Consider the following 65,221-nt stretch of genomic DNA (forward strand, 5'->3'; position numbering starts at 1 on the left):
AGACAGGGCCATCTAACACTAAGGAACATTTGAGGGATCATATGGAAACCAACTATGGAAGAAGCTTAATATATGCAGGTATGAAAGAAACCTAAATGAAGTCACCAAATAATATGGGAGACAATGTTCCAATTAGACATATTTTGACACTACATGGAACATTCAGTGTAAGGTATAGGTGACATCTAGTTGATGTGTTGGCCAAAGGGGCCTCAAACATGGAACCCCCCTCTCCCTGAACATCCACCTTACTTTTTGAAACAGGGCTCTCACAAAACCTGGAGTTTGCCATTTGAGTCTTACTGGCTGGCTAATGAATTCCTAGGATCTACCTGCATCCATCCCCACCAGATCTAGGTTTAGAGATGCTTATCATGTGTGGCCAGAGAGAAAAGCGAACAATAGTGCTACCCACCTGCGAAGGATGAAAACTATAAAAATAACCAGCATGGTAAGATATCAACAAGTGTGAAAGTAGCACTTATATCCTAGCAGTGACCAAGAGTCATCTAAATTGGCCTCAGTACTCTCTCCAGAGAAGACAGTATATGCTTGTTATTGTGAATCTAGCCAATTACCCCATGTCTGGTGAGGTTATGGATTTCATGACTGCCACTTTTTCTAAACCAATATAATTCCTAACTTTATTACATAGCTTATCCTTATACACACAGATAAATATAACTCTGGCCCCCATCAAAGATGCTTCTTTTTGTAGCCGGATATCATTTCAGAAAACCACAACTGGTTAAAATGCAGAATGTAACTGACCATGGGTTTCTTAATACAAGTTGATACATCTACAACACAACCTGTACATCTAAGGCTCTTGGGTTATCATGGAAGACATGATGGAAAATCTAAGAACTAGGGGACAAGGCTGTCTGCTTTGAAGTTACACTAATGAGATCTCAACCATATGGTCACATAAACAAGACCTACACAATGACAATATCAATACCTATTGTCATGCCAACTTGGATCTTGGATATAAGGAAATCTTACAAGATCACATTCAAACTATAGGTAATTAAAGATATATATATATATATATGTATATATATACACACACATATATACATATATATGTGTGTGTATATATGTATGTATGTATATATACATATATATGTATGTATATATATAAATAGAGAGAAAGAGAGGGAGAGAAGAAGAGAGAGAATGAGAGAATGTCTTCTTCAGTGATGAATGAGTTCTGTGACAAGCTATCTAATCTCCAATGATCAGCTCTAAACACATATACATACAATCAATATTAAATAGATTCACCAGATTGTGTGTGTATGTGTGTGTGTATACATAATGATAATAATTAAAGAAGAATAAATCATAAATTTGAGAGGGAATAAGAGACATAGAAGGGGTTAGGGGCATACAGCAGGGCTATACATAGTGTAAATGAAGAAGTGATGTATGAAGTTATCAAACAGCTCAATTTAATAAAGAGTAAAATTTCATTTGTGTGCTTATTGATGTTTATAAATATGATTTTTTGATTTTAATTGGCACATCATTGCCTCATATATTTATGGCATACAAGGTGCTGTTTTAACATACATGCATTGCACTATGATTAGAACAGCTAATTAACATATGCCTTCCTCTTCATTTTCTACCATGAGACAAAATTTACTTTCTAAGTTATTTTGAATCACATGATTCACTTCTTTTGACTGTAGCACTATAAACTTTAAGACTCATGTCTCTTGTTTGTCTGAATTCGGCCAATGATTAACAGATCTTCACATTCTCCATTTCCAGCCTCTAGTAACCACACATTTTACTCTCTACTCCTAGAACTTCATCTTTGTTGGACTCCACAGATAAAATTGAGGCCTTGTAGAATCCTTCTCCTTTAGACTGGCTTATTTCACTTAGTCCACATCATCCAGTCATCCGGGTTCCCTCATGGTGATGCTACTGACAGGACTTTTGTCTTTTAAGTTCACAATAACATTTCATCGTTTGTACATAGTGCATTTTCCTTATCTATTTGGAAACAGATTATAGCCATATCCTAAGCACTTTTACAATGCTTTCGCAAGCACAATAAAGTGCAGGTGCACATCTGATACATTGATCTCCTTTTTTTCATGTATTGATCTTCCTCCCTCTAGCAGATAGATGGGTTCCTATGGCAGTTTTATCCACACTTTGGTAAGGGATCTCTGTGAAGACAGTGTTCATTGTCTGCTCTGTAGAACTTGGAATCGCCTGGAGAAAGTCCTCTGGGCATGTCTGTGAGGGATCACCTTGATTTCACTCACTGAGGTAGGAAGACCCGCCCAAGGTGAGTCTTACCACTCCCTAACTGCAATTCCAGATTGTATAAGAGAGAAGAATGAGCTCAACAGCAGGTGGTCATTTCTCCCCCTGTGTTTCTCCATTTTAGATGGGTGTGACCAGCTACCTCAGCTTCTTTTTTTGTTTGTTTGTTTTTTTGAGACAGGTTTCTCTGTGTAGCCTTGGCGGTCCTGGAACTCACTCTGTAGACCAGGCTGGCCTCGAACTCAGAAATCTGCCTGCCTCTGCCTCCCAAGTGCTGGGATTAAAGGCGTGAGCCACCACTGCCCGGCCTACCTCAGCTTCTTATAAGTTGCTCTGCCCCACCATGATGGACTGAATTCTTGAGCCATGAGCAAAAATAAGCCCTTGTGCCCCCAAGTTGCTTTTGCCAGACCATTTTATCATAGCAGCCGAAAAGAAACTCAGACAATCTCTACACTGTTTTCCATAATGGCTATTCTAATTGTTTTTACTCCTGCCAATAATGTGTGAATTCACTTTGCATTGTCTTCGATGTTTTTGATAAAAAGCCTTCTACTTGAGTGTGAGGTAATACCACACAATGGTTTTAGTTAGATTTCCTAGTAACTATTGGGTGAGTTTTCATTTGCCTGTTATCTATTTGTATGGCTTTGGGGAAATCACTTAATTGGGTTTCTGCGTCTGCCTGTTCTCTTTTTTTCTCCTTTCTCTTCCCTTCCCCTCCTCTCCCCTTTCCTTGTAGCTCAAGGAAGTCTTGAACTTGCTTTATAGCCAAGAGTAGACTTGAGTTCATGATCTTCTGGCCTCAGCTTGTATTACAAGTATGTATACACACCTGCTTGGTTTTGCCCATTTTTCAATAAAGTTTTTTGTTTTCTACCTACTGAATTGTTGGATATGTGTGTACATGTCACTTCCAACAAAATCATTGCCTACCATGGAACCTTTATTTTATATATTTTTTTCTAATAATTATTACATTACAATTTTGGGTCTTATATTGTGTTTGAGACACTCGTGATGTGGCTCAGTGGTAGAACCCTTGCCTAGCACACATAAAGGCCTGGGTTTGATCCCCAATTTGGAAAAGATAAGAGTTTTAAATCCTTTTTTTAGATGAATTGTGTTTATGGTATAAGGATTTAATTTATTTTTTGGAACATGGATACTTTTCCCACTGACATTTATTGAAGAAACTGACCTTTTCTCATTGTGTGTTCTGGACAATTTTGTCAAAAATAAGTTCACACCTTAGATTTTTCTCCTGCTCTGTTGGTCTTCTTGCATGCCTTCTTTTGTGCTAGTATCATACTACTTTGATTGCAATCATCTGATAATATTTCTTGAAATAAAAGAATGTTATGTTTATAACTTGGTTTTTTCCTCAAATTGTTTTGATTATTTTGATATTGCTTATGTCCATACAAATTTTAAGGTTTTTTTTCAATTTCTGTGAAAAATGACTTAAATTTTGATAAGAATTGCACTAAGTCTCCATATTACTTTGGCTACTATGAAATTTTCACTGCATCAGATCTTCTAGCTCATGAACACAGATGTCTATTTATTAATGTATTCTTATATTTCTTCCACTGGTGTTGTATAGTGTTGAGTATACAGGTCTTTTTATCTTTTAGGTTAGATTTATATATAAGTATTTATTTTTGCTATTGTGGTAAATTAGATTACTTTGACTATCATTTGTGATAATTTATTAGTACTTAGATTTTTTAACATTAACTTTGAATTATGCAATTACTGTTTATCAGTTCCAAGAGGATTTTGGTGGAGCTTCCATACATAAGCTCATGCTCGTCAGCAAGTAGAGATGGCTTGATGATTTTTGCTCTCTATTGTAGGAAATGAGTTTTTCTTGCTCGCTAATTGCTTTGGCAAGGACTTATAGTACTACATTAAAATATAGTACTATATTGTCCCAGATCTTTACAGGAATTCTCCCAACTTAGCATCTGTAGTGAGAATTTTCACTTCTTTAAAAACCCAGTTATGTTATGTGACTATGTTTTTGTTTTAATCCCAGGTGTGGGGTATGGGACTGCTTCAGGTTGAGCACAGCGGCTGATTATGCTTGCCTCATTCTCTAGGAGGGGCATGAGTTTTGTTAACTGAGGATAGTTGAAGTAATTCTGGGGACTCCTGAGAGAGTATAATAGATTCAGGAGTCCTGAGATTGCCTGTGTGGCTGCTTTTCTCATTGGAAGCTCCTCTCCTGCTGCTGCTGGCAGTTCCTGCTGCTGCTTTTACTATTGCTGGATTACTGGTTAGAGATATCTTGACACTGAGACTGGACTTGCCCCAAGGAACACAGTGTCTCTAATCAGCAGCAAGTAGTCTACAGAGGTCCACTCTCCCTTTCCCCTCTAGTCTTCTTTCTCTCCTACCTGATGTTGGAAGGGATTGGTGTAGAATAGGGTTGAAAGGGTGGTAGGTAATAGAACCCAATGAAATAGCCTAAAACTTTTTTAAGATTTAGTTTGATATGCAAGGCCTTCTTGCACAGTAATGAGATCTCTCTACACTTATTCTATTGAGAGTTCCTATCATGAAAATTACATTTTGTCAATTGCCTTTTCTGCCCTTGTGAATATAATTATAGAGTTTTTAACTTTCATATTGTTAATATCATATATATTTCAGATTTATTATGTTGAACCATCCTTGCATCACAGTGACAAATCGTGCTTGATCCCAGTAAATTATTATCTTAGTGTGTTCCAGAATACAGTTTCCTAAGATGTTCTACTGCTCTCTGAAGCTTATTTTATTCATACTCTTGTGTAACATTGAGAACCTGAGTTATGTATATCAAAACACAAATTATCATTATCATGTCTTCTTAAAGAAGGGTATTTTGGTGACCCATTGAAGGATACAGGGCTTTACTCTTCCTTTGGTGAGGTTTCTATCAGTCTTGGGGCACTGGCAAATACAGACTAGTTCAGCCTACCGATCTTAAGTTTAGCCCCAACAGAAATTCTTTCATCAGGTAAATGCTCTTGACTATTTTCAAGTCGATTGTAGGAAGAGCATACTATCTGTTCACATTCACATTTCTGAACCTAAGGGCTACAATATCTCTCGCTTTGTCCATTTGGCTGCTCAGTGGTAGCAGGGTTGCCTTGGATAAAGGCATATACATGGTAAACTCCTTCTGGAACTTAGGAACTTCATCTCCTATTGACATATTAATCTTCATTTTGTTTTAGTGAGAGTTATGGAAAGCAATCACTCCTGAGTGTGAAATTTAAGAGCTTCCTTTGATAATGTAATAAATGTAAAGAAATCATAAGCCTGGAACCCAGGCCTAACAACAATGATTTGGACCAGTAAAGGTTCTGATCAGCTTGATGCCTGGGCTACCTGTGTTCTTCTGATCAAGCCCCTGGTCTCACCTTGACTTCTCACAGCTTGAACCTCAAGTGTAGCTGCTCTCTGGACTGTCAGGTTGAGAAGGTTGGACTAGAAGGTTGAGAAGGCTTCGTCCTGACCTTCGGCTGTAAGATCATTGATTTTGGTGTACCAGATAATCTATGCCTCAAAACCTTTTAAGCCTAGAGACCTGAGGGCTCACTTCTGGTGAAAGGTGAGCCCTGAGGCTAAAAGAGCCTAGGAACCCCAAATGTCTATCTATCTTCAGTATGTGTGGCTTACACACAGCTTGTATTAGTGCCTGGGGCCAAGTTCATGTAAACCCTAAGACCATAGGGAAGAAGGTCATCTCACAGGTTTTGGTAAGAGCAGCATTGATTGGAAAATGTAAGTTCAAAGAATTGGATTTGCCCAAGGTCACTAGATGTTAGGGGCAGAACCTAGAGACAGATCTAAGACATCTGACTCTTGGACCGTGCTCAAGAAAGTACTGGGGGTAGCTAGCTGCTGTGGGGATTTAGAAGTCAGGCTTGTCTAAGCTCCTGGAAGAAAGACACACCATGAGATTAAAATGACTAGTGCAGCTTTAAATTATCAGTCCTTTGTCTCTGGGCAGAGCCACCTTCCAGCTCCCATAAGGAGAAACTTCCCAGGTGAGGGGCAGGAAGGGAACAGGAAGGATTCACAGGAAGCTCTTCTAGGGGACATTGTTTTTACCCCATTTTAAATTTCAGGTTAATATGAACCTGCTTATTTCCACGGCATCCTCGGTGAATACTAAACACAGTTGATTTATGTCACTTTTTCGAACTGGTGTTCTAATGGGTCCACAAGAGGAAAATAAAATATTTAATAAAATAAAATGTGACAAATGAACTCTTGGAGCAAAACAAGGCACGTCCGTGAGGGCTGCAGATAGAGCAGGACAGAGGAGGTCTGAGAGAAGAAAAGAGGCTAAGGTGGGAACTAGGGTAGATTTTTGAGATCCTTAAATTTTTTTTTTAAATTGGAGGGATTTGACCATATTATACATAATCTGATGTACTGCCCATGTACACATTTCATCTTTGCTTGCCATTCCTTTGTCGCTTCTCATTTGCTGCAGTCAGAGCAGGGTTCCCTATTATGTAAATCAGGGAATGAGACAGATGGTGCCACAAAGCAATGAATTCATTTGGGGAGAGGGCTTTAATTATGGATGGGTGGGCCCGGCTGTGTTTTGGGTTCAGCAAACGTCCCAAACGTTATGGGCCTGGCAAAACCCCAGATGCAGGTTTCCAGGCACATTAAAAAATCTCTGTCAGAGTTGCAAGGGAATTGAACTTTCTCTGTCTTAAATTCCTCAAGTCATTGGGCCCTGATTTCTGATCTCCAAAATGGCAAAGGAATTCAGGCAGGCTTTGAAGGACTTGTTCTAAAATTCTTCTGAGGCTTGGGTGCTACTGTCGTTCTCAATGGTTAATTTTTAAAAACTGGAGATCAAGTCCCAATATGGAAAATTTAAAATATTCATAATCCCAAGAAGATAATCTCTATTAATTTGTTGGATATTAAATTTTACTACATCCTAGTACATGGTCATTCTATGTACAATAGAAGTCATTTAACACCTATAATTTTATATCTTGTTTGGTCATTTAATATTAAATTACAGTCATTTCCCAGCAACACTATGTATTCCTAAGATTCATGAGTATATAATGGCTCACTGAATATATGACTCAGGTCTTCGAAAAAAACTAAAAAATACATACTTTGTAGACATTTGTTTCTCCCTGAGTAGTGAAAAGCACATCTTCAGGCAGCCTTGAATTTTATTTGTATCCTTGGCCAATAGAATTTGCTTGGTGGAAACGAACAGAATTATCAGAAAGGGTGATGGGGATTGGGTTCAGTGTCAATAGAAATCAATTAAAAGTCAGATGGTGAGTTTACAGTCCAAGAGGACATCTCAAAGAGAAACTGAAGCCAGTTTGAGCTGAGGACACAGCGTACACAAAGGACTTGGAGCAGTGGATATTATTACATGAAAAGCCCAATGCAAGTTAGATGGAAACTTAAGGAAACCAAGCAATCCATTAGCCTTCTGTGAATTTAGTATCCATGGATTCCATGATTCACCTGGGACATTGCAAGGCCAAGGACATAGGAAGATTTATAAACATGGGGCAAAAGCCCATTGAAACGCTTGGCTTTGTAAGCCCTTGTGCTTTGACCAAAGCTCCTTGGTCTGTGAATCTAGCCAAACACCAACTGCCCTGCTTTTGTATTTCTATTAGCTTTGTGTTTTCACAGTCTTTGATGAGAACTTATTAATTCTCACATGGTGAATCATGTGTCTTTGTTAAACAAACACACAGATAACAACAAATAAACAACCTACCGGAGGGGGAAATGTCAACTGTGAGAGCTGGTGCTGGAAGGAATAGACTCCTTAGTTCCTTGCCAGAAAGCCAAACCCTTGGATCCATTAAGGAGTGGAATGTCACACTTGGCTGTACTCTAGTTCTATGACATAATCGAGATACCAGACACTGTGCAGCCATAAGAAACAGATTCCACTTCTCAGGCAGTCCTCTGCTCCATGCAAATTCTTTTAATGTACTTAAGTACATTATTAAAGCACAATAAAGTGTTTCCTATTTTTTTTCCAGGAGAAATTGTATGGTTAGATTTCTGAATGTGATGATTCATTGAGATCTTGGAAGTGTCATTGATTTAGCTCTCTTCTGCTGTGACTTTGCCCTGAATCATTTTCAACTCTGGTAAATGCTGAGTTCCCTGTGAATTCCAGAGAAGTGAGAGTAACCTGCTGAGGACAAAGCAATGAACTGGCTACGCAAAATGTGATTGCTGTGGCTCAGGGACTCATATCTCAGAAAATCCAAAGAAAGGTTCTTGGTATTTGAGTACTGAATGTACCCATGACTATTGGTGGGACAAATGGGGTATCATTTTAAGCAAAAAATGCATATTTGCCATATTTCCTTTGGTTTTGGCTTGGAGATACACAAAGAAAGCTGGACCTAAGTGAAGTCATTGAAATTGATGTCTGAAACCAGTAAGAATGGAATGTTGCCCATAGACTCAGTATCCATCACTCTGAGTGGGTATGGCAAAACTCTGAAGTAGACCAGTTGACCTCTAAAGTCTCCATTTTGACATGAACTTCATAGACCGAGGTTTGAATCCAAGACAGGTCATAATAACTTCTACTATGTGCCCTGTACCCCTCTGAGCCTCATTTTTTTTCTCATCTACAGATGAAGGGTTACACAATTGGCTACAAAAGATGGTTAATAAGTTAGTGCTATGTATTTTCCATCCCTATGTCCCTAATGTTAGTGATGAATGTGCCCATTCCTCTAACCAGACCAGAAAACTCACTGTAAAGAGCCCTCTCACCAGCACTCAGTTTTGCTCCTTCCTTCAAAGCCCAATGAGTTCAGAATACTGCAGTTGTTCCAGCTTGGTCTATGACCCCATGACCCTCTCCCTTACCCTGTAAGCTTACTTATTCATTATTTTAGAAACACTTTGTGTGTATTTGTATTTCGCTTTCATGTATGTGTGTGTACTGGGTGCCTTGTGGAGGCCAGAAGAAAGTGTTAAATCTCCTGAACTTGGAGTGACAGGTGGCTGTGAACCAGCTTGTGGGTCCTGGGAACCAAATCAGTGTCCTCTATAAGAGCAACAAGTGCTGAGCCATCTCTCCAGCTTACACCCTGTGAGCTTTAATCTCATTGGCCTTCATTTTCTGCATGTATGGTAATCCCTACTTACCTTTATGCACGGAGGCCTGTTATTCCAGCTGTAGACCCATTATTACTCTTCAGCCTTGTCCTACTTAGCTCTTTCTCTGCCTTCAGCACTCAGCTAAGGCTTCATCTGACTTTGTGTGGAAAGGTAGGTGCTTTTCTTCAGAACACTCAGCCCAGGATTTGTGATTGCTTCATGAGCTTCCCTCATTAATTTCTAAATTTCCTGAGATCAGGGGCCATTTTGACTGCTCACCATTGGAATATGAGCACTTTGCACAATACCCAGTACCTATTTGCTGAATAAGTAAATGAAGCTTAAAAGCTCGCAGCCATGTTTTGTTCGATTATATTCTTGCCTTGTTTTAGTAACTGCTTGAAGAAAAACATACCGTGAAAATCACGTCGTTAAGTGCTTCCTCTAGAATGCTGAGATTTGCTTTGTCTTCCTTGACACCAGTTCACTGTAGTGGGCATGAGACTCCTCTCAATATGAGAACAGGGTAAAGACACTGAAGCAAGGACGACTAAAATTATCTTTATTGCTTATTTGATTTTTTTCTCTCCCAGGGCCAGGTAGTCATCAACAACTACCTATAACCAATACATCCAAGAAAGGAAGGGTGTTCAAGGGAAGATAGCACGTCCCTCTGTTAAAACCATTTTTTATCTTTTTCAAAGAGTGATGCTTTCTGAGTCTGCTTGGGAATGAGGCAAGGTCTTTAGAGTAGATTTTCATCAATAACTGATGAATAAAGATGGTTCCCACAGAAGTGGCTCTTCTCCATGCAGAGCTGAGAGCTGGTCACCTCCTCAGAGTTTGACATATTATATGGATGGTGGCATGTGAGTCATTACTGTGAAGGGATGACTTCAGCTGACTTGTGAGTTCTTTCTCTGTATATAAATATAGAATCATTTAACGCCCTGAAATTATATAGGTGTTTTTTCCAGGGCAAACTCTACTGTTCCATTCTCTATCTGTCATTTTCTGTACCGAAAGGGAAATGCCTTTACTATGATAAAAGCCAAATCTCTCTTCTTTCTATATTTCTTAACATAAACGAGACTACAGAAAAATGGAAGACTCCGAGAATGAACAAAATAATAGACTGGTGTTCACTGGTGGTTTTCTAAAACCTTTAGAATGAGTTTCCAAATGATTTTCTGAGAGCAACCTTTCAGGAATTAAAACATCAAGCTATTATATTCCACGAGCAGATTAGAAGTATGGCCTCTCAACTGGACTTCCTGGATTTGAGTATCATGATCTAGCTAGTTTGTTAAGTTTTTTGTTTCTCCCATGTCATCATTGACAGAGTGAGATTGTAGTAAGCCTGACTTACAGGATGGTGTAAACTATCAGGTCTGACCAAACCAATGACACTTGATTCAAAGATCCTTGTACCCGCCAAGCGTCCATAGATGCAATGATGGCACAAACTCGAGGTCCGAGTGTTAGAACTAGGCAGCAGGTCCCCACAAAAACATACCATGCGGCAGCTTTCACATGGGAGGTTTACTGGGCTGGAGTATAAAGGCAGCCTCTGGAAGAGGAGAGAAAGAAGAAGAGAGTCGGGACAAGGGAGAATGTGGCTTTTATTGGTGTCATGGCACATGCACAAAGGGACATGAGACAGGGTCCCTGGCACATGCGCAAAAGGACATGGGACAGAAGCAACACTGTTGCCTGTTGGACAGCTAGAGATGATGTATCTCCTCAGTGGGTCCCTCGAAAGCTGGCTATAAAGATGACTGATTGTCAAAGAGTGACTTTTAGCTGTCCATGGATGTGCCTGATTACCAACATCAAGTCCAGGTGTAGACATACTAGAATAACACAAACTCTGGACACATGTGGAGGAAACCATTCCTTAGGAGAAAACACTAAAAAAAACAAAACAAAACAAACAAACAAACAAACAACAAAAAAACCCTTCTTTTCTAGCCTATTTACACAGCCTTTTTCAGTCATTCATACTTAGTTCAGTTACTTCCTAAGGCTACTACTGATAAAGGAAATCAATTGGTATAAGAAGTTGGTTTGCAATGTCAGGCATGAGGCATGAGACACCAGTACCATGTTTAGAAAATATTCATAGCTGGACCACAGGGAGACAGATGCAGATGGAGAATGGGTCGAAGCTAAATCAGAAAAAAATGAGGCATCGGTTTTACACGGAGGGTATGAGAAACCAATGAAAGGTTGAACCAAAGACACAAACTTGGACGATCTTTCAGCCTCTATAGCTCAACAATGAATTTGAGGAAGGCAACTAAAATAGGTAAGAGACACCATTCCAGGTTATAAAGTCCTTTTATCCCTATCTTCCACAATGGAGAGGTACTTCCACTTTGGTAGATCTATTCTTTAGCTAGGCTGTTATTCTTAAATCTATAGTGTGAAAAAAAGAGGGGAAAATTACTTGAAGACGATTCTTAGAAATTAACAATGTGTCAATGACTTCTACATATTCATAACCTTGTGAGGTTGCTGATTCTAGCTAAGAGTTTGCAGCTGTGAAATCACTGATTCACGTTTGCTATGATCCCGTTGCCTTGTCTATGTGAGGATATTCTGGAAGTGGAGCCTGCATTGAGTTTAGAACTTTGGAATGGCATTAGAACAGCAAGAACTCTGCCGAATAATATTCTTATTTCCTGACCTTGTTTAAGGCACAAGGTAGAACATTATTCCCTAGCTTTTGTTTTTCCTTTGAGACATGGTATGCCTTGCTCCAGCCAATGAGTTTAGTGGGTGGAATTTGTCTTTTGGAGGAAGTTCATATCATTGCTACTATGAGATGCTCCAAAGAGCCTTCTTTTCTCAACCACGTAACCCAGCTTGGGACCTGAGAATGTTGCTTCTGAAAGAGCAGAGCTTTAAGTTGAGCCACAGTGGACTTGTTCCTGACTCTTGTTTTAATCTGGAGCTTCTCACTCTTAGGGCCAGTGACATCTAGACTGGATCATTCTTTCTTAGATGCTATGGTTATGAGGAGTGCTCCCATGTAGTCTACAGGATATTGAACAGTGACTCTGGCATACAATCATGTATTTCTAGTAGCACCTCTGTACTCGATTGTTGCCAACCCAAACTGTCTTTGCCAAATATGCCCCACAGGGAGGATGCTTCCAATTTAGAACCATACAACTGACTTTGTGTTCTCTTCTATAGTACAACCAGCTTGGGAGTGCTGTAATCCCTCGTCATGCTGTTAGCTTTCAATCCTTTTCTTGTAAGGCTAATTCTCCAGACATACTTTTGATCTATGAATTATTAGGTTTTATATTCTAAAAACTTTGACCTTTATATATGTTAATGATACCATTCAGAAGCTTTAAACTTGTCTCTTGGCCCTCACTCAACCTAGACAAAATGGTTTCTAAAAATGAAAGCATGCCTTGGCAACAGGTGTCACTAAAACAAATGAAAACAGTTTTTTTGCTGTATCTCAGCTCTGTTTAACAATTCCCACGAGCTACCGCAAACAGTTTCATTATTTGGCTTTAACTGGAGATAAATACAAAGACATGGCAAGCACTGAGGAGGAGATTTCTTGTTCTCAGGAAGTCTGTGGGCCAGCTGGACAGGGAGTATGAACATATAAGAAAATAGCAATCATACACTCTACACTCATTCCATCTTTTTAAGGTGCTTAGCATTGTGTGTGTGGGTCAGTTTAATTCTTATGAAACTTTATCCATTGTTATTTAATATTATTAAATTTGTAAAATTGCAAAAGCCATAGTGGAACCGGATTCATTTCTCTGCTTCCTTTATTACACAGTATAGTCTTCAAATGCATGGACTATATCTTACTGTAGAGTGGAACTCTCAGTGTCATATATTTTAGTATAAGGAAGACACTTAACAATGTTGAATGAATGAATCGGGGTTAAAGTCTAATTGGAAAAACTCAGCTCATTGTGCTGAAGCTTGGGCTGGGGACAGAGCTCAGTGGTGGAAAATTTGCCTGACATTTTGTCAAAACTCACAGAAGAGAAAGAACTTTGGACCAAAACACTCTAGGATGCTTCATGATTTTTTTAAACCAAGAGTCAATAATTTAGAAAAAAACTGCATGTAGAGAGTTATGATTTCCATGGTAGATTATTTTGACTGTTTTTGTGAATGAGTATACAAGTGAATAAACAGAGACTTTGATTTGAAAACCTTTGTTGGAGTTCTACCTCTCCCATTCACAATCAATACAGGAAGACATCTTTAGCTAATTGTCTATAAAAAATAATTGTCCTACATGCATCATAGAATTGTTACAAGGCTCCCTGTGATTCATGTAAGAACTATGTAAATCGACATTAACATCAAGTGTATGATTTTAACAAGTTTGTAGGTACCACTGAAGAACCTTTGAGCATTAATAAATATCTTGTTAAGCAATTGGATGTAGACTGTGGACTGGTTGCTATTTCTTATCTGGACAAGGAAACATGAAATAATAAAACATAAGTGTCTTTAGTGACTTAAAAATAACAGGAAACCAGTGTCCACCTGTTTGCAGTAGTAAGGATAATCTGACCTTAATCATGGTTTGCTGCTTGAGTGGGATCATGGTTTGCTGCAGAATCTAAGCTTGACTCTACAGTCATCAGGAAGCAAAAGTTAAGATACTCTATTATGATGCCCTGAGTTTCTTCTCGCTGGAGCATATGCTGACTAGCTGTGTATTCCATGGCAATTTTATATCCTATTGAAAACAATAATTTGTGGGGCGATTCTAAAATAGCCTGTTAGAAGGAGAGATTATATGAAGCCTGAGAAATGAGAAAGGAAGAAAAAAAAAAGAAGTGTCAACAAAAAGTCACTTGAGCCTGAAAAGAAAACATGATTTTGTTTCCCTGAGAGGAAAACATGAGATGGGGCCACAATTGTGCAGACATTTAATATTGGGGAAGGTATGCCCACGTAAAAGCAAGTCTTGATGCTCCCCAGAACATGTGGAAGGTTCACAAGCATGAGTAAGATCAAGAGAAGAGGCAGAGTCAGCCTGTTTGGTAAGAGTCTAAGGCTTCTTTCAGATCCGATCGCGCCAATGTTGAGGGATTCTGTGTCAACCCATTTGGGATGTCTTAAGTTTACTTTTCCCTCAATATACTTTCTGTGAAGGTCCCTGGCTGCCCTGAAACATGACAGGCTAGATCTCTGGTATATTTGACAGACATGAAGAGGAGATGGAAGGGACTAGTTTTGATAGTTTTTGTAGAGAATTGTGGGCCAAAGAGAAGTACAGCAAGCCCTATATATTACCCAATGCATTCTGTGCAATCTCCCTGAGGACACTGCATGAAGTGTCTGTTGAGGTTGAAGACTAGTCTGGAACCATGTGGTTACTGGGCAGCAAAGCTTGGACCTGTAACCATTCTATTGGACTTGAAGAATTCATACATTTTCCAGCCTCTGTCCTTAGTGGAAACCATAGCTCATACAATTTTGTTATGCTCATAATTGACTGACTCTGGCCACAAACAGAGCTTCAACCTTTTCACACACCACTGGAACTCATACATTTTCAATGGATACATTGACTCTCACTTTTAAAACATCCAGTGTTCTGTCCATAACCCTGTTTATTTCATCTCCTCATCATTATTCCTACCTACCATACTCTTTTGTTTCCTGTTCTATTGTGGGACAAAGAAACCATGCATTTTCATCCAAAGGTAAAATTTCCCACCATGTTTGACACAGGCTAGTATAATGCTTGGGATGCGAGACCAGGACTGCTTTCTTGGGATGTAAACTGCACTGTTGACATCTGGCTGATGCTGGGTCAATTTACACTGTTCTCCTTCTCTTCTTCCTTCCTTCCCTCCATCTCTTCCTTCCCTCCTCCCTCCCCCTTTCTTTCTTTCTTTCTTTCTTTCTTCCTTCCTTCCTTCCTTTCTTCTTTCTTTCTTTCTTTCTTTCTTTCTTTTCTTTCTTTCTTCTGTCTCTCTTTGTTTCTCTCTGTTTCTGTTTTTCTGCCCTTTTATCTGTCTCTCTTTGTTTCTTTCTGTTTGTCTCTTTCTTCCTCCCTCTCTTTCTTTCTTTCTTTCCCTCTTTCTTTCTTTCTTTCTCTCCTTCTTTCTTTCTTTTTCTTTTTTTCTTCCTGAATTCTCCACATCTAATTAAGTCCTGACAACATCCCTAGGCTTAGGTGCTTCTGTTACCTTCATCATACAAATGACAAAACTATAACTTCCAGAAATTAAGACATTTAGCTAGGGGCATATAGAAAATAAGTGACAGAGTCAAGATTTAGCAGAAAACCTGTCAGAATAATAAATAAATGCTCTCAACTGCAGTATCTGCAATATCCACTCTCTGTCTCAAATACCCACACACCCACTTTTGTTTGTTTGCTTGTTTGTTTGTTTGTTTATTTCTAAATTGAAGGCATTGTGTCAATATCCTTGACTTTACTTCTAGATAAATGCTTTTTCAAGTAGACTGATATGTGGAGTAAAACATATAAGAAGTTCTGTTTAATTTTTTTGTCTAGTTTGAATATCTATGGATATTTATATTATTTTTACTTAAATTGTACTTACTTTTTATTATAAAGTCAATGAATAAGTTTCAATATTAGTGTCAATAAACGTAATTTTGAAGTCAGACATCATAGATGATAATTAGTGTCTGAATACAATTATCCCAATTACTTGTCTTGGTTTTCATGGAAGAAAAAAAAAAACACAAACAGAACAACAAAAACCTTTCTCCCAGTAAAGAAATTTTTTTAACAAAGTCTAACAATTTTTCAATGATGAAGCTTACTGTTCTATTAATAATTGGAGAAGACGAGAAGAGAAACAGCAATATATTTTATTTTACGATTGATTTGCTGGCATCTAATAAGCTTCTGCTTTCATCATTTGGTGAGGATTTCCTTTGGGAAGTGCTAATAAATGGCTCCCGCTGAGCTGGTTGGAATGTCTTTGGCAATGCTTTCCAATATATCTGATAACGATATAAGACTTTTCCTTTATTGCATTAAAAAAAGCCCTCAGAAGCTGTAACACCTCTGTCTGTCATTTTTCGAGGGTGTAAAAACTACTTTGCTTTCCTTTCAGTTGAAATTTCAAGTCTCTATTTCCTCACTGGCACCTTATCTGCAATTTCAAGCAGGAAACTACTAGAATTCTGAAAAGTGGTTGCATTTTTGGTAACTACTTAATAAGTAGAGTTTTTCTACTTACTCAACTCTCTCTCTTTCTCTCTCTCTCTCTCTCTCTCTCTCTCTCTCTCTCTCTCTCTCTCTCACACACACACACACACACACACACACACACACTTCCTTCCTTAAAATCTTTGAAATACCTGTACCAACATCTAGCCTTAATTCATCATAAAGCCTTCTGGAAACTACTGGCAATGTAAGTACTGACAATGTAGAACAACCATAGTTTCAAGGCTGTACCTTAATACAATTGATTACTTACATGCTTCATTACAAGCCCATGGTGTTTGGCGATATGTTTGCATGGATGTAATATGTTAACATCTATTGTTCAATGCTAAGGTACCATCAAATAGTCATTAAGTTATTACTCCATTTCACCACTATCTGAATATAAATACACTCTGGGGAATTTAACTATCTTTTTGGTGATCATCTGCATGAACTTGCCATAGAAAAAATATCAAACTAATAGCCACAACATTACTAATAAAGAGTCAGAAAATGCCCACTTTTTCCAGCCCATAATGTTTTCCAGATGTTAAAATTTTGTGTGTGCATGTGTGTAAGTTTTAAAATTATCCTCTTATATTTATGTTGGATTTTTAGATCTCCATCTTGATTCCCTGTTATGGGGTGAATACTTGAAGTGTAATTGACATTAAGGCAAACTGTATTTCATTATTCAATTAGTACTTTAAAAATAAGACAAAGGCTTATTTTATGATTACTACTTTTTACTGTAGGTATGACTTGCATTGTAGAGACCACAATGCTATATGGTACTATTTTGAAATAAATGCTCTCATAAAACACTGCAGATCTGGATACTTTTATATCTATAAGTTTATTTTTCCATTTATTCTGTCCATCATTATAGGGTGGGTTTTTTTTTGGTTGTTGTTGTTTGTTGTTTGTTTGTTTGTTTGTTTTGAGTTTGTGTGAGGATTTTGAGCTAGAGCCTTTAATCAAATCACTCTTAATTGGTTGACATTAGTTGTCATGCCAAATTAATATGCCATTTTTTATTTAAATTTTTAATTCTCTCTTGTTCTTCCTCTCACCTCTCTTCTCATCAACTCTATATCCTGATTTAAGTGTCTTAAAATCTCTTGAAGAAAACAGAACATTTCTAGATCTACCAATGGCACTCTAAAAAATGTTTTATTATTAATAAATTATCAACAAATCTCATATCTTCTGAGATTTAAATGAACACTATGATTATTTCAACCCACACATGTTGTTTTATTAACTCTTAAAGACATGAGCTGGAAAACCAAACAAGTATTACTGAGCCCAGCGTGGGCACCGCTTATAGAAGCTGAGATTTTATGTGTGCTTGTTCATATTTATGAATGATAATATACTGAGTTTTAAATTTTTTAAAGTTCAGTGAAGACCTATAGCTTTCCTGTGTATATTAAATCAGTTTCGTTTTCATGTTTTCAGAAAAAAATTAAATTGGTGAAACAAGTTGCTTCCAACACTCCACAATGCATTGGAATTTAAATCGGGTAATTTCTAAGTTTTCTCTCAGTTCTCCAAGTTTGTTTATTTTCTACAACCATACTGCTTTCAGTCTGTTTTCCATCTAGCTACCACTGGGCTCCTGTCTTTTGTTTATTTGTTTGTTTGTTTGTTTTAGTCTCTCTGTCTCTTCTCTACTCCCTCTTTTCTAACAGAGACCAGGAGACGTGACACTTGAAACATGGCCCACAGTCCAGTTTAATAGTTAACTTTAACTTACTTTAAATAGGCACGTGTGGCTTGTATTTATTGCATTTGTACAAATATAACATCCATTGCTTTATAAAGTAATGAAACAATTTCTAGAAGAAAGATTTTGAAAGGCCAATAGGAAAGCTCCTTAATCTCATTAACAGCCAAAACTTGGGTTCCATTTCCCCTTTTCAGAGCAACAAGGAACACAAAGTTGGCACATGGATTTTAATGAGGATAGGAGAAAATGTCTTTCTGCAGATGCGTGGTGGGGGAGTAATGGTGGGGTTGTTTTGGAGTCTTTCTGGAAAGGTCTGTCACTGTTCAAATTGTGGCCTCTATCTCTGTAACCCCACTTTGGGGTAGTCAGTTCATAGATATTTCAGCATGGGAAGGGGAAAGAAAGTTGCCCAAAATCTCATTTGTCTTATAAGAAAACTAAACAAAACAAAAGAAACAAGAATGTGTGCTGTCTCTGGACAATGCTTCACATGAGTTCAGGGAGCAACATGAATGAAGTTTTTCAGGTGAGACGGCCTGAAACCCTGATTTACCTAATATCTGAGCTTCATTTGTACTGTGAGATGCCAGGCTGCAAGTAAGGCTAATGGAGTAGAATTGTATATACACTGGTGTGGATGTATACAAATTAGACTGTTAGCAAAATTGTCATTTGTAGAACAACACATGTTTAAGAAAACACTCAAGGTAATAACACAAATTAGAATTACGTGTTAGGAAGTTTAGCATCAAGTTTAATAAGACTATCAGTCTGGAGCCAGCCTGAGATGGAATTATGTCTCTGACACCTGCTAATTGCAGTGTTTATCAAGAGTTTAAAATACAATCATCTACTGAGTAGCTGTAGATGAGGGGCCTTAATCACAGAGAAGTCAAATAATGTGTCCAAAGTAACATAGCCAGTAGAAGAGACAGAGACAGAGCCTTGACTCTGGCATGAGTACTTTGGAGCTCGACCTAAATATTGGAACAAGGACTAATGTTTTACTGAGGGAACATACAGTTTCTGTTTTGTAGATTGGTAGATTGAAACCCTGGCCTTCATACACTATGTAACCACTCTACCACTTCCTTACATCTTCCCCTCATCACCTAAAATAGGCCATTTTCAATTGTATTGTCTGAAGTTGAACATACTCGCATAAGGAATTCACTAGATCTTTAATGCCTCAACACCTGTCTTGGATTTAAGATGCTTCCTGGGGCTTTGAGGTCCTATCTTCCCTACACTGTGATCACACTGGTCAAAAATCTGTGTCCTTTATGATTCTTGGCAAAGAACATGCTAACACATGCTAAAGTCTTATAGAGATGCCCACATCTTATAGGAGATTTTATTTTAGCATTCAAAAACTCATCAATAATTCCCCTGGTAGATCACACACACCTCTGCATCCATTTGCTTCTGTTTTATGAGTTTGAGAGAGGGTTTGGCTCCCCATTTTCTGTTTACTTTCCCACTGCACTGCCATCTGAGAGCTACTTTGGCCTCTGCCCTCCTGCTTCATGCTAAGAAGTTCTGCTTTTGATCTTGTTTGAAATGCACATTGCATTTTTGGCTACTTCTTTAACCTATCATTCTACCAAGCAGAATTCTTAAATTTCCAAGTAGTCCAACTACTTTGTATTCTCCTTCAGTTTTGCAGGCTGTGACAAGGGAGCTAACACATATGTTCCTGGTCCTGCTTAGATCTCCATGTTTTCAAAGTCTAAACTGCTAAAGCTGTCGCTTAGGATGACCACACAAGAGATTCTGAGCAATCAACTGGGAGCAGAGGTGACATGTAAGACACCAAGGCTGTCTTAGTTAGGGTTTCTGTTATTGTGATGAAACAACATGACAAAAAGCAACTTGGGGAGAAAAAGGTTTATTTCACTTCTTTATAACAGTTCATCATCAAAGGCAGTCAGGGTACAAATTGAAACAGGGCTGGAATCTGAAGCTGTGAGATGATTAGAGGCCATGGAAGAGTGTTACTTACTGGCTTGCTCAGTCTGCTTTCTTATATTACCCAAGACTATGAGGAGTCTACTGGTACCACTCACAATGGGCTGGGCCCTCCCTCCGAAATCACTCACTAGTTTTTGAAAATGCTCTACAAGCTTGCCTATACCCCAGTCTCATGGAGGCTTTTAAAAATGGAGGTTTCCTCCTCTCAGGTGTCTCTAGCTTGTCATGTTGGCATAAAACTTGTCAGCACACATGCAGACATGGCAGGAGTCATTTCAGGGCTTCATTATTTGGTCTATCCTCTTGAGTGATGAAGGTCATAGCCCTTGCTAAGATAGCAGTCTAAGAGTGGAAGACTTTTCATTAATAAGAAGGAGAGATAACCCAATGCAGTTTGAGAATGAAGGAAACTTGCCATTCTGGCTCACTGAAATTAAAGAATTTGTATATTAGCATAGCCTGTCTCGATGGATAGAAACTATTATTACTTCCATGAATCTTCTGATGACCACTGACATTTCTGCTGATGTCCAAGTTAGAAAAATATCTTCCAGACTGCACAAAACAGCAACACAAACTTACATGTTCACACCTGAAAAATTCAAATTTAAGAGGGTTCTCCTCTCTCTCTCCCTCCCTCCCCCTCCCTCTCTCTCTCTCTCTCTCTCTCTCTCTCTCTCTCTCTCTCTCTCATGTCCTTTTTTGTCTCCTCTCTCTCTTCTCTTATGTATTCCAGGAACTGAATCCAGTGCCTTGAGAATGTTAAATAAGTACTCTACCATTGACTACAACCCCAAGTCAACCTACTATCAATTTAAATAAATGTTTGTACCTGTGCTCTAGGATTCGATATGCAAATGTATCATCCACTCACCCATTCATTCATTCATTCATTTGTACATTCACTTATTTTTCACAGGCTCCTAGTGAAAAGCATTCACATCTATTTATTTTCTGGGTCCTGGTTCAGGTTCAGATTGTTGGCGATGGCAAGCATCTTTACCTACTACTGATCCCCACTGTCTTTGTGCTGAGCCCTTCTGATCACATCTGTGAATGAAACTTTCCCATGGGAAAAAGTGGCATGTTTTCCCAAAAGTTTAAAATCAATCAGAATGACTCAAAACAGATGCTTTGTCCAACCTCAACAGCTTTTTGATTTCCAAAAGCTGAGCAACACCCATCCCAGGACCCCTAGAATAGAATTTCCCCATGTTTTTATTTCCCCTGTTGTATCATGTTCCATGGCTAGCTTCTGAGATGGCAGCCCAACTGCTATTTGCGATCTGTGTTTGTGTGTGTGGGTTTTTTTTTTCTTTTACACATGCTAGCTATTGTTTGCAGTCACATTTTGGCTGGGACCTCATCTGATGAGCTGTTTGTTTGTTCTGATTGAGTAGGTCACTTGTGGGCTCAATTAACCACTTGCCCTTGCTCTGATGGAGCAAGTGGCCAATTGCACCTGCAATTAGCTAACTAAGGGTTTGGTCATTTCCATAGGCAATTTTGCCTTGATCTAATTGTGGGCTGCAAAAGGTCCCTTTCATCAATGTAGCATGTGCCACCCGAAGAGTCAGGGAGAGAGAATGCTGAAAGAAGGCAAGGTGGCAAAGAGGACCGTTGAAAAATTTCTTCAACACAGTTATCCAATGTTGGAGAGCTTACAGATAAAAGCCCTGAATGACTTTTTTTCTCTTCAAGTTAAAATGATCTCAAAACAGATGGCTTGAGAAGATTTTGCTGACTGAGTGTTTCAGAGAACAGGCACATTTAATATCACAGACTTGAAATTCCTGGATCATCTGTATTTGTGTCCTTTTGCAGGAGTTGAGGAGGGCTTATGTCTGTGGGTTCACTCCAAGCATCTGCAATGCCGTTCTGAAAGGGCTGAAGGTGCATCGGAACATGATCAGTCTTTATAGGAAAGTCACAGTGGCAAGGAGTCCTCTGAGCTTGGCAGGAAAGGGGAACACACAGGCCCCATCCTTCTGATAAACACTTTATATACATCTTTTCATGTGCCAGAGATTTCACAGAAGAGCCACAGAGCAGAAGTAACTGGAGAATAGAAAGGAAGAAAGAAGTATAGAGAGAAAGAAAGAAGGAAAGAAAGAAATAGAGAAAGACAGAATGAAAGAAAGAAAAGAGAGAAAGAAATGAAAGGAAAGGAAAGGAGAAAGAAAGAAAGATAATAGATAGATAGATAGGTAGGTAGATAGATAGATAGATAGATAGATAGATAGATAGATAGATAGATAGATAGATAGGAGAAAAAGGAAATCTTTAAATTTAGTACTTGGGCAAAAGAAGTACAGACATCTCAGGACCTGTCTTCTGCATGTGACACAAACACAAATCGTGGAGCTTTGCCCCTCTAGAGTGGCCAATACCCAACAACAATCAGAAAGAACACTTATTGTCCAGATTTTCCATTGTATGTAATCTTTTGGAATCACAGCCACACAGCCAATTTCTATGGCCCATCTGTCAGGACATTGAAATTGCTTTATTATACAGAACCGGCTCACAGAGTGTGTGGATTCAGGAAGGAATATTTACCGAGTGTCATCTGAGATCTCAGAGGTTCCATAAAACACTTAATTAACATACAAAATCCACTTCAGCTAAGCCTATACCTACTTTCTGAATATCAGTTACTGATTTGATTACTCTGGAGGCTTGGGTCGGCAGGGGGAGGAATGCTGGAGCTACTGGAGAATGAACTAGAAGCAAGGCAAAGTGGACAGCCTCTGACAGATGCTATTTTCTCCCTGGGGGCAAGAGCTGGTGACATAGCCCCACCGAGAAGCACAGAGCAGCTTTTGTTTGTTTCTTGGTCTTTTTGCTTTGTTTGTAATAAGCAGAAGTGCTGCCTTGCATAGATAATTAATTGCCCAGATCATCTGACTTGCCTGGCTTCTCTGTAAAGCTAAAAGCTGCACTACTCTAGGAAAGTCACTTCACCTCTCTGAGGATCAGCTTTTATTCTTCTATACAGAAGCTAAGCATTTCCTTCTGTTACTGGGATGACTGAATGATGTGAGGCTGGGTGGAGTTTAGCATCATCAGCCTATGGAGGTCAAGAAACAGTCCCGCTGACTTTGCCCAGCATCTAAGAGGGTACTTGGCATAGAGGAGAGGCAGGGAACATAATTGTTGGCTTTCTGGATGGACATTCCTGAGGTTACATCAGCAGTAGCCGTGGTGGGTCTGACTCTGGATCTCTCGCATATATATGTTATTTCCACACAACTTGTGTTTTAAGTATTTATAATATGACCATCTTCAGGAGTGTCTCTTACTGAGCACTGTCAATGCTGCCCTATCTGCAGCAGAGCATTGGCTATGTGCCAATAAAACATGTGCATCCCATTTCAGTACATGGGTACAATGAAGGCAGAACTGCCCTTTCTGATGGGAATTCATTGGCTCTTGCTTTCAAAGTCCCCTTTCTCTAGGACTCTGGTATGGTGGGGACTAGAGGTGCACAGAGATCCAACAGCCATCTCCCCAATCTTAGCATGGGTGTCCCACCATCCATTCTTTTCTGCACTGAGCTCTCCCAAGAATTCCTCATACCTATCTGCAAAGAGGAATTGGTTGCCCCACTCATACCAGACCCCTCCCATCCACGTACTAACCAGGTCGAACTCTGCTGAGCTTCCAAGATCAGATGAGATTGCGCAGTTTCGGGGTGGGATGGCTGAAGACACGTTAAACATCTCTACATAAGTCTGGACTCCCAATTAAGCTCATGCAGAGAGACCTCCATGACACATGAAGCTTCTACAGCATCTGGGGCTCTGCAGACGCCATTTGGTGTTCGTTGCTTTCCTTGTCCATGGAAGCCATGTTGTACATTGAGGTCATGGGGCTCTTTTCTAGATTCTTACAACAAAGTATCTTAATCCCAGCGAAGACATCAGACTTTCATTCTCAATTGTTCAAGCTGAGAGTTATGTAAAGATGCTAGACTTGGAGGCGCTTGAACATCGAGGCCTCTAGTTTAACAGACTCTTCTTCCTGAAGACACAGTTAGACCTCCACTGGTCTCCAAACACCACACAGCATCTCAAACACCCCAATGTTATCCTGCATCCCAAATGCATGACTTCAGGGACTCCCCTCCCCCATGGCTCCAACCAGCCAGGCCAAGTCTGACTGGAACCAAGAGTCAATCCCAGCCTCAGTTCCTTACAACCATGGAGGACTGCTTCTTAGTGGCTGTCTGTGGCCATCATGGGTGACTGTGGCTTTAACTTATTTTCACCCCAGGACCCAGGAGAGTTCCTTGGTTCCTACCAAACACTAGATTCACTCTATGACTAATGGGATCTTCTAAGTTGTTTTCAGGGGAGAATAACATTATGAAATCTGGGCTCAAAGTCATCCCTGTTGTGCTTGAGTGGACAGAAGATGAAGCAGGAAGGAAGACTCAGGGTGCGGAGGAGCCAAAGGCAACGCTTACTCTGAAATGCTGTTATCTGCTGAAGGTTGTTTCAGCACAATGTGGCCCTTCCCCCAAAACCTAGGCAGTGGGTGGAGAGAGGACATAGTTTGAGTCCTTTTATCTAGATAGTCTGCTGGGAGACAGAAAAGCAGGCAAGAATAGTGGCCAGTTGCCCTAGTGACAAAACAGACTCCTGGAATGCACTGGAGACAGTCAGAGCCCCTCCCTTCAAGGCCCCTGGTTTGTGTAAGATGATCTGCTACTCCAGACTTAGTTGCCAACCTGTGACCTGCCCCAAGATCAACAGGTTAGCAAATGACTCTTGAGTTTCTTGTACCTATCAGTAGGCCTAGTCACCTACTAGTTTCTTAATCTCATCTGTGCCTGAGCTTGCCCTGAGAGAACAACAGCAGTCCTGGAAGCTCTGTGGTTGAACAAGTTCTTCTAGATGCACTCAGGCCTTTGTCTGCAGGAAGCTGTCTGAGTAGTGTCCTGGTATCCTAAGTTGGCATTTTTTTTGGCTTTGCTAGCCATTCTCCCAAGGTCACCATTTCTAGACACATTTGTTAGGATGGTAAGAGGCAAGTCTGTGGTAGAGCAGAACTTGTGGAAAATTAAAGATTTAAAAGTGTCCTCCAGTCTTTCCTGTCTATACCTCTCTCTATCCCCTCTTTTCTTTTGCTTCCTCTGTCTCACATCCCCTCTCTTCTCCCTTCTTCTTCCCTACTTCTTTTCGCCCTCTTTCCCATTCCTTTCTCCCCTTTCCCCTTGCCCCCCTCCTCTTTTCCTCTTGATGACCCCCTCCCGTTTCCACCTTCCACCTCACTGAGGAAACCAGCCTGTACAGCACACAGCATTGATCACTCCTCTCCAGCCTTGTGGAGAAGAATGAGCAAGCTGGGAGAGATTTATCTCCAGGCTGGACTCTGCTCCAGCTGTTGTGACACCATCAGAGAGATTGCACCGGCTGTGCAGCTGCCCCTGCATGGCCTGGTGCTGGGCTGAGGGAATCCTTCCCGAAGAAAGGCTGCAGCTGTAGACAAAGCTTCTACCTCCAGGTGATGTGAAAGGCAGGCGAGCAGGAGGCCTTGGGATAGGTAGGGCAAAGGGGAGTACCACAGAAATGTCCCTGGGGCCTCTCCTCTCCGTCTGGAGGCCAGGCTGTGGCCACATCTGAGAGCTTTCAACTCAACTCAACTGTGTCTCTGGGCAAGAAGACTTCTCAAGTTTCAGGAGCCCTGCAAGGCTGGGGAGGGTGTGCTGGGGAGGAATTTGAACATCAAAAGATGCAAAGGTGGGTGGAAAAGCCAATCGCAGGTTGTCAGAAGCAAAACACAGTCTGGTTTGCCCTACTTTTCTGATTTCAGCAGTGTTGTTCCTGGTACTGAGGAGCCATGAAGCTTCACCCTGCACCCAGCCAGCTTCTTCTAAGGAAGTGTGTACCGAGTTATCTTAATTCTTACAAGCTGGGGCCGGAGGAAAGGAGCTGTTCTGTCTGGAGACACAGAGGTTTCAGGGACAGTCAGAATGGAACACTGTAAACCTGGGGGTCAAAGTTCAACTGTGGGTCTCTACTCATTTGGCATATTTTTATTTTGGGTCCAAACGAAGCACAGTTTTTAATAGGCAAGACAACCCTTCCTGCTTTCAATCAGAGACAATGTTAAGCTGAAATTACATTCAGAGCCAGTAAGTTGAATGTCGACTTAATATAAATATGCACCCAAGGAAAATTTCACCTATTCTTACTTAAAAAGATGTTGTATCCAAAGTCAACAACTTAGATTCGAAGCTTAAACCCAGGACAGGTTGTCCTCAGGATGCTTCCTGCCAAATAAAATGTTACCTTTGATTCAAAGCCTTTCCCCTTCTCTAGGCTATTTCCCACCCAGAAGTGGCTGCATTATTCAAAAATTGAAAGAGAAGGAAAAATGGGTTAATTGTGGGATGTGACAGTATACTAAGGCACTTAAAATTAGTTATTCCTAAATGGGTTCCTACCAGCAGGCAAAGCTTGCCATGGTGTCAGGGTTTCTATGGTTGTGATAAAGTACCATGAAAGGGTTTATTTTAGCTTACACTTCCTTCACTAAGGGAAGTCAGAAAAGGAGGCTGGAGCCTGGAGCTAAAGCAGAGACCATGGAAGGGTGCTTATTACTGGTTTGGTCCTAAAGGCTCGCTCAGCCTGCTCTCTTACAGAACCCAGAACCATCAGCCCAGGGTGGCATTGCCTAGAGTGAGCTGGATCTGCCCACATCAGTCATCAATCAAGAAAATGTACTACAGGCTTGCCCACAGACCAATCTGATGGTGGTACTTAGTGTACTACAGGCTTGCCCACAGACCAATCTGATGGGGGCACTTAGTGTACTACAGGCTTGCCCACAGACCAATCTGATGGGGGTACTTAGTGTGCTACAGGCTTGCCAACAGACCAATCTGATAGGGACACTTTTCCAGTTGAGAACCTCCCTTCCTACATGATGATAGCTCATGTCAAGTAGATGTGTAGGGAGTGCACATCACACCTGTGTCCTTGCAATTTATGTTTCTGCTTGACAGAATGAATGGCTGAAACACTTGGTTGTACAGAACTTAAAGGAATGTGCTTCCCTTAATGCTCTCCTTTTGAAGGCCTTCTAGAAAGATCTATACGAAGGATAAGGTACAGAACCTGGCCCCAAACAGGTGAGGGATATGTGCTTTGCATCCTAAAAGAACTACTGCAAAGTTTTCTCAGAACTTCAGTGTGATTATTTTAAAGATTAGAGTGGGTAGGCTACGAGGAGTCTCAGTGGATAAGATCACTTGCTTGGCAAGCATAAGGACCTGGGTTTGGATTCCCAGCACCCACTTCAAAAGCTAAACATGGGTTGTACATATCTGTAACTCAGTATTAAGGGTGGGGAGGGGGCCAAGACAGGGGAGTCTTTTGGCTGGCTAGCTTTTAGCCTAGCCAAAAAAATTAAGGACAAGGAAGAGGAGGAGGAGGAGGAGAGGAAGGGGAGAAGAGACAGAAGAAGGGGGAGGAAAAGGAGGAGGGAAAGGAAGGGAGGGGAAGAAGGAAGGAAGGAAGGAAGGAAGAAAAAAGAGAAAGAAAGAAAGGAAGGAAGGAAGGAAGGAAGGAAGGAAGAAAGGAAGAAAGAAAGAGGAGGACAAAGAGGAGGAGGAAGAAGAAAGCAGCAGCAGTTTTTTTAGGTTCAATGAAAGACCCTGCCTTAAGGAAATAAGGAAAAGCAATATAATTGGACACTGGGAGTCCTCCTTTGTGTGTGTGTGTTTGTGTGTGTGTGTTTGTGTGTCTGTGTCTGTGTCTGTGTCCACACTCACGTACATATGTGCTACCACCAGGATACACAAAATTTAATATTCCCCCATCCTTCTCACTTGCTAATTGGAGAATTAAGAGAATGAAGGGAGGGAGGAAGAAAGGAAGGAGGGACAGAGGGGCTGGGGTAGAGAATGTGGGAAGAATTTTTGAAGAATTACAAGTTCTGAAAGGGCTGTTTGTGTGCAGGGATAATTGCATCTCACTTTGAACACCAGACAGGGCCTTTCTGTGAGGAAGCCAGTGGAGCACTCTTATGAGGAATGCTCCTTATATTAATCCTTTTCCATGGTTGCCTGGAAACGATAATCTTATTTTCTTGGCCCACACTCTTTTTTCTTCTGTTGTTGTCCCAGTCTGGTGCTGCTGTAGCTGAGGGGTGCCTGTGTCTGTCCATGTGGTCCAGAGGGGAAGTACACTCTCTAATCTGTGGACTCAGAACCAGCCATTTCCACATTCCTCTTCTCCTGGAATCTTTATGGAAACTCTGAGACATTCACTGTTCTCCTTGCAGAGACCAGAGAGCCATGTCTCAGAGAAGTTGAGGAATTTCCCTCAAGGTTATACTAAAGAACAGAGCTGGCAGCCTGGCAGTGGTGGCACATGCCTTTAATCCCAGCACTTGGGAGGCAGAGGCAGGTGGATTTCTGAGTTGGAGGCCAGCCTGGTCTACAGAGTGAGTTCCAGGACAGCCAGGGCTATGCAGAGAAACCCTGTCATGATAAAAGGACAAAAAAAAAAAAAAAAAAAAAAAAAAAAAAAAAAAAAAAAGCTGAACTGGCTTTCAAATGGTTCACTCTGGCTGCCCTTTTATTAGAATAAAAGTGAGCAGCTTCCTGATGAGTTCACTTGAATCTCTGAGTGCCTCCCCCCATTTCTTGACCTACTAAGCAATGCCTGGTACCCAGACACTGGCCAGGAGCTGCTCACAGCCTGGAATGATGAATGATTCTAGGGCGGGGATGAAGAGCCAGAGTTCACTTTCTCAATGCATTTCTTACTAAGCTGGACTTTAATCTTATCTGCAAAATGGCCATAATAATGCTTCTCTTGGATGATTCTAGAAGAAAACGATGAGTAAAAATGTAGTCAGAACAACCTGGCACCATATAGGAAGTTCTAGAAGTGTAAGTTGAATCCAAATTCTGATTGCAGTCTCTTCTGGATAAGCCCCAAAGGAGCTGTATCCTGTGAAGGTTCACATGCCAACCTCTCCTGGAGCTTCTTAAACAGACAGGCTCACTAAAGATGACAGAGTTTCCAGAAATACAATGTTCCTCACTCAAAGGCTAATAGTCTGTCAATTTCTGTGCTTCTTCAAACTGCAGTTTGTAAGTCAATGCCTATCTTGAAAATAAATTGAATAAAGAACCCATGGAGGAGAACTGGCCAGTTAGCAGGTATCATGTTGAGCAGTCAAGATTCCTAGTACCAGCCAGCCTCTGCCAACTACACTATTCCCCCTACCAATCCCAGAACTTCTGAATCAGCCAACCTCTGTCATGCCGACCACCAAACCCAGAACTTCTGAAGGGTGGGACTGGAAACCCCACAATCCTATTCTAGAAATGAGGAAAGGGAGGCTTAGAAAGCTACTTGTTTAAATGAATTCATTTGTTTAATTCATAGCTATCAGCAAGTACATCCAATCCTTGACCCCACAGGGCTGCACATGAAATTCATAACCATCAGCAAGTGAATCCAGTCCTTGACCTCACAAGGCTTTACAAAGCCAGGGAGAGCTATGAATGGGAACCACCACAGTATAGTGAACTATAAATAGTGTGTGTGTGTGTGTGTGTGTGTGTGTGTGTGTGTGTGTGTAATTGTTTGGGTAGCTTGATTGATGGCACAACACCCAAGTATAAATGTTATAGGTGATGGCATCCACATCTGTGTCAAAATGCTGGACATCACTGCACAGGTCACCTTCCACAGCTAGCTCAGTCCAATGTTCAACCTTCTAACAAGATGAGAGAGAAAAATGCACAGATTTCATTTCTTCCAAAAAAAGACTTGAACTCCTTTCCTTTGTCCTCTAGCTCTCACCTATCATCTGCCTTTCTTACTAATAAAATTGACTGTGCTAACTTTGCCTACTGCAAAGAAAAAAGCAGGGTGCCTGGATAAACTCTAGGTTCTCATCATTAAAAAGAGGAATCTGTCCAATGTATGTCATGGAACTGATTTTTATGCCCATTTGAAGAAATGCATATAAAGAAAATAATACTTTAAAAAAAATCTGTGTATGGATGTTTCTTACTCTACTAATTACATTAGGAACAAAAACTGACAAACATGTAAAGGATTAGTAAAATGGTTTGGTAACACCAGCCCCTTAGTGCAGGAGAATATTATACAGCAATTAAAACTGATTTTATGCAGAGATTACTTATGGGTAAAATTAAGAAGACATGTTCAAGAAGTACACACTGCTACTTACCAAACAAGCCCTGCTGAGTATTCAATTGAGTACTTACAGAAGATACATCATCATGTATTGGGACATCCCAGGCTTCAGTCAATTTCTTTATTTTGATTAGTCAACTCAGTGGTAATGGAGTCCTAATCCTATTAGGCTTCAAAAAATAAATTCATAAGATGATTCTAAAATTCACATGGAAGCACAGAAAACAGACCTTGAAAAAGGAAATGGAAAGTATACACTACCTGAAATCAAGTCATACTACAAAGCTGTACGACTCAAGAAGGTATGATATGTGCACAATAACAGATTCATCAGGATGGCACAGAATAAATCCTTCAGAACAGACTCGCATATAAGCCAGGGCGGTCCAGCAGGAAGTGGATCTTTTTAACAAGCCAGACAGGAACAGGCACAGAAGGCAATGAATGCATCAAGCCCTTCATACAAAACAACTCCAAACGGCCTGCATGTGAAACCAAAAAGTGTGCAATGTTCAGGGGAAAAGGCTGTATAAATTGGATGTTGCCAAGGATTTCATCATTAACCATAAAATCGAAAAATGAGAACTTGAACATTCCAAAGTAAAAAGTGCCTGTACTTTCAAAGTCACTGTAAACCCTGCGAGTAGGCATGCTAGAGTCATTGGGAATGTGAGCAATACATACTCTACTCACCATAAAATGATTATGTTTAAAATAAACAAAAACCTTACACATCAACAACTGAGAGATAAATAATCTGATATAGATGAAGTATTTGAATAGACACACAAAAAATAAAATGTCCACCATGCATGTGAAAGTCATCAAATAATCTAAGAGAAACCAAAATGGAAAATCTCTACACAACTCTAAAATTCAGAGTATTCTAGGAGCAGGTGTTGGCCAGAGTACGGAGCTATAAAACTCTCAGACATTGCTGGAGGGAGCACAAAATAGCACAGCCATTCTAGAAAACAATCTGACAATTTTATTCAAACAGATATTCACATACTTCACTAGCTAGAAATTATACTCCTAGGTGTTTACGCAGGAAAAATAGGAACATCAGTCTACAAAAAAACATATATCAGAGTGTTTATGATAATTTTATTAGGAATAACCACAGGATACAAGCTATCCAAGTGTATTCCAAAAGGAAAATTCATCAACACATGGGTACATACTCATTGGGTAGAATATTTCTCATGAATAACGTGTAGCTAGAAAAATAAACATGATAACAATGAATCCTTACAAATGGATATTCTGAGACTGGGGAGATGGCTCAGTCTGTAGAATGTTTGCCACACAAGCATGAGGACCAGAATTCAATCCCCAAATGTCCCTTAAAAAGTAGGGCAGAGTGGTACATGCTTGTGTCCCAGAGCTGGGAAGGTATGGATAGGCAGATATCTGGGGCTCATAGGCCAACCAGCCTAGCCCATGGGTTAGTTTAGAGGCAATTAGAGAGCCTGTCTCAGAACACAAGGTTGAGTCAGTTACATGGTCTGGTGGGTATAGTGTCTGAGTTCATTCCCTGGAACTCACAGGTCGAGATTAGTTTTTATTGTTGGATCCACACACCTTGGAAGAGAGAACCTCAGAATGGCCTGTGGTGCATCTGCATAGCATTTTCTCTCTTGATAATTCATGTATACAGGAGGGCCCAGCCCGCTGTGAGCAGTACCATCTGTAGACACATGACTCTAGGCTGTATACCAAAGCAGACTGAGAACAAGCTCAGGGTAGAAAGAGAACTCAGGAGCAAGCAGTAACCAGTCTACCCTTATGGGCTCTGCGTCAGCCCTGTCTCCATGTTCCTGCCTTGACTTCCTTCCCTGACTTCCCTGTCACTGACAGTATCCTGGAAGTGTCAGCTGAAATAAACCATTTCCTTCCCCCAGTAATTTTAGGTATAATTTTTATCATAGCAACAGAAAGTACCTGGAACACTACATAAAGGTGGAAGGTGCTAACTGACGCCACAGAGTTGTTCTGAAGCTCCACATGTATGCCATGACACATGCATCACACACACACACACACACACACACACACACACACTAAAAGTAAGTACAAAATTAAAACAGAACGAAATAAAGCAAGGTAAATGCTTTTCGAAGAACATTGATTTCTGGCCTCTCATGTACACATAAACACACACACACACACACACACACACACACACACACACACACACACACACCTCTGAAAGCCTGAATTTAAAAGGCCAGTCACAAAAGCCAGCAGGTTATATGACCATCATACAATTCCGTGGATATGAGATTGTAGAAAATCTAAACACTAATATGTATTTGCACTGAAGCAGAGCTAATTGGGAGCAAAGGTTGACTGTAAGGGAGCAGAACAGAATCTGAGGGTAATGAAACCCACCACATCTTGGGCCTGATCGTGTTTAGATGAATGTGCTCATTTGCTACAAATTTTAAAACAGTACACTTAAAACACATGAAACCTGTGTGTATCTAAATAGAACTTTATAAAAATAAAATACTTAGTTATGATTATAATACAAAAATATCTTTTAAGGCTTTTTTATTATTAAGTGTGTATGTGTCTATGTGTGTCTGTATGCATACATGCACCCGTGCACACATGTGTGGGCACACACATGAGTGCAGGTGCTCATAGAGACCAGAAGAGGGTGTCAGGTCTACTGGAGTTGGAATTACAGGTAGTTGTGAGCTACTCATTGTGGGTACTTGGGATAGTACTTGGGTCCTCTGCATGAACAATGCGTTCTCTTAATTGCTTAGCCACCTCTCCAGTCACTAGAAAAATCTTTTAATTATTTTAATCAAAAACTTAAAAATTATGCATCAGTGACCAATGAAAATTCAACAAAAATCTGTTAAGGACAGTAATATATTGTAATTTTTATATTTTAATTTTACTTTTGCATTCTGTATATGGTATATGGGGGTGCTTGTATGTGCATGTATGTAATATGTGCATGGAGGCCTACATTAACACTGATGTCTTTCTCAATCATTCTCCACTCTATTTATTGAGGCAGAGACTTTCCCTGGAACAGGAACTTGCTGATTCTGGCTTCTCTACCTGGTCAGCTTGCACCTAGATCCTGTACCTGGAACCTGCATTTGCCTCTCAGTTACTAGGATTACTAATCTATGCCTGACATATATCTGACTTCTAGGGATCTGAACTCAGGTCTTATGCTCATAGGACAAGTCCTTTATCTGCTGAGTCATCTCTCTAGCCAATCAACCTTATAAAAAAATCCAAATATTTTTTTTTCTGAGATTTTAGTTGAAACTTAACCTATTTCACTGCTGATAGCCACCAAGGACACAGTTCTGCAAATATTCAGAAGCACTTTACTAAAAATGACTACTCCTTAGGAGTAGTTGAAGAATTAAGGAATCAAAGAGCAGATGATTATTCAACAAAAGATTCTGCAAAGTAATAAAAAGAAAAAAAATGAGACAGTGTCTCCTGCAGCGTAAGTGAGTCCTAAACTTTGAAGTATGCCAAGGCCCCAGGTGACCTGGAACTTCTAATTCTCCGCTTCCCAGCTCCTGAGTGCTGGGATTTCGGGTACATTCTCCACACCTACCCTCAGCACCCCACGGGCCAAACTACTGCATCATCAGTGGAGTCAAATGCATAGCTTGTAATGTATTTATAAAAACAGTATTACCAATCATGGTGGTGAGCACCTATAATTCTAGTGCTTAAGAGGTGGAGGCGTGGACTACAATAGACCTGGTGTCCTAAAAACAAAACAAAGTCACACTCACACAAACACAGACACACACACACACACATACACACAGACAGACAGACAGACACACACTTTGTTGAAATATGAACTGGCAACCTACGAGCATATACTATCTCATATATTATCTAAGTAAAAAGTATTGCCTAGGCAAGCAGCTCAAAGTGCTCATACTACTATAATCAAATTCCAGCGAGTCGTCATTATTACATTTGGGTGCTCTAAACTCAGCTTGAGAGCTTATGTCTAAGCGGTTCATCTTTGGAAACGTAAAGGAGGGAGATCCAAAAGTTAAGGAACAAGATCCTTCTGTGTTGAAAAGATGAGACCAAATTAGCAAGTTTATTTAGCTTGGGGCTTCACACTGAGTCTCATCGCAGTGATTTATTCAAATCCTGCACTCCAAGGACTCTTCCTCACTTCCCTCCTGCTTCCGAGGAAGAAGTGTTTTTAAAGTTTTACAAAATAGCCACACAAAAACTTCATTTTGAAGGAGGTTACATAGAAAAACAGACACACAAATGCATGCAAAGAAGTAATCGCAAGTTTCCATTTAAAGTTTGAAAGTTTCCATGTACAAAACCTCAGCAGCATAGCAGAGTGTAATCTCTGGGCTATGTAACACTATTCAATCCACTCTATTTATATAGCTACCCGGGGTTCACATCAAGCATATTCCCACCCCCCAAAAAAATGTCTTTTAATTTCAGGTTTGCAATTCTACTTTTAAGAAAAAAAAAAATCAAAGACACCTAAGAACATTTTATGACTTAAAAAGTTTTCTTGAAATAAAAACTGCTGCTGGAGCTCTCTCCTCCCATATCTTATGTGCTCAACTACCCAGTGGGAACTGAATCACCCAGGCCTCAGTTTAAAAGAGAGAGGGGGAGAAAGAAAAGAAAAACCTTTGCTACACTGGGTTCCTTTGATCCTTTGCTGGTACTTAGGAAAACGCACACTGTCTGTTTAACACATTCCCAACACGCTAGGATAATGAAACACATGGGACACGGAGACTTAATTCCATGTCTGTTTCTTTATTTAAAAAAAAAAAAAGAAAGAAAGAAAAAGAAGCCCTTATACACTCAGGGCCGAGTGAAGAATAGACTAGAGTAGCTAGAAGCGAACAGTAAGAAAGAGTTGTGGTGGCTGAGTTGGGAAATATCATTAAAAAGCAAACCAGGGAGTTCCAGTTGAGGATCTGAGGAGATCATTGATTCAAATCCCTTAAGGGCTTCTTCAAAGGGCTTCTCAAAAAAGTTGCATTGTCTGAGGAGTTTGGAGCGAGTGAATGAGTATGTGTGTGTAGATGTGTGTGTGTGTCCCCCTCGAAAGGGGGAGGTGAGTGGTTGGGAGGGCTGTGCCCACCTAATGCATAGAGGGCTGAGGAAATGTGTGAAGAGCTCTGAAGTCTGAACTGATTCAGGTAATTCTGTAATAGGTTTTCTGGTTGATGGCTTAGCTTGTTGGTTCTCTGATGGTTCGGCCTCACAAAAACCCTTTGTCCGGTGGGCTCTTGTCCCCTTCCTTAGATTTCCCGGCACAGCTGGAACACAATGTGTGCTGTTAGGTGAGATTATTGGGGTTCAGATCCATGCTCCCTCCCCAGCTCTGCCACGCTGGGCTAACTTTGCCAAGTCTGTTTCCCCAAAAATAAGATGAAAAAGAGAGTATCTACATTATAGAGTTGCTTTGATAATTTAGATAATTACACTTGACGAGTGTTTTCTGCCCAGTGTGGATCATCTGTGTAACTCACAGACATCCTAGTTAGCTACTAACTAACCAACTAACTAATCAACTAACCAACTAGCTTTTGAGAGCTTTCTAGATAATGCTTTCCTTCAAGTTTGAAGAGGTATTATTTTTCTGTAGCAACTGTAACAAGGTACCTCAGATCAGGTAGCTCAAACAATAGAAATGTATTGTCTACTAGACAGAAGTCTGGAAACCCATATCAGGGACATCATACAGTTCATTTCCTATACACCTCTGCCCTTGGATTGCAAATGCCCCACTTCATAAGGCCTTTTTCCATGCATAAGATTTTTCCTTGATGTTTTTTATTTCCTTTTATGAGGAAACATTAATTTTGTCCTCTCTCCTGAGAGCATATTAAAATTAATCATCTTTTGAAAGGTGCATTCTCAAAATAGGATTATGGCTTGAAAATATGAATGGGTCAACTCAGCTTACCATAGTTTCCAGTTCATAACATTTGCTTTCTTAAATGAAGAGAATGAGGGCCTGAAATACCTTCTTCTCCTTATGCATCTCCTGTATGCATCTCACTCACATGACTAAGCCCAAGTCCTGTGATATAATCTGTTATGAGCACTTACTGTATTATACTCACATCATAAAATGCATACATAAATATAAATGTATGTATGCATATGTATACATGCACATACACATAAATAGAGTTACATATGTCCCTATAAGTATTATAAGTTGCATGTGTGTATATGTATACAGAAGTCTCCCTTGATCCTTGGTTTCTCTTTCTCCAGTTTCAATTGCCCATGCTCAACTATGATCTGAAAATGTTGGAAAATTCAAAAATGCTTCATAAATTTCAAATGTGCGCTCTTTCAGTAGTGGGATGAAATCTCCCACCATCCAAGTAGTCTTGCATGGGATATATAGCATCATGTCTCCTTCACATCTATGCTGTGTTACCTGCTCAGTAGGTAGCCCTCTGGGTTATTGGATTGATGATGAGAATTACCAATGCTTTTGCTCAAGTAACCCTTGTCATAGTCTAATACTCTGTCACAATTCATGCAAGTCTTTTCACTTTATCTCTTTATAAAAACATTGTAACATCTTGTACATCACAGTGTGGACTATAGTGAGCCATAAAAAAGAAAGACTACTTTATCAGAAGAATTTCTCAACAATGGCAGAGTACCTGAGAGAAAGAAACTTGAAGAAAGATTCATTCTGGCTCCTTGTTACAAAGGGACAAGACCAACTTGGCCCCATGTGCTAGGGTAAAATATTATGGCAATTACTGCAATGGGAACACATGGAAGGTTGAGAGCTGATCAACACACACACAGAGAGAGAGAGAAAGAGAGAGAGAGAGAGACAGAGACAGAGACAGAGACAGAGACAGAGACAGAGACAGAGAGATGGAGAAAGACAGAGAGAGAGAGAAATTGAGGTGGAGACAGAGACACACACACAGAGAGATGAGAGAGATGCACACAGAAACATAGAGATCCTTTGACCGGTTCCCACTTCTACAGTTACAAGAATGTCTCCAAATAATGTTACTAGGTAAAAACCAAAGTCTCTAGCCTATAAACATGTGGGGACATTTTCATATTCAAACCACAACAACCACTTTCACATAGCTTCTTTTACAGTGTGTTGTTATTTATATTGTGATCTCATTATCAGCTGCTAAGTTGATGAACTAACCACATCATGGGCATGTACAAGAAGAAGCTATGTATACAAGGCTCAGTGCTATGTTTGGCTTCAAGCTCCCAGTGAGGTATTGAATGTATTCCTTTTAGATAAAGGGGAACTGTTTCCATATGTTTGTACATAAATCTATCTACACATCCTGACACACACTTGGATAGAGAAAGAGATTTTTGAAACTGTTCATCTTCCTCATTTACAGTGGAAGTTCTATGAGGACAAGGGCTACACTCATCACCACAGCATCACAGTCCCTATAACAGAGCCCTGAGGTAGTAAGTACTGATGTGTTCATTCCTATAACTTGAACTGAAGCTCAACCCAGCGTTCGTTATTTCTCTAAGAACAAGGTCTTTGTCTGCCTACACCCTCTGCCTCGCTCAATTGATCTTTTTTGGTAATGAATGTTTTCATGGGTTGGCATTCAATCCTTTGAAATTACTTGTGTAGACAACAATTGAAGATGTTAAAGGCTTATGTTGATCCAGAAGAGGGAACACAAACACACCTCCTTTTAATTATGAAGCCACAATTAATGGGAAGAAAGGCACCTGAGGAAAAGCACAAAGCAGAGGCTGAGACCAAATGCTAACAATGAATTTCTTTCTTTGAGAATGCCTTTCCTGCACTCAAACTTGGTTTGATAGATTCGACTGACTTGACCATGCCTTCAGGCAAAGAAATATGATAAGCATGTACCTAGGGGTGGATTAAGACAAAATAAGGGGCCATCAACGGGATCTGTCCAATTCTGTCTCTCCACAACTCCCTCTGGGTAAATCCTATAGCTTACACCTGTCCAAGGCAGCAGAAACCTAGACCATCACATCTGTCAATGGCTGCCCAAATAATTAAAGCCATCTGTGCCCAGCATCCCAACACTTCTTGGAATCAGTGTTCATTCCAATTTTTCTCTGATGAGAAATAACTCCAGAACTATGTCGATTAAATCAGTTTCTTTCTTTTGTTGTTTGTTTGTTTGTTTGTTTTTAATGAAAGAAAAGATATCGCTTTGATCCCTCTTGACCCCATTACCCCAAGGCTCCCTTTTTAAATTGAGGAGCTGATGTGTTAGGGAAGGTAAGACAGGGCTGTGAAATCAAGCTGGAAGTCGGTGCATACATTTGCCTGTATTGTTCCCTCCAGTGCAGGGACTCCAACCTACCTGCTCTCTTTGTGCGGGCTGGTGATGAATGTGTTGACTGATTGGAATGCAGCCAAACACCATTTCACGTTGAGCCTTCTCCTCCCTGGGTATTCAGGGGCCATGCAGGGCAGTCTGAGAAAGAACAATATGTGGCTATGAGCTCAGACTCGGGGCCCAGTACTGGAATGGAAATCCAAGCCTTGTTGTTTCCTGGACCTTGGGTGGATGACTTGACTTGGCTACATCCGTTTCTCCATCTGCAAAATGGAAATAATACTAATACCTACTTCATTACTTAGGGCAAAGATGATGTGAGAAAACACACGTCAGACACTCTCTGGATTCTTGGTCCATGGCTGACATGTAGCAATCCCTTGTTATTGCGGTTTCTGTTACTGGGTTTGTTAGAAATGCCTGACCTTACAGCCTGCATTCAAAGTCCTGGTTTTCAGTTCATTGCAAGACAACAATTGTGAGAGATGCCCATGCTCTGTGCCATGTTCAAGAGAGTGGTCCCAAAGTTTAGTTAGACTTGTTGGACTGTAAGGCCTTTGGGATGAGGTGACATAGGTGGTTAGATTCCTCAGTTAGGGAGGAAAGTTCATTGGACATCTTCCATCTGCCAGATGGCCTGCTAGGTGCTTTTTTCTCCCTCTATTGTTCAATCCTCGAGAGAGAACTGCAGGGTCAGTGATATGAATGTCACTCCCAATGCTGCCATGACAGTATAGAAGACATGTGTCTTTGTCTTCACAGAATCCCTTTGATTACCTGGCCTCTGCTATAATCTGATTCAATGCTTTTGTTTTCATGGAATCAAATTCATCCCCTTCCAGATGCTACGGGGACATTAATTTGGATCCAAGATGGAACTATGCCACTAGCTACTGAGATTACTATAGCATGGCCACCTTAATTCTGAAGAGCTCACACTGACGGGGAAAGGTGCCCCTCTATCTCTGTCTTCTATATGTCTCTCTCTCTCAACTTGAAACTACAAGAAAATATGCGCATTGAAATGAAATGTGGAGAACTTGTAAGTTGAACAAGCTTCAGTTACATATGCCTGCCTCAAATAAATTCTAGCATGGCCCTTCTTGTTTGCTTCTTTGTTTGTGGCAAAAGTTCAGGTTGTACTTAAATTTGCTATGAGGCTGAAGACAGCCTCGAACTCCTGATCTTGATGCCTTCACCTTCAGATGGGATTATAGGCAAACACCAACACATCCAGCTCATTCTTGCTGAGGATCAAACCCAGGTCCTAAGCAATTTCTCCACTAAGGGAGTTATTTTCTCAGACCCCCAGAAAAAATCAATCTTAAAAAAAGGAAGATAATCAAAATATTCATCAAGAGAATGAGTGGGAATGACCTCTGATAATATCTTCTGGATTCTGGGATGTGAAAGAGACTAATAGTAGTTAAGTAAGGTAATAAATTATAGTCTTGGGTTACTTGGAATTGAGCAAACCCCTAACACCATTCTAGCTATCACAATTAGGTCAACAGAACTCCACGGTTTTTTACTACATTATATAAGAATTTGAGGTCAGAACAAAATGATTTTCCCTTTGTGCAGAAAGCTTTCTACGTACTAATCTTATTAGGAGCACTAAAAGATCAGCTCTAAAACAATCTCATTCAAGTGCTTATTTAGATAAACTTGTTTTCCTAAAATGTCTGTACATGTCTAAAACTGATCTAATTCATTTTTCTCCTAAGATTTTTTAAATTCGGCTAACAGTGAAGCAGTTCATAGTTTGCAAGAGAAGACATTGTTACGTGGTTTATTGGCATAGCTTTGATATTTTAAGAGCAACATTAACTTTGATGTTCAAAGACGTGTGCTGGACCATCAGCTCTGTGTCTGCGTAGCTCGGTGGACGTGGACAAGGTGTTTACTTTCTTGAGCCCCACTTCCTTTATCTACAAATGAAAATAATAACAGAGGACATCCAAGAGTTACATAAGACTATATTTTAAAAACTGTAACTTCTTGTGAGCTGTAATCCAGCCATACTGAGTATAAAATAATGCAAAATAAGCATTTAAAATATGAGTCTCAAATATCCCGGTAAGCTTTTCCCCCTGCCGCCGCCAGCTTGTGCGGAGGCGGATGTTCAGTGCGTTCAAGATTTGGCGTCACCTGTAATCCACTGCCATGGCCGAGGAAGGCATAGCTGCTGGAGGTGTAATGGACGTCAAGTGGTGACAAGAGGCTCTACGAGAGGTGCTGAAGACCGCCGTCATCCACGATGGCCTAGCACGTGGCATACACGAAGCTGCCAAAGCCTTAGACAAGCGCCAAGCCCATCTCTGTGTGCTTGCATCCAACTGTGATGAACCCATGTATGTCAAGCTGGTGGAGCTGAGCACTTTTTGTGCTGAGCACCAAATCAACCTGATAAAGGTTGATGACTACAAGAAACTAGGGGAATGGGTAGGCCTCTGTAAAATCGATCGAGAGGGGAAACCACGGAAGGTGGTTGGTTGCAGTTGCGTAGTGGTTAAGGACTATGGCAAAGAATCTCAGGCCAAGGATGTCATCGAGGAATACTTCAAATGCAAGAAAGAAATAAATAAAATTTTGGCTCAAAAAAAAATATATCCAAGTAAGTTTGAATTTTTAGAGCATGTTTAACTTGCTGACTAGCGCCGTTACCTGGGATCTTATGAGTATCACTAAATAATGATGAATATTTTTCTCTTTGAAAAAAATTAAGTTATAGTAACATATAAATTAAAAGTAATAATCACCCACATACTGAGAATTCATAACTGTAAAGATTTTCAAAACATTTTGTCCATATTTGTTGTAAATTTGTGCAAACTAGGCATAGCCACAAGCACTTAAATCATCATTGATAAATTCTCCGTTCCTAGGTACTTTATTCTCCACACTGCAGCCCCTGAATAATAAGACAAACTCTAAGATGAGCTTGTGTCACGAAGAAGCTCTCAAACTTTCTGCTGTCGTACATGTCTAGATTTGGGAGGAAATCTATCGGCTTGCAAATATTTTAGTGACTGACTCAGGTTAACATGTAAGAATGTGCATGATTTATTCGAACACGTTACTGTAATACTTTGTGTTTGAACTATATTTATCTATTTCTCTATGGTTACATATGGTTCGACTGGATATGGTTAGGCTACTTTTTGTATGATAAGAATAACTCCTTCAGATCTAGGTGTGCCAAATCATGCGTGTGCATTCTCTCCTCAGGACAAATATTTAGAGAGAATTGGGTTCTAGGATTGATATAACATCCTTCACAATTATTTAATAAATAGCTTTGTTTAATATTATCCCCTGCCCCAATCCCCTCACTTGCCAACTTTTAATATTATCAAATTTTATAACTTGGCAAACTGGTCATAGCTCCTTGCCACTTTAATGTGTGCATTATGACTATGAATAAATTAGACTGTTTTCTACAGAGAAATTCTAATGTCTTCCCCTGTGACTGTCTTCCCATATCCTTTAAGCTGAATTCCATCAGCTTCAGAATTTTGCTTAAAGACACACACACACTCACTCACACACACACACACACACACACACACACAAATCTGAAGATTTCACATGCATATTCTTGGTCCTTTTTACCTTATAGTTTATAGCTTTAAACATTTCCTCCAAGATCATGTTTTATTTTATACCTTTGACTGTGAAACTTCTGCTATAGAGAATTTCTAAATCTGGAATATTTAAATTTTTTTGCCTTCTTCCCTTTTGATATATAACTGAATGAAAACAAATTGTCTTTCAGTATTTTGGCATAAAATTTGTTTTATTCCTCCAAGTATGTTTGAGTTCTGCCTATAAATAAACAAAATTTCAAATTTCCAGCCTAAACCATTGCTTTATATGTCTATTCTTGAAACAATATCATATGGTTGTATACATGGGAGTCTTGTTGTTTGCTTGACTTTATGAAATGATAAACCATTAACAATGGCTTACGTGGAATTTCTAAAGTGTACACGTGCAGGTCTCTAAACAAGGAGACTCCATTTAATGAGTCCAGCAAAAGGAATCAAGGGCTTTATCACATGCTCCAGACATATCACCTTCCTAAATGTAGAGGCACGAGTAGACTCTTACAGATAAGGAAACATTCCCGTGGAGACATATACCTTTCTCAGGGTCACACACATTCTAAACAGGGCAGGAAAGTCATGAGTGCCGGGTCGTCTCAACATCAAAAGCTCCTCCTTTTCCTTACATCTCCTGTGTCTTTGGTTTAGATCATGCTTGAGGAAAATAGTGAATATCTACCAGCTTCTTCTACTTTTTGAAAGCTGTGTTGTTTTTCAAATAAGATCCAAAGTATCTCGAGAAGCTGAAAGATGCAGCTGTCCTTGCATCAGCCATGCACAAGTCCTGTCGGGAACAAGAAAGATAAAGGGTAGCAGAGTCTTGGGAAGGTTGGCCAGCCAGTATTTATTTTTAGAAGCTATACAACCCTCCACATCTTAGCCCCACGTTTTCTCATTCTCTCTAATTAGTTCCAAATGTTCTCCACTGTTCTCCTGACTTCTCCTCCAGACAGAAACCTAATGCCAGCAATGGGTACCAAGCCCTCTCTTTGGCCTTTGCTCTTTATGACCCGGTCACTGCCTTTGGCAATTAGTAAATCATGGACAATTTCAGCTGTCACATACTCTTGTATTTGACTCTGACCCTGGCTCTGGAATCTGAAGCCTCTTGAATTGATCTTCCATCCTCCCATATGGCTTTCTTCCTGGTGTTGCTGGGGACAGATATATCAGAAGGACTGGATCTGCATTTGAGACCCCTGACTGCAGATCACCAGCTCGGGCTTTGAAACAGTTCCAGCTTCTCCCTAGGAGTAAGATAGTCACATTTATCAGGTGGTTAAGGTTGCCTTGGAATAGGAGAAGTCTAGACGCCCCCCTCCCTTCTATTGCAAAGAGGGAAGACCTGTCTCTGTTGATTTATGATCGTAGAAAGAGGAGAAGAGCAGAAGATAAAAAGAGAGATGTGGAATGCTGTGATAAAGTGGGTAATACCCAAGAACTCGCTCCTGCCTGAACACACCAGAGGTCCTAGCTCTTGAAGACAGGCAGCTTTTCTTTGTGTTAGTATATTTTTTCCAGCTTTTACAGTGTGTAACTGTAGCTACTTTGACTTTTCCAGTCTGAGCCCTTTGAAGTTCCACCAGGTTTTTTTTTCCTGAGCTAGTAGCTTCGTCTTAAGAGATTTCTGAACATAGAAAAGCTTTTTTCTTTAAGCTGAATGGGTCAGTCACATTCCCTGTAGCACAAAGAAGCAAGGCTGGGGTGTAAGAACTTGTTTTTGATTGTTAGATCATGAGCAAATGACTGATTTTGTCACATATGAACAGTCTGGAACTTCATAAGAAGGATGTTTACAAGAGAAGTTGTACCTAACTTTGGTCTGGTCACTTCTCTTCTGTTGTCTTACTTATGTGTTGACTAGTGTGTATGTATCTGGACCCTGGATGAGAACAAGGATCAGGAAATGCTAAAGGAAGTAGGTAAGGAAGTGAAGACAGTAGCCATTGTAGAAATCATGTGGCCTTACTTGCCAATCAGATTCTGAAGAATGACCATCTATCAAATGGAAGGATCACACTGTCTATCATTTAACAAATTTAGGAGTCTGCATTCATATATCACCAAGCAGATCACTTGTCCATTCAGAACATGCTAGAGTCTAACTCTAGGGAGGAATGATGGCTGTGGATAGAACAGTGTCTCAGAGATAGTGTACTGAGAGAAGCAGATCTCAAGAATGAGAGTCAGCTCAGTTACATTTTAATCAAAGCTCAAACGCTCCTGTGTTATCTTAGATAGCTTTTCTTTGTGTTGTAAGCTTCTCAAGAGTGAAATGATGGGTGAAGTTAAGTAAGTCTGAACACCTTTTCAAAAGGAATACAGGAAACTTCACAAACACCTATTAACTGCAAATGTTCATATCTCCTGGTGTCAGGGAATCACAAATGAGCAAGTTGGCAAGCATGAGGCAGTGGAAGCAGAAAAGCTCTCCCTGGCTCCTGCTAGAATCGTCCTTCCAGCCAAGGATCCTTATTTACACTGAAGAAGAAATCATGGGACCCACATTAAACGCACTGTGATCAGTGCCTCTGTTTATGGCTTCCATCAGTCAACTGAAGAAAGTCCTTTCCTTACCTGAGGCTTAATTGGTTCCTAAGCTCTGTAGTTCCCTAGCACCATGGTCATCTTATTCAATGTGAGCTCAGGTGCAATTTTCTGTGAATGTTTGAGGCTAATAAGACACCTCTAGTTAGCAAGAGTTCCTTTTTTAGGAACTCAGAGAACTGGATTGGAATTCAGAAAAACCAGGTGTCCTTGAGATGTGCTTGAAAAGCATCACATCTTAAGAGAAAAGAAAAGGAAACTTTTATAAATCAACAGCAATCATCTGTAGCCTTTGGGTTTTTGCTTGCTCCTGGTAAAATACACTCATTTTAGACAGTTCCACAGTTAACATCTAGAAATTCCAAAATAAAAAAAAAAGGATCCGTTACCTACAGGTAGAGGAATGAATAAGTCAACAAACCGGTAGATCCCAATGGGAAGTCAGCATTTGGAAAGGGGGAGCAAGAATTGATGGTTTTCCTTGTGTGCGTGTGAGTGTGTGTATGTGTATGTGTGAGAGAGAGAGAAAGGGAGGGGGGAGAGGAAGAGAGGGTGGGAGAGAGAGAGTTAAAAAGCAAGAGGTAGTTTGTGCTACTCATGTGTGAAAGTTTTAATATCCTTCCATAAAGATCCCAGTAAAACCTTAGCTATTAGAAGAGAAAAGTGGAGAAAATACTGGAAAAGAGACAAGCAGAAAGGGGCATAAATTCTGTGTTTATAAAGTTTGTCTTTCCAAATAAGTGTTTGTCTCCAGAACTGCACATGAAGAACACAGACTACGAGCAGCCTAGTTAAGTGTACATGAACTGACCTATGATGCTGTGTGTTGCTCAAAAGCCTACTTAAGACTTTGGAGGTATACAAAAAAATTCAGTTTCTGTAACATAGCAGTTGTGGTGTTGGGGATATAATCCAAGATAGCTAAGAACATGAAGAAAAAGGAAGATATAATTCATTATTAAAGACAATCAAACAAAGACTGACCCTCATATGATTCAGACTTTAGAAATTTTGGACAGCGCTCTTATAGTACTAAACTGTGCTTGGCAATGTAAACCTATACAAAGATTCAGACTGAGTTAAAACTCAGCAGAAAAGAAAGTGAAAGAGTCACATAGAAATCTTATAACAGAATAAACAATATCCTATACAGTCTGAAGTCCTGTTCTTGTTTGGAGAATCCTCAAGATGAAGGTTTGGGACAACCTAAAACAGGAAGTTAAAGAACTAGCTTAGGCTTTGAGCATCAAAAATGTTCTCAGCTAGCCTGGTGATGGTGGTACACACTTTTAATTCCAGCCCTTGGGAGACAGAGGCAGGTGGATTTCTGAGTTCAAGGCCAGCCTGGTCTACAGAGTGAGTTCCAGGACACTGGGGTTACATGGAGAAACCCTGTCTTGACAAAACCAAAAAAAAAAAAAAAAAAAGTTCTCAGCTATTTCTACTATCTTCATCTTTCCAAATAATTGAAATTAGGGTTTATTATTTCTTTTAGCCGTGATAACACTGATGCTCCAGGAGTTACTTATGCCTAAGGATCCATAGCTAGGGAATAATGAAAATGAAAATTTGAGCCCACACTGTCATTTGGTACACACACACACACACACACACACACAAACACACACATATTACAAGTAGAGAGTAATATGCCTCAAATAAGTCTAAGTTCTTAAATGAATAATGATGATGATGGGGATAATGATGATGATGATTAATAATCTGGAAGGAGAAAATTAATGAAAACTAAGCAGAAAAAAGAAGTAAATACAGAAATAGTTAGGAAAAGAGGATGATGTGCCAATTATTTAAACTAAATTGAGTTGGTAAAAAAATCTGGCAGAATTGATTAACACTTGAAATGGGGGGAAATGTGAATTCCCAATATCAGGCATCAAACAAGTGATGCGGTCTCTGATCCTGCAGGCATAAATATGATGAAGGACAGTGGGACCCACTCTGTGTTCACAAATTTGACAACTTAGAAAACATGGATTGAAGTTTTAGAACTTCAGATGCCCCACCCCCAAAAAATCACTTGAAGTAATAGAATTCATATAAATATTTCTATAACTTCTTCAAAAATTGAATTCTTAATTGAAAAATACCCCAGACAGAAATCTATGGATTCAGATGATTCCTCAGAAGTCTACTTCCAAACATTTTAAAATAAAATTAATATTCAATTTCATGCAATCTCCTCTAGAAAATGAGAGAAGGGGGAGACTTCCAAGGATGCTTTGTGGATCTATGATTACCCTGATACCTAAACAAGACCAAGACCTGGCAAAACTATAAATAACAATGGACATGACCTCACATGCCAAGTCCTTGAGTCAATGTTAGAGAATGCAGGCCACGAATGCATCAGCATTATTATGCACCGCAACCAAGTTGGACTTACTCCTGACTTGAGGCTGACTGGATCCTAACCTATTGTTGGAGTGCACTGCATTTAGGCTATACATTCAATACAGTACCCTATAGGATGAACGGGAATGAGAGTGAGAAGAGGAAGCTGGAAGATGAATGATCTGTCATGTTAGAATTGAGCTTTGCACAATCTGATATTGAGAGGGCATTATTAATAAATGTTGTGAGTCTCTCAGCTCTCTACGTTAAAATGTGTGCACATTCACCTGTGTGGAAGTACACCTGTGGGTGCAGAGCACAGAGGATGGGAGACAATTTGGATATCATGCTTCAAGTGGCATCCGTCCTTCCTCTTCCTCCTCCTCATCTCCCCCTACCCCCACCTTCTCCATTAGGAAGAGTTTCCTTCTAACCTGATATGTTCCCAGTACTCGAGTCTGATTGGCCAGAGTGCACCAGGATCTGTTTATCTAAGTCTCCCTGAGGCTGGAAGTATGAGTGAGCGTTACCCTGCCCAGCTCTTAAAACATGAATTCTGAGGACTGAACTCAATTCCTAGCTAGCGTTTACAAGGCAAACACTTTACTGACTAAGCTATGTCGCTCAGTCCTACACGAGGGCTTTTTTGAGTCCAATTTTATCCATGTCTTGAATCTTCCTTTACCCTCTTTGCCCTTGGGCTTTTACTTTGCCATTCTGCCACTGTTATTCTCCCAAGCTTGGTCTGGGGGAGAAAGTGAACACACCTGTTCAAGTTGCTGTGCCTTCCTAGAAATCTATACACGTTTTTCCATTGAATTATCTGCGTGCATTCTACCACTGCAAGGTTTCTGCTTATGCTGGAAGCCGAACCAGTGGCTCCCAACTGATGGTTATGACTCCTTTGGCAAATCTCTATTTCCAAAAATGTTTTCACTCAAAATAGTAGCAAAATGACAGTTATGAAGTAGCAATGAAAATAATTTTATGGTTGGGGGTTGCCACAACATGAGGAACTGTATTAAAGGGTCACAGCATTAGAAAGGTTGAGAACCCCTGGCTTATAGCAATAACACTTGTGGGAATATGTTTTGATATTTTCTTGTTTCAGTATTTTCTCTTTTGCTCAGATTTGTGTACAGCCATCTTACCCTAATAGAGTTGAAAATAATTACCTATTTTAAACTATTTTTTAATGGTTTCCTATTTTGTACTATCTTTGTATTTAGGCTTTTAATTTTAAGCACATTTTTGAATATTTAATATTTTATTGTTTGAAATATGAAATGGCCCTCATGGGCTCATGCTCAAAGAATTTTTACCCACCTGGTCACACCAATTTGGGAAGTTGTGGATCCTTTAGAAGGTGGGAGCTACCTGCAGGAAGTGACTTTCTGTAGGGATGCCCTTGATGCCCAGGGTCTGACCCTGTTTCTGCTCCATCTCAGTTTCACTAAGAAGTGAGAAGCTAAAGAATCCAGGCTGTGTGATCATATCACTATAACTGCCCATGGCTGTATCTTCCCCATGATGATGGACTACATTTATTTGCATCATGAGACAGAACACAGTCTTCCTTAGTTGTCTGTCAGATATTCTGTAACTGTGATGAGAAAAGTGGCTAATGTGTCCATGTACATCAATTTATGCTTTTACAAATGTAAACTATTTAAACACTGGAGATTTTTTTCATATATATATATATGTATATATACATATATACATATATATAAAACATTTTGCTTACTCATGAGTTCTTTAATCTAGTTATATAATTCCTATTTTATCTCATTAAGAATAATTAAACATGAAATGTTTTTGATACTTCAGACATTATGTCAGTATGTATTTGTGATATCCTTTTATGTCTTCAATAGAAAATGTCCTTATGAATTTTTTTTGCAATTTCCATCTTAATTTTGTGAGATATAATTTGTGTTATTTTTTAGTTCAAAAAAATCTATTTTTATAGTACATATACATACACATATTTTACTAATTTTGAAGAGGATTTATTTAGGAACAAGAATTAATCAGTATGTATGACTTCTTTATATGGAATCTATAAAGAGTTATCAGAAGTATACACATTTTAACAGTAGGAATTCTTCATATCCATATAGAGAACGCCTTCCACTTCTTTGTATCCTCTTCTGTATCTTTTACCTCCTTGCTGAGCTGTATTGTCTGTTCTAATGCTATTTTATTTTTTTATTTTTATTATGTTCTTAATTCCACTTCAAATAGCTGACAATTTGTATATATAAGTGGAATACATTTTTTTCTATATTGACTCCATGTTTTGTGTTCTATTGAATTTGTTTAATGTTTCTGTCTCCTTTTAACATCATTTACACACTGAACTTTACTTCTTCCTAATATGAGCCTACTGCCCTAACTTACTCACCCTGTCTAGGAAACTCAGGCCTGTCCTAAGAAACAGCGATGAAACAACACCTCTGTGACCTGAAGGAAAGCTCTTACTTTTCACCAGGGTTGAGGTTGAGATGTGCAACATCTCCTGAAGACTCATGTTGAGCCCATGGGCATCACTGTTCACAGCTGGGACCACTGAGAAATGACCACACCATGAGGGCTTTACCATTTCCAGTGCAATTCATAGCTTTTGTTTGTTTTTATTTTGTTTGACGTGTTATTGAAGTTGTCTTGATAGTATTTTCTTGTGAAATTTTCTTGATATTGGCCTTCCGTTCTTCACTTGCAGTGTTTATCTGGACTTGCTATTAACATCAGAGTATTGTTTCTGAAGGATTGTGATGGATTATGCTTTAGATATTTGGTATGCTTAACAGTGCCCAAGAGAACTTGTTTTAGTTACTTCTTGGCATTACAAAATGCTGACAAAAGCAACTAAGGAACTGGAGGGTTTCTTTTGTCTCACAGTTTAGAAGATGCAATCTATTACGGCAGGGAATGGATGGGGCAGGATCAGGAGGAAGCTAATCACACTGTGCCCACAGTCAGGAGGCATAAAACAAGCTTGTCCTGTCTACCTTTTACTTTGCATTGAGACCTGGATGGAAAGTTACTATCCAGTTAGGTTAGGTTTTCCCACCTCAATAGATAGACTTCCAGAGAGATGGTCACATGCTTATTTCCATGGTGATTCTAGAATCTGTCAATTGGTAATAAGTATTGAACGTCACAGTCCTTTACTTTTATGTTGGTAAGTTTCTGATAGTTGCTTCAGGTTTTCTTAGCCTTTGCTGGTCTATCATGACTTTCTTTTCCTTCATGTCTTAGTTTTGATGAGTTGTGTGTTTCTAGGCACATGCTGATTTGGTTTAGGCTCCCCATTTGCTGCTGCATGGTTGTTCAAAGCTGTCTCTTACGATCCTTTATGCTTTCCAATTTCTGAAATTGTTTTGCTGGCTCCTACTTTACGTGTTTCTGCTCTTTAATATGTTATTCCTTTGCTTTCTTTTTCTTTCTTCTTTCTTTCTCTCTCTTTGTATCTGGCTTATTGATTCTTTTCCTAGTTCCCTAAAATGTATAGTTATGAAGTTTATTTGAGCGATTTCTTTTTTTCTACGTAGGTATTTACCTCCATAAATTTTCTTCCTGGGACAGCTTTTGTGGTCTTCGATAAGCTTTGCTATGCTGTGTTTCCATTTTTCATTTGTCTCTATTTAAAACATTTTTCCTCTATTAATTTCTCCTTCGATATAGACATCAGAAGAAACCCACCTGAGCATTTTTTTTTGCTTTATTTCATTTAAAAAGAAAACATAGAAGGGTAGGTTGACAGGAAGAGCTTCGAGGGGTCATTTCTAGAAATGTTTGATTGTTCTGAGATGCTCCTAGACTCTGTCTTCATTTCCTCGGTGAGAAAACAGAAACACTAGGGACTGTAAGAGAGCAAGTTAGCCAAATTAAGACCCAAACTTCTTTCATCTGATTGCTTCACCTGTCCGCAACTCAATAAACAGCATCACATCTTTCCAAGAAATCACTGGACAGAAATGAAATGAAGAAACAAAGGATTGAAATGTCTATTCTTACAGATATTTGTAAAAGCATATGAGTGTTGCTCTACACTTAGTCATTAAAGTAGGAAAACCTAAAAAGTATAACGCTGGATGCTTTCAAAGGTCCACAAAAATAAAGTTCAAATATTGTTATAAAATATCAATCTTTTGAGAGCCAACATGGTACACTAAGGAAAGATGTACATGTTTTTATTTCAGGTGTTTACTGAAGCAGCATTTTAAACTAAAAGAGCTTTAAAAGGTAGAATTAACCATAAGGAAAGAGTCCTAAGACTGCCAGGTAGTGTGAGAATATTGTTACCACTCGAACACAAGCGGGACTCAGTGCTTGTAAACCCTCTTCTTCACTTGACTCGACTTCTCAGTATTTGACTCAGTGGACTTCATACACATTGACGTTGTCTCTTAAGCACTGTGAACATGACATTGTGGCTAAGAGTTTTAAATTTCTATTTCCTGAATCATTAATTTGCAATTAGACCATAGCATAATAGATTTGTAATGAGTTAAGCACATAAAACAACAAACTGTATTACCATATGACTATGGACACTAAAAATCCAGGTGAGTTGCACCAGGTTCTCCTCTTAGGACCTGAGCAGGCTGACTCTGGTTGAAAGCCAGCTTGGTTCTTTTTTTTTCTTCATATTTGTTTGTATTTATATATGCATATAATATGTTTTGATCAAATATTCCCCAGTTCTTCCTCTACTTCCCAGAGCTTTTCCCTCACAACTCCATCTGTTTAAAGGGGATTTTAAACCCTGAGTCTTCTTATGTGCTGCCTGTTTATGCATTGACTCTTATCTGGATGTTCTGGAAAGAATCTGCTTCCTGGGTCATTCAGGTGATTGGGTGAATTTACTTCCTTGTGGCTGTGGGTCAGAAGATCCCATTTTCTTCCTGGTGATAGACATCCTTTTTTTTTTGTTCACAGCTCTAGCTATTTCTTTCTAGTAGTTCCATGTGGCTTCCTCCACCTCTACAATGGATACCTTTTTTATGACTGAGACAGAAAGAGTGCCCCACAAATGCTCATGGGTTCCAAGCTAATAGATCCAATTATTGAAAGATGATTAAATCCAATCAATGGAATATGAAGGATATTACCTAATTAACAGTACAACTCATAATGCTATTCAGAATTGGATGACATTATTGGGAAGGACTAGAAAACCAGAGGATGGCGGGAGTTGGTGGAGATAGGTTACTCTGACTATATCCTTGGGAACCATATCTTGTCCTAGGCTCCTCTCTATCTCTCTGTGCTTCCTGGGTACCACAAGGGTAGAAGCTCTGTGCCACAGTCCCCTTCCATCACCATGTTTTGCATTATTGTGGGCCAAGATGCCATGAAGCCAGTCCAAAATGTGCTGAAATCTTGGAAACCAAGAGCTTAGAAAAGTCTTCCCCACTTTGAGTTTTGTCAGGTATCATGGAAGTTCCCTGATATTGAGCTCCTACTACACTTCAATGTATCTTCTTTTTCTCCTAACTGAGGCAAACTTTGCTTTCATGGGCCTGGTGGGATTGGAGTTTGTATTCCAATAGATTTGAATACATGACCATCTTATTTTAAGGTAAGTGGATGAGCAGCCATAATTGTATCTGTAAAATGCCTCATGCCACATACTGTTATGGTGGGAATCAAGTTCCGGGGCAAAAGGCCTAATGTCACCTCAGAATTAGGCATATTCTGCCACAAGCACCCAGGAGGCTCACACACATTTCCTTCAAGTCTTTTTCCAGTTGCTGTCCTTGCAGTAAAGTGGGTTTTTTAAAAAAAAAATTCCTTAAATTCCCAATACACCTTAGCACCCCCAAACTGCCACCTCTTCTGCTTTCTTTTTTCCTGTTCAAATCTTAACATCTGGGGGCTGAAGAGTTGACTCGATGGTGAAGAACCCTTGATGTTCTTGTGAAGGACTTGTGTTCACCTACATGGGGGTTCATCACTGCCTCAAGCACTAGGCATGCGTGTGGCACATAGACATATATTTAGTCAAATCATACATCTGAATAAAATATACTAACATCTAACAATAATAACTAATAAAATAAATCCTAACATTTAACAGCAAGCATATATTGCTTATTTATATTGTTTAATTGTGCATCTCTTTATATCACTTTATAATATCAACAAGATTAGGGATTCTTTTTTCACCTCTTAATGTAGTTTTTACTTTCAGATGGTGTTAGCAATCAGCAAATACCCATTCATTTAAGGAGCATCTAAAGTCATGATAGAAATGACATGCAAAGTGAGCTGAGGACTTTTAAAAAATATGAGTATACTTAAAGACAATAACAACTTAAAAATGTAGTTCCTGAACTTTCCATTGCTGTTCCATTGCTTTACAAGAACAACACCTTGTAGGAACGACTGTTCTCTGGGGTATAGGAAATAGCGAAGTATGATGCAGTTAGAAGGGAAGTCATGTTGAGATATACTGTCGAACCCATGGCTCATCAAAGACAAAATACTATACCGGAAGCAATGCATGAAGAGAAATGAACAGAAATAGCACTGTAAATCACCACAAATACTTGGATTTGAATTCCCTTTGTACTTGAAAAGTGGCCGAAACATTTGAATGCCCTCACCAGTGCCATGAAGAAACTCAATACTTTCATGATTGTGCCATTGTCCTGAGAGTGAAGTGTGACACTGCTCTGTTAGTTAAGAAATCATATATGCTCAGCCTTGATTTCTTTCACTTCCCCCAGCCTGTTCACTCTTTTGACTGCCAGGGGAAGAAGGGTGACTCATATTTTATCAGCTTCTCTTCTTCATCTTACTTGTGATCAATTATAGAAAATGACCTTTCTTTATACGGTAGGATGATATTTTGATGAAAGGAATGTGGTAGAATTTTAAAAATAGTCTTGAGTTACACTAATAGTAGCTAGTCCACAATACCAATAATATAGATATTCCAAAGTACATATTAAAAACGTCTCCCTTCAACTCTAAAGATATCTCCATACTCTATAAAATTACTGTAATGAGATCACTCAAATAACTGTGGTCTATTTGACAAGAGTATAGAAATAAAATGCTGGTTATCAGAAGATAGAATGTATTGTAAAAATAAGAAGTGGGGGAAATGCTGTTTGAATGGCTCACTATTTGATCTTGGGTCGATCACCTTAGTTCTCTTGACTACTGCGATGGCTATTCTTGGTTGTCACTGTGACTTATATCTGGAATGAACTATGGTCCAGACATGTAAGGCATACCTGTGAGAAATTATTTTTGTTTTGTTTGAACCGATTGAATCTCCTTCTAGTCTGGTCTTGATGCAGGAAGACACACCTTTAGGCCATGTCTTCTGCTGGAAGTCTATATAAGGGCATGGAAGAAAGAAACTTTTGCCCTCTGCCTGCTTGTTCTCACCTTGCTAGCACATCCATTCCTTCACTGGCATTGGAACCTACGTCTCTGGGGTTCCAGTGTATACTGAAGACCAGCTGAGACATCCAACCTTGTGAATTGAACAACTACTGGATTCCTGAACTTTTCATTCATAGATAGCCATTGTTGAATTAGCTGACTCTAGCTTGTAAGTCATTCCAATAGGTCCTTTAAATATATATATATATATACATATATATATGTATATATATATATATATATATATATTTCATTCTATGAATTCTGTTACTCTAGAGAACTCTGACTAATACAAGTACCTAGTTTAGTCTAAAGGTCCTTATATGTCTAAGTGGATGGCCACCCCATAAAGAGATCATTCATACAGTAGTTTTATCTTTTAAGCATCTAACACTATGTTGTATTCTTTACATATTGTCTTTAAAGTTAAACATCAGGTATCAGACTCTATTTCATACACAAAAAAGCTAAGACTTGGAGACATTAAGCAACTTCTTGGGAGTAGCAGAACCAAGCATAAAGCTTTTCTTTAATTGTATGTTGACATCATTTTAAATCTAGATCATTGTCTTCAATCTACTTATTATCTGGGTCATTTTTTTTTCTTTTTGTCAAAGAGGATTTGAGTGAACAATTCTTGACTTCACCCAATTCTTTAATAAATGATAAAAAAGCTCCAAAATTCATTTTCTGTACTCCTGATTAGAAGCACAACACATGATATATGGTAGTTGTGCAGTTAAGTAACTTTGGAATAACAAGAATTAGAAATTCTAATCTATGATGTGCATCCTGTGACCTACTTCCTGTGACATACCGTCTGTGACATGCATTCTGAGACACACCCCCTGTAACACACCTCCTGGGACACACCTCCCAAAGCACATACCTCCTGTGACCACACCCCCAGGACATAACCCCTGTAATCATACCCCCTGTGATCACAGCCCCTGTAAAACCTCAGCTAATGTACAGCAATGCTAGGTCTTTCCATTGGGAATCCACTGCCTATTTTATTAGGCTGTTTTCACCTCATTTCTATCCTTTCATTTATAGTTTTAGAGGAACATTTTGCCATTGTTAAGTAATTTGATTCACTAGAGCTATAGTTCTCTTCAATGCACCACCCTTGTCATCATATTTAGGGATAATATACATTGTTTTTTGTGAAGTTATTATCTTTCTCAATTTTTTTCTATCTATGTCTTAGGACTCACAAAATTTTAATTTTATAGATGGTTCCAAAAACAGGCTTTCAAAACATTTCAAGAGTTTTATATCAATTTTTAGTCTTCCCTTTTCTAATGAAGGAGCAGTTTGTTTTTCTAGCATAATCCTAAGATTTCTGGTAGGATACATAAAGTGAGCTCTAAATAATAACTAGAAAAAAAAGAGAGTATTTGTTAAATTTTTCAATATGTAAACACGGCCTAAGCCCCTGACCTATATTGTCTTAATACCTCCAGATCCGGGAAGAGGCTTTAATATCTGAAAGTTGTAAATCAAGCAGCCATCTTCACAACCATGTTTTGTTTTCTCTTGTCAGAGTTGAAAATGTCCCCCTTTTAAAAGAAGAAAGAAACGAAATGTAGGTTAGAAGGTGTGCTTTTCACTTTGATCCCCATTAAAAATGACTCCATTAGTTGTAGCACGTCTTTTCGCTTTTCAGTCCTACCTTTTGCAGGAACCGTGGGCATCTAGTTATTATGTTCCCTCTATTGTTTTTTTACCATTTTACACATGTTTTATTAAGACTTGGATTTCCCTGGAGAACTTGCTGGGAAGTCACATGGATCTCACTTAAGATGACCCCTCTTCTCTTCAGTATAATGAAGACATTGTGGTAAAACCATTCGTTTTGGGGATACGTGATGTCCTATGGGGTTTTTGTTTTGGATACTAAATAAGCTTTGAAAGAAAAAGCTTCAAACTGTTTATTCTTCTGACCTGCATTAGCAGACTTGGGGGGGGGCAGTTCAGAATATCCTTCAGGGGGTGGGGCATATGAGGACCATGGAAGACAGAGAACTGAATAGGTTTTCTTAGTGGTCTGATATCTGGTGCATTTGAACGTTTGCAAAGTGAACTATTGATATTATGGAACAATTAACCAAAGATACAGTTGTTTGTATCCTTGGCATGATGGCTAGCTTTAACTGTTATTTGATGAGCTCTGCAATTGCCTAGGAGACAGCTTTTGCACATCTGCAGGTCATTATCTAGATGAGGTTAAGCAAAGTAGGAACACCCACCTCACTTGCTGGTGACACTGTTCCATAGGCTAGGGTCCTTATGCTAAATTAAAAAAAAAAGAAATACAAGGGGAAGCAACATTGCTTGCTCTCTTGACTGGTAATACTATTTGTCCCACTGTCTAAGTTCCTTCCGCCATTATTTCTCTACAATGATTGAGTCTATCCTGGGTTTGCAAGCCCAAATAAGGTAGCTCTTCCTCCTCCTTTTTTAAAATTAATTAATTAATCAATTAATTATTTCCCAAATGCTGCTCCCTCTCCTGATCCCTTCTTCAGAGTCCCTTTTCCCCACCCCCTCCCCTTCTCTGAGAGGGTAGGTTCCACCCTAGGGTATCCCCCTACTCTGGGACATCAAGTCTATGCCATATTGGGCATCCTCTCCCACTGAGGGCAGACAAGGCAGCTATGAAGAGCTGCCTGTCTTCTACATATGTGTGGAATCCTCATTCCAGCTCATGTATGTTCTTTAGTTGGTGGCTCAGACTCTGAGAGCTCCCAGAGGTTAAGGTTTGTTGACTCTGTTGGTTTTCCTATGGGGTTCCCATCCCCTTTAGTTTCATCAATCCTTCCCCTAACTCTTCCATAAGTGCCCCCAAACTCTGCCTAATGTTTGGCAGTGGGTTTCTCCATCTATTTCAGTTTGTAGCTGGATAAAGTCTCTCAGAGGTCAGTTATGCTAGGTTCCTATCTGCAAACATAATAGTATCATTAACAATGTCAGGGATTGTTGCTTGTCCATGGGATGGGTTTCAAGTTGGACTGATTATTGGTTGGTCTTTCCTTCAGTCTCTGCTTCATCACTGCATTTCTTTTAGAAATGAAAGATTTGGGATAGAAAGTTTTGTGGGTTGTTTGGTGTCCTTATCCCTCTACTAGGGGTCCTGCCTGGCTACAGGAGGTGGCCTCTTCAGGTTCCATGTCCCCACTATTAGGCATCTCAGCTAAGGTCACCCCCATTGACTCCTGCAAGCCTCTCCTATCCCAGGTCTCTGGGACTTCCTAGGGATTCTCCCCTTTCCTCCACTTCTGACAGCTACAGATTTCCATTTATTCTGCTGGCCCTCTAGGCCTCTCTCCTGTTCCTCCTTGCCTCTCCAATTCCCATTTCCCTCCCCTTCACCTCTCCTACCCAGTTCCCTCCCTCTTCTACCTCCTACAACTATTTTGTTTCACCTTCTAATTGTAAGTGAAGCCTCCTTGCTTTGACATTGCTTCTTGTTTAACTTATTTGGGTCTGTGGGGTGTATCATAGGTATTCTGTACTTTATGGCTAATATCCACTTAACAGTGAATACACACTATGCATACCAGACCCTTTTGGGTCTCTCACTCAGGATATTTTCTAGTTCTATCCATTTGCCTGTAAAACTCATGATGTCTTTGTTTCTAATAGCTGGATGGTATCCCATTGTGTAGACAACCTACATTTTCTGAATCCATTCTTCATTTGAGGGATATCTGGGTTACTTCCAGTTTCTGGCTATTACGAATAAAGCTCCTATGAACATAGTGGAGCACATGTCCTTTTGGTATGGTGGAGCATCTTTTGGATATATGCCCAAGAGTGGGAAAGTTATGTCTTTAGTAGAACTATTTTCCATTTTCTGAGAAACTGCCAAGTTGATCTCCAGCATGGTTGTACCAGTTTGCAATCCCGCTAGCAGTGGAGGAGTGTTTGTTCCCCTTTCTCCACATCCCTGCCAGCATGTGCTGTCCCTTGAGTTTTTGATCTTAGCCATCTAGTTAGTGTAAGGTGGAATCTCAGAGTAGTTTTGATTTGCATTTCCCTGATGACTACAAATGTTGAGCATTTCCTTAAGTACTCTGGGTGATTCAAGATTCCTCTGTCGAGAATTCTCTGTTTAGTTCTGTGCTCCATTTTTTAAATTGGATTGTTTGGTTTGATAGAATTTAACTTCCTAAGTTCTCTCTTTATTTTGGATATTAGCTTTCTGTCAGATGTAGGGTTAGTGGAGATCTTTCCCCAAACTGTAGGGTGCTGTTTTGTCCTGTTGACAGTGCCAGAAGCTTTTAAGTTTCATGAGGTCCCATTTATGAATCTTAGGGCCTGAGCCATTGGTGTTCTCTTCAGAGAGTTATCTTCTGTACTAATGTGTTCAAGGCTACTTCCCACTTTCTCTTCTACTAGATTCAGTGTATCAGGATTTATGTTCAGGTTCTTGATTCACTTGGACTTGAGTATTTGCAGGGTGATAAATGTAGATCTCTTTACATTCTTCTACATGCAGACATCCAGATAGACCAGTACCGTTTGTTGAAGGCGCTTTCTTTTTTTCATTGTATGGTTTTGGGATTTTACTGAAAAATCAAGTGTCCATGGGTGTGTGGATTTATTCCTGGGTCTTCAAATCTGTTCCAGTGATCAGCCTGTCTGTTTCCATACCAATACCATGTAGGTTTTTGTTTTATTTTGTTTTGTTTTATCACTATTGTTCCATAGTACAGCTTGAGGTCAGGGATAATAATTCCTCTAGAGGTTCTTTTATTTGGCTGTCCTGGGTTTGTTTGTTTTTCCATATGAAACTGAGAATTATTCTTTCAAAGTCTGTAAAAAAATTGTGTTGGAATTTTGATGGGGATTGGATTAAATCTGTAGATTTCTTTTGACAAAATAGTCATTTTTCACTATGTTAATTCTACTAATCCATGAGCATGAGAGATCTTTCCATCTTCTGATAGTTTCAATTTCTTTCTTCAGGTACTTGAAGTTCTTATCACTCAGAACTTCTACTTGCTTGGCTAGAGTTATACTGAGATATTTTATAATGTTTGTGGGTATTGTGAAGAGTGTTGTTCCCTAATTTCTTTCTTTTCTCATTTATAATTTGTATAAAAGAGGGCAACTGTTATCTTTGAGTTAATTTTATATTCAGCCACTTTGATAACGTTGTCTATCAGCTGTAGGCATTTTCTGGTAGAATTTTGGGGATCATTTATGAATACTATCATATTATTTGTCTGTAGAAATACTTAGACTTCTTCCTTTCCAATATGTATTCCTTTGATCTCCTTTTGATGTCTCACTGCTCTAGCTAGAACTTTAAGTTCTATTTTGAATAGGTAGGAAGTGGACAGCCTTGTCATGTTCCTGATTTTAGTGGGATTGCTTTAAGTTTATCTCCATTTAATTTGATGTTGGTTATTTGCTTGCTCTTTACTAGATTCATTATGTCTACATATGAACCTTGAAATGCTGATCTCTCCAAGACATTTAGCATGAAGGGGTCCTGGATTTTGTTGAAGGCATTTTCCACATCTAATAAGATGATCCTGTGATTTTTTTCCTTTGAGTGTGTTTATATAGCTGATTACAATGATGGATTTTCATATATTGAACCATCCCTGCATATTTGGGATGAAGCTTACTTGATCATGGTGAGTACTATTTTTGATGTGTTCTTCAATTTGATTTGCAAGAATTTTATTGCATATTTTGGCATCAATGTTCATCAACAAAATTGGTTTGAAGTTCTCTTTCTTTATGTGGCTTAGGTGTCAGGGTAACTGTGGCCTCATAGAATGAATTAGGTAGTGTTCCTTCTGTTTCTATTTTGTAGAAAAGTTTGTAAAGTATTTGTATTAGCTCTTCTTTGAAAGTCTGGTAGAATTCTGCACTAAAGCCATCTGGCCCTGGGATTTTTGGTTGGGAGATTTTAAGTACTATTTTTATTTTAAGGGCTATGGGACTGTTTTCATCTATGATTTTGTTAATCTGGATACTGTCTCTGTGCCTTTTAATTAGTTCGCTAAGGGTTTGTCTACCTTGTTGAGTCTCTCAAAGAACTAAGTCTTGGTTTCATTGAATTTTTGTGTTGTTCTCTTCTGATTGAATTATTTCAGCCCAGAGTTAGACTCTTTCCTGTTGTCTATTCCTCTTGGATGTGTTTTCTTCTTTTTGTTCTAGAACTTTTGGTGCATTGTTAAGTTGCTAGTATGGTGTCTCTCCAATTTCTTTATCAAGATCTCTTCAATTTCTTTATTAGTGCTATGAATTTTCCTCTTATGTCTGCTTTCATTGTGTCCCATAAGTTAGGGGATGTTGTACCTCCATTTTCATTGAATTCTAGAAAGTCTTTAATTTCCTTCTTTGTTTCTTCCCTGAACAAGTTATCATGGAGTAGAGTATTCTTCAGTTTTCATGAGTACATGAGCTTTTTGTTGTTTCTGTTGTACTTGAACTCTAGCCTTAATCCATGGTGATCTGATAGAATGCAAGGAGATATTTCCATCTTCTTTTATATATGTTGAGGCTTGCTTTGTACCTGACTATAGGGTCAATTTTGGAGAAGGTTCCCTGAGGTGCTGAGAAGAGGGTATATTTTTTTGTTTTGGGGTAAAAGGTTATGCAGATATCTGGTAAGCCCATTTGGTTCATACATCTGTTAGTTTCATTGTTTCTCTGATTATTTTGTTTCAACGACCTGTCCATTGGAGAGAGTGCGATGTTGAAGTCCCCCACTATTATTGCATGGGGTCAATGTGTGATTTGAGCTTTAGTAAACTTTCTTTGATGGATGTGGGTGCTCTTGCATTTGGGGCACATATGTTCAGCATTGAGAAAAATCTTGGTGGATTTTTCCTTTGATGAGTATGAAGTATCCTTCCACATTTCTTTTGGTAACATTCAGTTGAAAGTCTATTTTATCAGATATAAGATATAATTTTATTAGATATAAGAATTTTATTAGATATGAGAATCTGATATAAGAAAGTCTATGTTATTAGATAAAGAATGGACCCAGCTTGTTTCTTGGGTCTGATTGTTTGGAAAACTTTTTCCAATCTTTTACTCTGAGGTAGTATCTTTGTTTGTGTGCTTTTTTTATGCAGCAGAATGATGGAACATGTTTATGTATCCAATCTCTTAGCCTGTGTCTTTTTATTGAGCACATTGATGTCTAGAGATATTAATGTTCAATGACCATTAGTTCCTATAATTTTGATGTTACTGTGTGTGTGTGTGTGTGTGTGTGTGTGTCTGTGTGTGTGATTTTTCCTCTTACGGTTTTGCTGTGAGATGATTAATTTCTTGGGTGTAGTTACCTTCTTGTGTTGGAGTTTTTCTTCTAGTATCCTCTGTAGGGCTGGATTAGTAGAAAGATATTGTTTAAATTTGGTTTTGTCATGGAATACCTTAGTTTCTCCATCTATAGTGTTTGAGAGTTTTGCTGGGTATTGTAGTCTGGGCTGATATCTGTGGTTTCTTATAGTCTGAAAGGTATCTGTCCAGGATCTTCTGGCTTTTAAAGTCTCTGTTGAGAAGGCAGGTGTAAATCTGATATGTCTGCCTTAATATGTTACTTGGCCCTTTTCCCTTGCAGCTTTTAATTTTCTTTTTCTGCCCCGTATATTTAGTGTTTTGATTATGTGCCAGGAGGATTTTCTTTTCATATCTAATCTATTTGGTGTTCTATAAGCTTCTTGTATATTTATAGCCATCTCTTTCTTTAGGTTAGAGGAGTTTCTTCTATGATTTTGTTGAGGATGTTTCCTGGCACTTTGTACTGGGAACCTTCACCTTCTATTCCTATCATTCTTAGGTTTTGGTCTTTTCAGAGTGTCCAGATTTTCCTGGATATTTTGAATTAGAAACTCATTATATTTGGCATTTTCTTTGATTGATGTATCAATTTCTTTTATTGTACCTTCTATACCTGAGATTCTCTCTTCCATGTATTGTATTCTGTTGGCAATGCTTGTGTCTACAGTTCCCGTTCTCTTTCCTAGTTTTCCAACTTTAGAGTAGTCTCCATTTGTATTTTCTTTATTGCTTCTATCTCCATTTTTAGGTCTTGAATTGTTATATTTTCTTCATCAATTTGATTGTATTTTTCTGTATTTCTTTAAGGGATTTATTTGTTTTCTCTTTAAGGGATTCAATCTGTTTGGTTGTGTTTTCTTATATTTCTTTAAGGGAATTATTTATATCCTATTTAAAGGCCTCTATCAATTTCATGAGATGAAATTTAAGATCACAGTTTGCTCTTCAGGAGTGTTGGGATATCCATGGATTCTTGTAGAGCTGGATGCTGACGGTGCCATATTGTATTGGCTTCTGTTGATTATATTCTTGTGCTTGCCTTTTGCCATCTTTTTGTTCTTGTTTTTGTTTAGTCTGAGTGTCCCACGTTGGTGCAGACCTGCTGGGAAGCAGGTGGAGCTGTGTGTCTCAGGTTTAAGCAGGCCTCCTATGTGTTTGTTGGGTTATAGCTGGCCTCTGGGGATGCAGGTGGAGCTGTGGGGTGGGACGGTATGCACGGTGCTCAGAAACCACTGCTGGTGCAAGCTAGGACTAGAAGGAAGATGGAACTCCAGTTGGGCAGGGCATAGCCCATGGCTGCTAGGCTTGCTGGGGCTCCCACAGACAAGGGGATTGGGGCAGGTGGGTGGAGAAGTCTTACCTGAGTGTCAGATTAGAGCCTGTCTCTTAGGATGCAGGCAGAGCTGAGGGGTGGGGAGCTGTGTGTTTCTCTAAGTTCATCTCTGATGTGGTGTGCATGCAGAGAGGAAGCAAGACTTTCTTCCTTAAGCTTCTTTTGTCACATTAACAAGACATGTGATTAATACACTTAGAGATTGGTTTCAAGATACTCAGTGTATACTCAAATTCATGAATGCAGAAGACTCATATAAAATTACATAGCATTTGCATATGACTTATGTACATTCTCCATGTATTGGAAATTATCTTTAGACACCTAAAAATACCTAATGTAATGTAAATACTATGTAAATAGTTGCTGTGCTGTATTGTTTAGGAAATCATAACATGAAAGAAAAGGGCTGTAAAGTTAATACAGATGCATTTTTTTCCAAATATTTTTTTATCGTTGATTGGGTGAAACTCCTTATGCAGGACCTGGACCTATGGCTTCAGGGGGCCAATTGAAATCCTTAGCCCAGAAAGACTAAATGCATTATATAAAAATAGAGCTACAATTATTGGACTTGACTCTGCAGTGCACAATATTTAAATAACACTGACTATTGATTAAGCTAAATTAGAACAGTACTAAATTATCTTTTGAAGATGCCTGTAACTGTATCATCATCATGCCTGCCATTTGCAATGAGACTCTGCCATAAATTTCCTTTTTGGATGCTCTGAAGTCTAGGCTTCCCTTGTCAGTTGCTTTGATGAATCTCATGTGATAGAAATGGTGCCTGAACCTTTTAGGACTACTGTTTACCTATTGCATTAGGTCTACTGAGGAAGCCCAGGTTTAAACTGTGGCAAATTACAGAACTCTCACTCAAACTCCCAGAAGATAGCCAGCTACCACCAGCCCACCACTTCAGTGAGATTATACAAGTATAGCTGGATCAGAGTAACAGAGTGACCCCACAAATCCTGAGACTCCCTTGAAATAAGAAGTCTTTTTTCTTGAAGTCACTCCATTGGGGGTGATTTACCCTAAAATAAGTAATTGGAATGCTATCTATACTAGGATGATGGAAGGAGAGTTGGAGTGATGACAAAGGAGGTCAATTGTCTGTTAAAACATCAAGAAATTATAAACAGAGTCTTCAAAAGGCAAGCCAGAAGAAAGCATGCAAGGCTATGTTATTAAAGATGTGGAAACAGGAAACCAAGAGAAACAACTGTAGCGTTTAAAGTTGTTGCCCGGGGCCAGGCTGCAGGGTGGGCCAGGGGACTGCAATTTTTCATTACAGACCTTTTAGTAGAATTTGATTTTTAACATGTGAACAAGAATTGCTTTGATAAAAAGTAAAAATTATATATTTTTAAATTGTCCCTAGGAGATGCAGCCATGAAGAGTTAGGGCAAGGGAGGGCCTCCGGGCTTGAAGAAGAGCAAGAAGGCAGCCCAGAGCTAGTTACGGCTCTCTGTTGTCCATCCTGCCCCTGGAGCCTTACACTAGTGTTCCCGTGATCCTCTGCAGTTCAGTTCTTGGCAACCCGTTCAAAATGAGTACTTTTATTTTTCTTTTACTTCTTTAGGTGAAGACTTACCAACCCAGGAAACAACTCCCAATTGTCCCTCCTATCATGGCTCTATGTGTTTTAGAAAAAAAAGGCTCACAAACCTTTCAAGAATATAACATAAAATAAAAGCCTGATTTTATTAGAAGGCTAGTCCTCAATATTCTATTTATTATTTAGTATAGTCAGGTTACTGGAGAAGAAAAGAAAAAACAACTGACTTGTTATTCTCTCTCTCCCTCCCTCTCC

General features: G+C 39.4%; 1 pseudogene; it reads left to right on the forward strand.

The window, feature by feature from the left end:
* The first annotated feature begins 41,004 nt into the window (after positions 1-41,004).
* Positions 41,005-41,415, forward strand: LOC116095247 (annotated as a pseudogene).
* The last annotated feature ends 23,806 nt before the right edge of the window (positions 41,416-65,221 follow it).

Source organism: Mastomys coucha, unplaced genomic scaffold (assembly GCF_008632895.1).
Source record: "Mastomys coucha isolate ucsf_1 unplaced genomic scaffold, UCSF_Mcou_1 pScaffold18, whole genome shotgun sequence".
Classification (NCBI taxonomy): Eukaryota; Metazoa; Chordata; class Mammalia; order Rodentia; family Muridae; genus Mastomys; species Mastomys coucha.